This window comes from Chenopodium quinoa, unplaced genomic scaffold (genome assembly GCF_001683475.1).
Source record: "Chenopodium quinoa cultivar QQ74 unplaced genomic scaffold, ASM168347v1, whole genome shotgun sequence".
Taxonomy (NCBI): Eukaryota; Viridiplantae; Streptophyta; class Magnoliopsida; order Caryophyllales; family Amaranthaceae; genus Chenopodium; species Chenopodium quinoa.
This window is the reverse complement of record NW_018743252.1, coordinates 583,567-655,655: the sequence shown is the minus strand read 5'-3', so window position 1 is coordinate 655,655 and position 72,089 is coordinate 583,567. Positions and strand designations below refer to the sequence as shown.

Genomic DNA, 72,089 nt, shown 5'->3' with positions numbered 1-72,089 from the left:
TCTTAGTTGCGATAATTAGGTGAGAAATCCCCAATTATTTATGCCTTAATGCTTTCTCAAAACGATCAAAAGACAAACCCAAGTTAGTAGTCTAATTTCCATCGTTGGGACTTGGTTGGCCTATCTTGTTAGTTGAGTTTGGCTTAGGAATGCTAGGTGTTGTGGTTTCAAAAGAAGGCAATGTTGAGTGCTTTTTCTATCACCGAATTTGTGTTCATGTTTACCTATTGTATTGATCTATTGGTTCGGTTGGTGTCGATTCCCATTTCCCCTTAGTGATTGTCTCCGTAGTAGTTAATTAATTAACACACCAATCTTGTGACCGAACTAGCTTACAACCGTTTCATATTCTTGGTGTATTCATACCCATTTTTTTGGGAAACGATCTTTACTTAACCTAGCTCGTCTTAGGTTAGTTTAGGTAGAAATATTGGTTGGCTTTAGGGTATTCAACCAACAACCGATTTATCCTCTACCAAAATGGCATGTAATTTTGTATGCTTTTAGAGCGGTTTTGAGCCTTATAATTGTGAGAAATCAATGTCTTAATTTACTAATTACTTTATTTTTATGCATTTCTTGTGTATCCTATGCTTCATGGGGTTGCTAGTGTTTTGGTGCATATTTAGGTATAAAGTTGGCACTTTGAAGCTTTTGGATAAAGAAGCAAAGAAGTCGAAGGCAAGAAGAGGAAAGAAGGGAGCTATGGAAGAATGAATCAGTGAAGGAAGAATGAAAGAATCAAGGAAAAGTGTCTAAGAGATAAATAAGAGCATTTTAAAAGGTTTTAGTAGGATTTTTGCACTAAGGTCAACTTCAAATGATCATAACTTATTTTCCACTCAACATTTTGAAGTCATTCAAATTGGAGATTAAAGCTCATCTAAGAGCTTTCAAGCGACTAGTCACATGCCTTTTTTCGATAAGAAATGAAGAAGTTATGGCCTTCAGAGACAAAGTTATTTTCGTTAGAAAATGTTGCACGCCCTTGCCAAAAAGTGGCACGTCCGCGCACATCCTTGCACATCCGCGCCAAATTCTACACGTTTGTGCAAGGGCAGCCAGTAGCTACTACACTCATTTTATAAGTCAGCACGTCCATGCAACCTTTGGCACGTCTGTGCCAACCTGTAGACAAGCACTTTCCTCGTTTTCTCCGTCCTTCTACTTGGGGGTAATCTAATACCCCTTCAGCTTCATTTGGAGGGAGGATCTTCTTCTCTTTTAGACTTTTTAGGTCCTTAGTTTCTTATAACTCTCTTAATTTAGCTTAGATTACCTCAAAACTCAATCATTGTAATAGTTTTATTGAAGTTTGTTCTCCCAATTTCAACAATTCCTCAACTTTGAAGCTTCATTAGTAATCTTTTTCCTCTATCTCTTACTCTTTGTTTTCTGTTTTTAATTGCTTTCCACTGTTAATTTCTTCTCTAATCTTGATTATTTGTTGTTGCATGTTCAATCTAATTTGTTCTTACTATTTCTCTCGACTTGTTTGTTTAATGTTGAATTTAGATATTGTTGTTAGGATGTTGAACACCATGATTAGTGAGTAGTTTCTTAGCTAGGGGTTGGGTGTAAACCCAACCAAGCCATTGGTTAATTAATATTTGTGCTTGCATGTGCATTTTGGGTTGATGATTGATTGTTAAATGATTTGTTAATTGTATGTGTAATTGGATGGCCACTTATTGCTCATGTATTCACTTCTATGCTTGCATTGAAAGATTAGTTTTAATTGTGAGCCTTTTCTTATATTATTATGCTAAATTCCTCTTGATCACGGTTTCTTGTTTGGATGATGTAGTAGTCTTAGTTGCGATAATTAGGTGGAAATCCCCAATTATTTGTTCCTTAATAGTTTCTCGAAATGATCGAAAGACAAACCCGAGTTACTAGTATACTTTTTATCATTGAGACTTGGTTGGCCTATCTTGTTAGTTGAGTTTGGCTTAGGAATGCTTAGTGTTGTGGCTTCGAAAGAAGGCAATGTTGAGTACCCTTTCTATCACCCAATTTGTGTTCATGTTTACCTATTGTATTGATCTATTAGTTTGGTTAGTGTTGATTCTCATTTCCCCCTAGTGTTTGTCTCCATAGTAGTTAATTAATAAAAACCTCAATATTGTGATCGAACTAGCTTACAACCGTTTCATGTTCTTGGTGTACCCATACTCATTCCCAGTGGATACGATCCTTTACTTACCCTAGAATTGTCTTAGGTTGGTTTAGATAGAAATATTTTTTGGCTTTAGGGTATTCGACCAACGACCGATTTATCCTCTACCAAAATGGCGCCTTTGCTGGGGAATGTCGTTGAGCATTGAGTTACTTTTGAAATATGTGAGACTAGTTCATTTTTATTGCTTTATTTTTCTTTGTTTTCTTTGACTAACCTATTAATCTCCCATCTAGTTCACTTTGTTTTATGCCCAAACGCAACAATAGAGCACTACCTGTTGTGCCGTTGAATCTTGAGCTTGAAAAGGTTATAAGGGCGAAACGAAGAGAGAAAAGGGAAAGAGCAAGTAGTGCTACTTCAAGTGAACTGCAAGTATCCATTGAATCCAAGCATTTTAGTTCTAGTGACTTTAATGGAGACTCCACTTCACTAGAATCACCAAGGGCTGATTCTGCAACTTCTTCACCTCTCCATCAATTTCAAATGGCTCTTCCAAATAAAACCTTGAGAGAGTTTGGTGTTCCTCCACCTTATCAAGAAGCAAGTGGGATTGTTACTCCCACTACTGAAGCAAATAATTTTGAGATAAGGCCCACCCTTATTACCTTGATACAGGGTCACCAATTATCCGGGGAAAAACACGAGGATCCTATTGCGCATCTCAAGCAATTCACACGGTACTGTAGCACCGTGAAGGCAAATGGGGTGACTCCGGAGTACATTTTGTTGAGCATGTTCAATTTTTCTCTCATGGGCTAGGCAAGCTATTGGCTAGATAGGTTGCCTCCAAACTCATTAAACACATGGAATGAGGTAACTTCGGTGTTCCTTGGGAGGTTCATCCCTCTTAGGAAAACAATGAAGTTGAGGTCCAAAATATCAAACTTCCAATAAGATCCCGATGAGTCACTCTATGATGCTTGGGAGAGATTTAAGAGCTACCAACAACAATGCCCACACTAGGGGTGTAAAAAAAAAAATCCGACCCGATTACCCAATGGGTAATTGGCCAATTTTTAGCATTTTTCCGGGTCGGTTACCCAACCCACCAAAATAGCCTGATCGTGGGACAAGTCATGGGCCACACTTTGGTTAACTCGGGTACCCGACTACCCGTATATATTAACAGCAAGTTAAAAAAAAAAGCCTCAGATCCTTAGTCCCTCAACCACCTAGGGTTTTAATTTTCACAAAGAAAATCACAGCTAGCCGCCTAGCCCCTCCTCCCTCTCTCTCCTCTCTCTCTCTCTCTCTCTCCTACTCATTCTCAGTTTCTCACTCTCAAAAACTTATCCATATTTTATTCTCCAATGTCTTTCTCCAACCTTGCTTATAAAGTTATAATACAATATTTATTCCTCTTATTCTTCAGTAGATTTTGTGATTGATTATTCATTTGCATCTTGGGTCTAATTTTGTTTGAATTATGGGGGAGGTGGGTGGTTCAATTTTGAGAGGGGATCTTCATTTTCTAGGCTATAATCGAGGAAAGGTGGTGGTTGATTGTGGGTCTTCAATTTCTGGGTGAGAATCGAGTGGTGTCTTTGATGGTGGATAATGATTTTGATGATGGTTGGTGTTAATGATGATGTAAATGACGGTGGGAGGAAGACTAGCTACTGATGAAACTGAGTTTTATTTTTTTTATTTTTGATTAAATCTTTAATAAAGATCTATTTTTAGTAGTTTACTTATACTTCACTTCTTCTAATTGTGTGTATTTTTTATTGTACTTCTTCTAATTTGGTGAAGGTTGGGTAGTAGATTCTAGATTGTTTCTCATTTTTCATATTTTGGGCAAATTATTATCATATTGAATCCGGGTACCCAATGACCTGACCCAAGAAAATCGGGTACCCGAATCCGGATACCCGGTTTTCTTGGGTCGGGTAATGGGCCGAGTTTTAAACTACCCGAAGATCCGAGTACCCGCTGTTTCGGGTATCCGAAAACCCGGGTACCCGGATCTGAACACCCCTAGCCAACACCATGGCATGGAGGATTGGCTTTTGCTCCTTGGGTTTTATAGGGGTCTTTTAAGAGTGGATCGTATATTGTTGGATGGAGCATCGGGTGGACCAATCATGAATAATCCACCAACGGAAGCACTCAAGATCATAGAGGATGTAGTTCAAAACTACACCGATTGGAGTCCCGATGAAAGGAGCATCTCCAAGAAGGGTGGAAGGTATGAGGTTAATGCTATTAATATAATTAATTCAAAATTAGATGCTTTGTCTTCTAAGTTTGATTAATTGCAATCCTCTTCCCTTTCCATTTCCCCATGTCAAAATTCACATGCATCTAGTTCATCTAATGAAAATATGTCAATACAAATGATGTCTTGTGATACATGTGGAGGCGATGATCATGTGACTTCCGAGTGCTATTTGCTAAATGATTCATGCTCCCCCTCTCCTCCTATGGATCAAGTTAATGCAATCAATAATGGTCAAACCATTCCTAGGTATGACCCTTATTCCAAAACTTATAATGAGGGATGGAAACACTAACACCCAAACTTTGGTTGAAAAGGGGGCCAAACCCAAGGAAATGGTCAAGGTCAATATAGTGGCTAATGGAATGTCCAAAATGATAACCAAGGAAATTATAGGAACCAAAGTAATGGTAACTATGTGTCAAATAGCCAAGAAAACCATCAAATTGATAATAGGTACCATCAAAGAGGTCAATATTCTTCTATCAATAAGTCACCTGGTTTTAATGGAGGAAATAGACCAACCCTTGCTCCTATCCCTCAAACACCTTTCCAAATTCAAGCCCCCCCTCTTAAGTGGAGTCTAGAAACAACCATGGAAACATTTGTTAATATGCAAACAAAGAAAACTAATGAATTAGAGGAGAGTATTAAGCAAATGCAAACCCATAACAAGATGCTAGAAACCTAATTAACTCAATTAGTTAGTACGCTTAAGAGTAACATTTCTAGCCCTTCTTAGCCTAGTCAAGCTATTGATCCTAGAGAACATTTTAATGCAATTATGACTAGATGAAGGACTACCATGGAAGAGATTCCACCCATGAGTTGCAATTAGAGAGTGAGAGATAGAAGGTTAAGGAAGAGAAACAATGTAAGGTGTCTAAGTCAAGTGAGTCCACCAAGGTGAGCTTAACTTAAAAATTGTAGTGCAATTATCAAGAACCACTCACCCACTAAACTAAAAGATCTCGAAAGTTTCTCTATTCCTTTCTCTATTAAGAACATTTCCTTTGAAAATGTCCTTTGTGATCTAGGAGCTAGTGTGAGTTTGATGCCTCTTTCAGTTTATGAGAAGGTTGACATAGGTGGTTTGGTACCCACCAATAACTTGCCAATTGATCCACCAAATTCCCTAAGGATAAGGTTGAGGATATCCCACTTAAGGTAGACAATTTCACTATTCCCGTTGATTTTGTTGTGCTAGAAATGACATAAGATGCCCTCACCCCTATCATACTAGGTCGACCTTTCTTAGCAACAGGTGGTGCAGTTATAGATGTAACGGAAGGAAAGCTCACATTGGATGTGAGTGATGATGAATTTTGTCTTACTATTGATCCCAAGAACGGATGTCCTCCCCCCATGAAAGATTGCATGACCTTAGATACTCTTAGTGATAATGATTTGCATGACTTGAGAATGCTTTGTGCCACTAACCTTTTTTTTTTATGTTCATGAGTCAAAGCAAGGAATGGATAAGTTTGATGAGGTGATCGACATGCTTGCTTGCCTCAAGACGATGCTTGAAGAAGGTGAGCCCGACGCTCATAAAGATGAGGGGGTGGACACCAAAGCTCCTAAGAAGAAGAGGAAGGGGAAGGCAAAGAGAAAAAGGAAGAAGAATAAGGATTCAAAGGAAGTTATGAATAAAGGTGATCTTAGTGCTAGTCAAGAAAACGATTTGGTTTTGCTCATGAAGGCAATTTGTAATGATGAAAACAATGGTAACAAAATGGTTTCGACCTTTATCCCACCTTAAGGATATTTTTTGAATTTACATCAAGCTAGTGACGTTAAAGAGGCGCTCCTGGGAGGCAACCCGGGTATTTTTGTAGTATTTTCTCACTTTTATTTCCTTTTTAGTGTTGCTCTTTTGTAGGTTGGTGCTTAGGTTTGGATCTTGGTTTGTGGTGGGATTATCTTCCCTTTACAACCTTTTAGAGATGAAAAAAGATTTGGGGATTATGGATCAAAGTGTTTGTAATATATTGAATCGTTTATGGAGTTTGTGCTTTCTCCTATGAGGTAAATCTTTCATCTCTTTTTATTTCTTGTCTTACCAATTATAGATCATGTGAATACTAGTTCTCTCTCTCTCTCTCTCTCTCTCTCTCTCTCTCTCTCTCTCCCTCTCTCTCTCTCTCTCTCTTTCTCTCTCTCTCTGTCTCTCACACACACACACTCTCTCTCTCTCTAATCAGTTGTGTGAATATTTTTTTTATGCTTAACAAAGATTTGTAAATATTCTTGCTTGGATTTTTTTTCTAAGAAAAAAAAATGAAAAAAATTGTACAAGGATGAGACTCAAATGACAATGCTTATATGTTTTCCTTGCTTGACTCTTGAGCGATGAGTACTAGTTCTTTTAGAAGGGTGTATGCAAGAGTTGGGGTATTTAGAGGCTTATTAATCTTGATTGCATTAGTCTATATGAAATGAAAGCCAATGAATGCTCAATTACACATCTAGTATAGGACATTGTCGAATTCACCTCAAGTAAGATATGTTTGAGTCAAGTTACTGTCCCGTGTACCCTTGATGTGCCTCCTTTCCTCCTCGAAATGAAACTATAATAGGGAATTGGTTCTATTTGTGTTATGTGTAATAAGTGGCATAATAAGTCACATGTTCTTAATAAAAGAAAGAGCCACAAATAGTTAAAAGAGGCGAGAGCATTGAAAATTAAAAAAAAAAAAAAAAAAAAAAAAAAGAGAAGAAAAGAAGAGCATAGAAAAAAGGGAGAATAAAAACTCCCCCGAAATTTTTTAACAAAAAAAAAAATTCTCTTCTTTAGAGGTCAACTCGTGGATGCCTCCCACACCTTGTTTACATCGTTGTTTCTTGTGAAAATCCCGAGTTAGAGTGTAGTTAAGGGGCCTTGGTGTGCATTTTGGGAGGTGGACTAGCATTTTGAGATTTTATAACTGAAAGAGGGCTTGTTACAACTTTGGAATATCTAGATGTGCTCTAATGAACTAGTAAAAGGTCTAAGAAAGTATCCTAGTGCAACCTTTCTTAGTTCTCCTCTTTACCCCCAACTCATGTGTACATTTGTATGATTGGTAATTCTTGAAAGTTGCTCACTTGTCTTGCTTGTGTCTCATATTCCGACAAGTTGACTTTGGTGATTAAAACATTGGAACTTGTGTAACCCTTGATGGTTTGTTGTAGTTTTTGCGTGAGTTGTGGATTAAGCTCAAGGGAAACCCTAACGAGATCAAAACTCATCCCGTAAGGCGACTTATGGGTTTAAATGGCTTCTCACTTGTGCTAAAAGTGATTCGTGTTTGCCATAAGTGCGGTTTTGTTTGCATTCTCTTGCCTTTCTTTGCTTTGATCCTAGCGGGTTCATTCCTTTCCTAATTTGATTGTTATGATTATATTGCTCAGGACGAGCAAAAGCCTAGCTTGGGGGGATTTGATAGCTTGTAATTCTGTATAATTTTAGAGTGGTTTTGAGCCTTATAATTGTGAGAAATTAATGTCTTAGCTCACTAATTACTCTATTTTTATGCATTTCTTGTGTATCCTATGCTTCACGGGGTTGCTAGTGTTTTGGTGCATATTTAAGTATAAAGATGGCACTTTGAAGCGTTTAGATAAAGAAGCAAAGAAGTTGGAGGCAAGAAAAAGAAATTAAAGAAGGGAGCTATGGAAGAATGAATCAATGAAGGAAGAATAAAAGAAGCAAGGAAAAGTGTCTAAGAGTTAAATAAGAACATTTGGAAGGGTTTTGAAGGGTTTTTAAACTAAGGTCAACTTCAAATGACCATAACTTTTTCTAATCAACATTTTTGAAGGGATTCAAAGTTAAGATTAAAGCTCATCTCAAGAGCTTTCCAACGACTAGTCACATGCCTTTTTTCGATAATAAATGTAGAAGTTATGGCCTTCCGATGCGTAGCTATTTTCGTTAGAAAATGCTGCATGCTCGTGCCAAAAAGTGGCACATCCGTGCACATCCTTGCACGTCCATGCCAAATTCTGCACGTCTGTACAAGGGCAGGCAGTAGCTACTACGCTTATTTTAACAGGCCTGCACGTTCTTGCAACCTTTGGCACATCTGTGTCGACCTGTAGACAAGCCGTTTCCTCGTTTTCTCCGTCCTTCTACTTTGGGGGGTTATATAATATCCCTTTGGCTTCATTTGGAGAGAGGATCTTCTTCCCTTTTTGACCTATTAGGCCCTTAGTTTCTTTGAACTCTCTTAATTTAGCTTAGATTCTCTCAAAACTCAATAATTATAATAGTTTAATTGAAGTTTGTTCTCTTAATTTTAACAATTCCTCAACTTTGAAGCTTCATTAGTAATCTCTTTCCTCTATCTCTTACTCTTTATTTTCTATTTTTAATTGTTTTCCATTGTTAATTTCTTATCTAATCTTGATTATTGTTGTTGCATGTTCAATCTACTTTTTGTTCTTACTACTTCTCTCAACTTGTTAGATTAATGTTGCATTTATATATTGTTGTTAGGATGTTGAACACCATGATTAGTGAGTAGTATCTTAGCTAGAGGTTGGGTGTAAACCCAACCAAGCCATGGGTTATTTAATATTTGTGCATGCATGTTCATTTTTGGTTAATGATTGATTGTTAAAGGATTGTTTAATTGCATGTGTAATTGGATGGCCACTTATTGCTCATGTATTTACTTCTAAGATGAGTTCTAGTTGTGATCCTTTTCTTGTATGATCATGCTAAATTCCTCTTGGTTACGGTTCCTTTTTTAGATGATCTAGTAGTCTTAGTTACGATAATTAGGTGAGAAATCCCCAATTATTTGTGCCTTAATGCTTTCTTGAAACGATCGAAAGACAAACCTGAGTTAGTAGTCTACATTCTATCATTGAGACTTGGTTGACCTATCTTGTTAGTTGAGTTTAGCTTAGGAATTCTTAGTGTTGTGGTTTCGATAGAAGGCAATGTTGAGTGCCCTTTCTATCACCCAATTTGTGTTCATGTTTACCTATTGTATTGATCTATTAGTTTGGTTAGTGTTGATTCCAATTTTCCCCTAGGGTTTGTCTCCATAGTAGTTAATTAATCAAAACCCCAATCTTATGACCGAACTAGCTTACAATTGTTTCATATTCTTAGTGTACTCGTACCTATTCCCTGTGGTAACGATCCTTTTCCTTCCCTAGACTTGTCTTAGGTTGGTTTAGGTAGAAATATTGTTTGGGTTTAGGGTATTCGACCAACGACTGATTTATCCTCTACCAAGCGTATTACTAAAGAACCAACTCATAGAGCAGGTATTGTAGATGAGCTTATGCAGATTGATGTACCGGTTAAAAAAGGAGCCTGAATAAGTTAGTTTGTCAACCAGAAGGTGCAAAGGCAGAAAAACATGCAAAAAGCCATGAGTACTATAGGCTGGAATGTCGAGGGTTTGGTAACCCTTGCATGGTTAAAGCACTTCGGAGGAGGTGTTTGTTTTATGCCCCAGACATTGTTTTTCTTTCAGAAACAAAAATTAGTAAAATAGCAGTTAAAAATAAAAATAGCCTAGGTTTCGATTGGGCTTTTGGAGTCAGTAGTCAAGGTTTTTCAGGAGGCTTGTATTTGTACTGGAATAGTAATAATGTTTCTTTATCCTTGGTTTCTTTCGCGAATAACCACATTTGTGGGATGTAGTTTCTGATGGTAATAAAAGTTGGCGTTCTATTGGTTTGAATGGATGGTCTGAAACCTCTAATAAGTATAAATCTTGGGAGCTTTTTTTAATCTTTGTGTTCGTCCTTTAATGGTCCTTTACTGGTAGGTGGTGATTTTAACGAAAGTTTGTCTTATGATGAGAAGGAAGGTGGTGTCGACAATGAACGAAGAGCCATTCTTGACTTTAGGGAAGCTTTGGAATTTTGTCATCTGAGAGATTTGGGTTATGAGGGACTGTGGTTCACTTGGGAAAGGGGAAATTCTGCTAATTCTGTTGTTAGAGAAAGACTTGACAGATTTTGTAGAAATGATGAGTGGTTTTCCTTGTTCCTGGATGGATATGTCGAACATTTAGTGAGAGAAAATTCTGATCATGCTCCAATTTTGGCTAGGCAAAGGAGAGTGAGAAGGAAGAGGAAAAGGAAAAGGGGGGAAAATCCTTTAAATTAGAAACAAGCTGGCTTCTTGACGGTTTGTGTGAAAAGTGATGAAGGAAGAGTGGGCTGCTACAAAAGGGCTCTTGATGTTGGAGAGATTAGGGTCGATGGTAAGTGCTCTTAAAGGCTGGAGTGGTAGGAAATTTGAGAACTTCGGAAAGAAAATCGAAGATGTGGCAAAACGTCTTAAGGAAGCCCAAGGTGGGAGGGTGTCCGACGAGAATTTAAAGACTGGTGCAGTATTAGAAAAAGAGTTGAATGATTTGTTCGATAAACAAGAGGCGTATTGGTTCCTAAGGTCTCGAGTTTCAAAGATAAGGGATGAGGACCGCATGATAACATATTTCCATCACAAGGCTACTCAAAGGCGAAACAAGAACGAGATTAGGGGTTTACACGATAAGAATGGTGAATGGTATGTAGATGACATGGATTTTGAGAGGATAGTTCAAGACTTTTATACATATCTCTTTACCTCCAAAAGTCCTTCCCATGATGACTTCTAGCAGGTTCTTAAGGCTACAAGCACTGTTGTTTCCCCGGAGGATAATGCGTGGCTGACTCAACCTTACACTTAGGCCGAAATATTTGCTGATATTACTGTTGTGCACCCTTGTAAAGTGCTAGGCCCCGACGGTGTTCATGCCATTTTTTACCAAAAAGTTTGGCATATCGTTGGAGAAGATATAGCAGTCCATGTTTATATCATTTTGAATGGTATTAGCTCTCCGGCAGCAATTAACAACACAAACACTGCTCTCATTCCCAAGGTAAAATCCCCATCTTCTATGACAGAATTCCGACCTATTGCGTTGTGTAATGTAATATATATAATTGTGTCAAAATCTATGGTCGTGAGACTTAAATCAATTCTTCCTGGTATTATTTCAGAAAACCAAAGTGCTTTTATTCCGGATAGATTGATTACTGATAATGCTCTTTTTGCTCTTGAATTATTCCATACAATGAGAAGCGTAGTACGAGTCGAAAAGGCTCGATTGCGCTTAAATTAGATATGAGCAAGGCATATTACAGAGTCGAATGGTCTTTTTTTGGAGAAATTGCTTCTAAAAATGGGTTTTGAGCCATCTTGGGTGAATGTGGTTATGAAATGTGTTTCGTCGGTGTCGTACTCTTTCGTTGTAAATGGGGATGTGTGTGGTAATGTGTCCCCCACACGGGGGCTCCGGGTTTAATTAAAAACAGAGTAGGAGATCGACAACTTCATGGGGTGAAGGCGAGTCGTCAAGAGTCGAAAATTTCTCATTTATTTTTTGCAGATGACAACTTATTGTTTGCTAGAGCAAACCGAGAAGAGTGTGCGAAGATAGTTGATATTCTTAACACGTATGAAGCCGCTTCGGGTCAAGAAGTTAATTATGAAAAATCGGAAGTCACTTTTAGCAAAGGAGTAAGTATGTCAAAGCAAAACGAGCTCATTGATTTGTTGAAAAGAGGAAAGTTGAAGAGCATGGCAAGTACCTTGGTAACCTAACTATAATTGGGAGGTCAAAGAAACATGTTTTTGTCGCGTTGAAAGATCATATCTGGAAAAAGGTAAATGGTTGGAAGGAGAGATTATTATCTAGAGCAGAGAAAGAGGTGTTGATAAAATCAGCGATACAAGCCATTCCCACATACTTAATGGGAGTCTACAAAATTCCTAATGGAATCCTTGATAACATCCCATCTCTAGTTCCAAAATTCACGTGGGGTAGTTCTTCATCTCACAACAAGGTTCATTGGCGTAGTTGGGAGTCTATGTGTGCTCCGAAGTGCCTAGGGGGGCTCGGGTTTAGAGATTTGGAGGTTTTTAACATTGATTTGTTGGGCAAACAAACTTTGGAGATTAATCTAATCCCCTAATTCTCTTCTTGCTCGTGATCCCAATTCTTCCTTCCTTGACACTTCTCTGGGATTAAACAAAAGTTTTTCTTGGAGGAGTATATGGAGTGCAAAGGCGTTAGTGAAGGAGGGCTTGATTTCGAGGGTTTGGAATGGGTCTCAAATTTTCATTTGGGATGAACCTTGGGTGGCAAATTACAAAGGGAGATTCATTATTACCCCAAGATCTGAAGAGGTGAGTATGGTCAGTGACTTGATAAAACCGGGCTGTTATGAGTGGAATGGTGAATTAGTGTCGAGGATTTTTACTGAGTGAGACTACAAGTGCATCCTTGCTATTCCCATCAGCTCTCGAGCTCCGGATGGCACTCTTACTTGGGCATTCACGAATGATGGATCGTATTATGTCAAATCTGCTTATCTCCTTGGTAAACCTTATGATTTCTGTGCAGTGCGCAGTGCGCAACTCGTGGATGGAAAGCAATTTCAATGCTTTACTTGTAGAGTACAAGGCTGATCAGTTTCTGGATTGGATAGTTTCTTGGAGAAAATTTGATATGAAGAAGCGAAAGATTTGTGCAGCACTATTATGGAATATATGGCACCATAGGAATGAAAAAGTTTTCAACAATAATGAAATACCACATCTGCTAGTGCTAGAGAGAGTCAACAGGATAGTGCATGACTATGACAAGTATACTACAAGAATCTATGGTGGAGGAGGTGTATAACAAAGTAAAAGCTCTAATTCTTAGAAGGCCCTAGGCCACATGGTGAATTAATTAAGATTACTTGTGATGCTACCATTGTTTAGGGTAAAAATTACTCTAGACACGTGGCCCAATGAGAGCCTGACACGTGTCACCTCCCTATAGCACCATGGGCATCCAATCAATGGATGCCACGTGGCATTGTACCCCCAATGGGGGAGCAGATCTTCATCTGCTATAAATAGAGGAATCATCTTCATTTATTGGCATTTAGAAATATGGACACCAAACCTGAGCAATATTAATTGCGGAATCTCTCGGAATCCGAGAGAAATACCCGTTTACTTTCCGCGTGTAATCTAATCCGGAATCATACTAACTTGATCTTTGGAGGCGGAACTCCACCTAACCGGAGTTTCATGGTTTTGCAGGAACAGAAGTCAGGCATGCATTCTCGGTCCTGTAACTCTCCCGCAGGACACCTCAGAAATCCCTGAAACATTTGGCGCCGTCTGTGGGGAGATTACCACGGAGATGACATCTGACAATGTACCAACTGCAGAGGGCAGCGGGACCACGGCTGACCCTGAGGTCCATACGGACCACGAAAGTGGAAGCGGTGACGACTACAATGTCGAAACCTATATGGCCCCAAACGGATCATTCCGTTCTAGGCGCACCCGTTCCAAAGAAAGGAAGGAACGGGGCCAAGACAAAGCTTGCCCCAACAACCCAGACGACAAGCACCCTGGACAAACCCAGGCGACGGAGGGGGCTGCCCCCGTCACCAGAGACAAACTCATGAATCTCATGACTAGTTTCAAAGGGGAAATTAAAGACATAATCAAGAAGTCAGCTGACTCCAACAAGGGCCAGTCGGCCAAGAAGGCTTCCGCGAAGAAGCTAATTGAAGACCGGGTGCCTACTCCTCACCCGAAGCCCAAGGGGGCGGATGGGCCCCTGATCAATCTTTCAAAAATTCGTTTCCCTGAATCAGAGCAGCGAAAGGCCATCCGGCATATACAGCCGGATAGGTCAAAAAAGACCTTCTTTAACGCCCGGTTGTTAATCAAGGAGAAGAGAAGTCACAGCATGTCTCAGTCGGCTTCTACGTCGATCTACCCAGACAGTTTCCGCAATACTTCAATGAAGCATTCGGAAACCAACCCAGGGAGCCAGTCACATGGAACGTCCGTACGTATTGCTCCTCATGTGATCCATCAGGATCCATATGTGCCCCAACAACCATATGGACCCGGATTGCCCAATATGCAGTTGTCCCCCTTTGGAGGACTAGCGGTAAATATAGTCCAGCCCATGGACTGGCAGGTCCGACTACTAAACCTAAGGGAACAGCCTTCGGCTTTATCCTGGGAAATAACCGAGGCGGCGCAGCCGGCCAAGGTTAAGAACGTGTTGGTAGGTACCTACGACGGTACCACAAACCTGGAAGATCACCTGATGGAACCTACAAGGGTTGGATGATGCCGCTTGGTGTCGATGCTTCCCAGAAACACTGAAGGGCATAGCCCAACGGTGGTTTGGCAACCTGCCGGCTGGGTGCATCAATAATTTCAAGACGCTTGCATATCTGTTCGCGTCCAACTTCTCCATGAATATCCCTACCAAGAAGACTAGCCACGACCTAGGGGCTATCTAACAGGGAGACAAGGAGGGACTTCGGTTCTATGTCAGGCGGTTCAATCTGATGAGAATTCAGATACAGGGACTGTCTGACGAAGTTGGGTACACAGACTTCTTCAAGGGTTTGAAGGATGGGTCAACATTCAAGTTTGATCTGGTCCGCAAGAGGGTTGCTACCCTCCAAGAGGCACTAATGTAGGCCGAAGTTTACATATAGGCGACGGAACTCTGTGCCATCAAGCACTCGTCAGAACCCAGGCGGTCTGACAAAAAAGAGAGCCGGTTCCAACAGCCGGCCAAAAATGAAGAAAAGAAAAGAAAAGAAGTCTGGGCAGCTGACCGCCCAGGTCAGTCGTCCCAGAAGAAGCAAAAGAAATTGGAACCGTACGTCCCTAAGTACGAGTTCAACAAGGACTGCTCCTCCATCCTCATGGAGATAAAAAAACCGGTTGAATATTGAGAAGCCGGCTCCTTTGAAGAGCGCTGTAAAAAATCGGGACAAGAGCAAGTATTGTCAATTCCATGAGGAAATTGGCCATGACACCAATGGTTGCTACAGCCTCAGGCGGCTATTGGACCGTTCGGCTGATGAGGGGGCTTTGAAGTCCTATCTGACGAAGTCCAAGGGTAACCCCAAAAACGATGGACACTGATGAGACACTGATGAGAACAAATCTACACCATTGCAGGCGGCTTCGCTAGCGGTGGTCCCACCATCCGGGGTGCCAAGGACAACATCAGAAAGTTGTCCACCTCAGAGGACGAGGACCAGGTGTCGAAAGACACCTTCCTTGAGGTCTTCATCTCTGAGAAGGACAAGGGTATGATCAGGCGGCCCCACGATGATCCTATTGTCATCGAATGTAAAGTCGCCAATCAACGAGTTGGCCGGATTCTAATTGATACTGGGAGCTCGTCTGACCTGATAAGCTATCGCTGCTTGACGAAGCTCAAGTACAAGTCCAGAAGTATGCACAAGGCTCCCTACCCCTTAGTCAGCTTTGGAGGTGGGGTAGTGCATCCGGTGGGTAGGATTTACCTACCCATCCGGCTGGGAGGCAAAGGGGAAGGACGGCACATTGTCGTCAAGTTTTTGGTGGTCGAGGAATTGACTGCCTACAACCTATTATTGGGTCGTCCGACCCTCAATGAGTCCAAAGCTGTAATCATCCCTTCTCTCATGCTGATAAAATTCGAGAGGGATGATGGGTCGGTAGGCTCCCTAAACGAGGACCAAAAGGCGGAAAGAGAGTGTTATCTCTCAGACGTCAAGCCGACTTCCCATGCGCCGGCCCCAGCGAGGAACCTACTGACCTCGTTGACAAAGAAGCCGGGCCTGCCCCCAAGGCAGGCGGTACAAAGAGAAAGGCGGACCAACTGACCCCCACCAGAAAAATGAAATAGCAATCACTAGCCGGGGAGAGGCCGGATCATTCCCGACCCCAGCCGGCTGGTGAGAGCCTTGATGTCGTCCTGGACGACAACCGTCCTGAAAGAATAGTCAAGGTTGGGACGGTTGCTTTTGAAAAGTTGGGGGCAGACTTGCTCCAACTTCTAAGAGAGTTCAAAGGCCTCTTTGCCTTTAAAGTGGAGAAGATGCCAGGCGTCAGCCCGGATCTGGCCGTCCACAAGCTAGCCGTTGATCCCAAAATAAGGCTAGTTAGGCAAAATAAGAGGGAACATGGCGAGGATAGGTCTCAGGCGGCAGCTGCCGAGGTCAAAAAACTTCTGGACGTTGGGTTCATTCGGCGGTGTTATTGCCCGGATTAGGTAGAAAATGTTGTTCTCGTCAAAAAACTGAATGGTACTTGGCGGATGTGTGTATATTACACAGATCTGAATAGGGCATGTCCGAAGGACAGCTACCCGCTTCCTAAGATTGACAGTCTGGTTGACTCTACAGCCGGCCATGCCTTGATGAGCTTCATGGACGCCTACTCAGGCTTCCATCAAATTCCCCTATGGAAGAAGGATCAAGAGAAGACGACCTTCGTCACTGATCAGAGGCTGTACTGCTACATGGTGATGCCGTTTGGGTTGAAGAATGCGCCTGCTACCTTCCAACGAATGATCAACACGGTTTTCACTAATCAAATCGGAAGGAATGTAGAGGCCTATATAGATGACATGATAGTCAATCCAAGCTCCAGGCGGATCACCTACCCGACCTCCAAGAAACCTTCACCACACTCAGGCGACACAAGGCCATGCTTAACCCCAAGAAGTGTGTTTTTGGTGTTGAGTCTGGGAAGTTTCTTAGATTTCTGATTGATCAAAGAGGCATAGAGGTCAAAACAGAAAAAGTACAGGCGGTGATTAACATGCAATCACCCCGAACCGTCAAGGAGGCCCAGAAATTAACCGGTTGCCTGGCGGCTTTAGGAAGATTCCTCAGCCGGTCAGGTGATAAGTGCCTTTACTTCTTCCAAGCAATCAGGAAGAGGTCTAGATTTGAATGGGGAGAAGAGGCCGAGGCGGCATTCCAGAGGTTAAAGCAACACTTGCACTCTTTGCTAAGGCTAGTGAGCCCCATGCCCAAGGAGGTTCTCTACATGTACCTAGCCGTCTCAGATCACTCCCTTAGTACCGTTCTCCTTGCTGAGAGAGACGGCAGGCAGCTCCCGGTGTACTTCATCAGCCACATTCTCAAAAATGCTGAGCTTCGGTACCCAATGATTGAAAAATTTGGGCTGGCTCTCTACAAGACAGTCAAGCGGCTGAAGCAATACTTCCTAGCCCATCCGGTGACTGTCTACACTGATCAGCCACTCAAACGTCCAATGACTACCATAGAGTCATCCGGCAGAATGATTAAGTGGGCTGTTGAAATCCGAAGCCTGGAGATAACTTTTGAACCTAGGCGGGCAGTGAAAGGTCAGGCGTTTGCCGACTTCATTGTCGAAATGACTAGGCCGGCTAAGCTTAAAAATACCGATTAGGTTTGGAATTTATTTGTAGACGAAAGCTCTACGGTAAACGGCAGTGGTGCAGGCGTAATTTGCAAATCTCCGGAAGGGGATACATATGAATATGCACTACGGTTCAAATTTCAAGCTTCAAAAAATGAAGCTGAGTATGAGGCCCTGCTAGCCGGTATGCGCATGTGTAAGGTGGCAGGGGTAAGGAAAGTTGACGCCTGCTCGGACTCTCAATTGATTGTTAGCCAATTCAGTGGTGACTATGAAGCCACCCATCCGGCAATGATCAAATACCTGCAGGCGGTCAAAGATGAGGCAGGGACGTTTGACGAATTCCATCTGAGTCAAGTGCCCCGATCAGAGAACAATCAGGCGGATGCTTTGTCCAAACAGGCCTCATCCGCCACTTGTGATACGCTTAGGTCAGTCTTCTGGGAAGTCATGGAAAAAAGAAGCATTGAACATGATCCCATTGGAATCCTTGACCAAAGCTCCACCTGGATGGACCCCATCCGGGATTATTTGGTAGACGGCACCCTGCCGGATGCCTCATCAGAAGCGGCAGCACTTAAAAAGCGAGCTCTAAGCTTTGAAATGTTCAAGGGGGAACTTTTCAGAAAGGGTTACCTCCAGCCGTTACTGAAGTGCGTTACCCCAGAGAGGGGAAAAGAGGTGCTAGAGGATCTGCATGCGGGCTTTTGTGCTTCATATATAGGCGGCAGGACTCTAGCAAAGAGAGCCAGGCGGCAAGGCTATTTTTAGCCTACTCTTGAGGCAGATGCCATGGAAATAGAGAAGAAGTGTGACAAGTGTCAGAAGTTTGGCCGGCTCATACACCGTCTGGCAATAGATCTGACTGCTATCTACAGCCCGGTTCCATTTGCAAAATGGGGCATGGACATCTTAGGTCCTTATACGCCTGCCACAGGCGGCAGGAGATACATTCTGGTGGCTGTAGACTACTTCACTAAGTGGGTTGAGGCCGAGGCGGTCAAAGGCATCAAGACAAAGGATGTCATCTCTTTCATTTGGAGGAACATCGTCACCCGGTTTGGGGTGCCTATGTCTATGGTTTTTGACAACGGTCCTCAGTTTGAAACGTCTGCCCTCAAGGATTGGTTAGGAGATCAGGGGATCTCACATTGTTTTGCATCGTCAAGTTGAAGTGTAATCCCCCATATTTCCAAATAAATAATAATTATATATTTTTTTATGTATACGATTATTTTTAATAATTTTTTTTATATAAAAATATTTTGAAAAGAATTCACAAAATAAAAACGATAACTTATATCTCAATAGCATTTTACTCACTATTGGGCTAAGATTACCATTCTAATTCTACAAAAATAAAAGAGCCCAAACCCTCATTTTTCTAATTAAGTAAACTTCTCCTAAAACCCTCCTACTACCCTCTCCTTATTACTCCTCTACTGCTTCCTCCTTTCCCCATCCACAATTCACGACACTCACAAAAAAAAAAAAAAATTTCGCTGCTGCCCCTTCGTTGCTGGTGTCGCCGCCGCACTGCTGCCCGAACCACCAGCCGGTTTCCTTTCATTTCCCTTTTCTTCTATCTTCCTCTTTTCTTGTTTAATTTCTTAAAAGATTTAACCTTCATATGAATTATTGATTTGATTATGCATATACATGATGAATATAGAAAATTTATTGAGTTATGTTGCGAATTTGTTGAGTTTATGATATACTAAGTATATGATTAATTTCAGATTTTATTAGCTACGAAATTAGGGTTCAAAAATCGTGATTTTCGCAATGTTTTGGGCTTAAACCATGAATAATTGATTTAACTAATTACTTTGTATTTAAATATGGTTCTACCTTTAATTTTCGATGATCATATGTAATTTTCAGATTTTCAGAAAAGCTGATTTTGGGTTTTAAATGTTGATTTTTCATGATTTGCGGGTTTAGAACGTGAAGATTGAATTATCTAATTATAATATGTGCAAATCATGTTTAAATTCGAATATTTAGATTTAAAATTGGAATTTCAGATTTGAATTATGTATGTTTCAGGGTTTGAAAGCATAATTGTTCGTATTTTGGGCATAAGACGTGAATGATTGATTTAATTAACTACTTTGTGTTTAAATATGATCTTATCTTTAATTTTGATGGGTATAAATAATTTTCAGATTTGCTAGAAAGCTAATTTTTGGGTTTAAAGTGGGAAGATTAAATCATCTAATTGTAGTATGTGTAAAATGATGTTTATATTCAATTATCTTGATTATAAACTAAATTTCAGATTTTAACCTTAACTTTAAATAGCTTTAAATCATGGTTTTATGATGGATTTTCAAGTTCTAAACATACTAACGTGCTATATAACGATTATTTCAAATAAAAACGTTTATGCGGTTGTTTTATAATTTTAAACTAAATTTTCAAATTTATAATTTTACTTTAAAGTGTTGAAATTTTATGCTATAAACTATACTTTTATGATTTTTAGCATATAAACTCATAGTTCAAGTACTAATTTATTAACTTTGGCTATTGGGAATAACTTAAGGGCATTATTTCAATGATTTAAAGGATTTTAAAGTAGTTTGGTATTGCTGTAAAATATATTGCTTGAGTGTTGATTGAACTACTGTTATTTTTTTAGGAGAGGACTTCGTAGAAGGTGACTTCTAGCCTTAAAGTGGCCAACCAATTCGTGTACTTAAGGTACGTATAAGAATACGAGAAACCTTGATTTAGGAGCATGCTTAGGGACTTGGAAAAACCTAGAATCATGCTAGGGAACTTGTGGATTGGTTGACATTGTTTGGTAATGAGTTGATTGATGATAAATGTGATGATTGCTTTAACTCATGTATGAGAAATTTGCATTGATTTTTCCTTATGAGCATTATTTATGCAATACTTTGCAAGGAGAGTTTAGAAGTAAAGCTACAAGTATACATATGGAATGAATCATTTTAATTACTTATTTATCTGTATTGAAATGGAATGAGTAAAGGAAGAGTTAAAGTCTTATAAGACAAGAGTGTGGATATGAGGTGCCTTATGCACTTAAGGTGTTTATACACCGAGGTAGTTAAAGGATTCAATAATAAATGTTTTTTGTCACTAATAAATTAAGAGTTGAATTGGAAACTTGAATGATTTGAATGATTGATGTATGATTGGTTGTGTTGTTTGCATATGAGTCATCAGCAAATTTAAACTGGTAAATCACGTAAAGTGCAAGAAGGATGAGAAATAAAACTCTGGATTTGTGCACATCTAGAGTAATGACAAACAGGGGTTGGGGTTCACGGGGTATTAGCCGTGCACTTTTCAGAGGCCGTCTGATCTACGAGTCTCTTGTTTTAAATTATTTTAAAATTATAATGAGTTCGATGAGATCTCATACTAGCTGTGGCCACGGAGTCGCGCCCGTCTGCCATTGGATGTTTATTAATGTCTTCCGAAAGGAGCCATAGGGTTTTCTTATTTAATGTTTCGGAATGGAGCACAGGGGGACAACCCGGTCTATTGCTTAATCCAATCAATTAATGAATTGATCAATGCTACTTAAATAAAAACTTACTTCTTATTTTATATGGATTTTGAATAAGGGCCTTTATGGTTCCAACTTGTAAGTCTAAAGCCTGATTTTGGTTTTTAGTTTCAAAACTTATATCCTTTTCTTTAAAAAAAAAAAAAAAAAAAAAAAAAAAAAAAAAAAAAAAAAAAAAAAAAACTAAGTTAGTTTTCCGCTGCTGATTTCTGAAACTAGCCTTAACGTTTGAACACGTGGCGGTAGCACTCCAATAATTCTCTTACAGGTTTTACAGGTAATTACAGGTTATAAAGGTTTTACAGGTTATACAGGTTATTACAGGTTTTTGCAGGTTTTCTTTTAAAGATAATTATTGGGGTGTTACATGAAGCCTTCAACAAACTCATCTCAGATGGCATAAAAAAGAAGATTGAAAGAGCCGGTGGTCTTTGGGCGGATGAGTTACCTCACGTTCTTTAGGCCATCAGAACAACTGAAAAGGGGGCAACCGGTGAAACCCCGTTTCTCATGACATACGGCACTGAAGCTGTCTTGCCAATTGAACTTTATGAGCCAACACTCCGAGTCATGCTCTATGATGAAGAGGCTAGCTGGGAGGCCATGCGCCTAGCATTGGATTCACTCTAAGAACGCAGGGGAAACACCGCCTTGCGTCATGAGATATACCATCTAAGAATGACGAGGGCTTACAACAAGAGAGTACACAAGCGGCCCCTCAAAGTTGGGGACTTCGTGCTACGAAAAATGGAAGCTTCCGGTAGGGCAAATGAGCAGAGAAAGTTAACCCCCAATTGGGAAGGCCCCTACCGGATTTTTGACGAAGTCAGAGGCGGCACCTACCGCCTGGAAACCCCAGACGGTAGAAAGCTACCCAGAACCTGGAACGTAGATAACTTGAAAAAGTTCTACTTCTAGGAAGATGTAATCATTTTTTGTAAATGGAGTAAATGAATGAGAAATACCTTGTTTCAAATTCTTTTTGTCTACCTAAGTCCCAATGTGAACAACACATCAGGGCATTTTCTAAAAATGGGCATCCGTTTGTCCAAACATTAACCAAAAAATGCTAAGTACCTAACTTAGCCGTTTAAAGGCATAGAGTCAACATATTTAAACTGCCTGCTCTTCCCATGAACAAGCATCCGGCAACGCCCTTCCGGGTGAATTTGTCGAAGAGGACATCTCCCTTCCGGGTGGTATATTGTTCTAAGCGTTAAAACTCGGACGGTCTTAGCCGGCTAGGTTAAGATTATGGCCGTTCGATTGACCTATTGCAAACAAGATGGAACTGGTTATTACCCCAAGGCAATACAGGCGGTAAAATTAAATCTTGTTAGACAGCCGGTTGTTGCCAAAAAGCATTCCAGCCGGCTGCCGCGCCCATTAGTCGACTTTCAAAACTAATCAAATCCCAACAAATCTTCATTGGCTGTTACCCCAAGGTACCCTAGCCGGGGAGATTACATTTCAAGTCGCAACCACTCATTGCCCCAAGGCAATACAGGCGGTAAGGCAGACTTCCGCCGTCTGATCCTAATCCGCCTGACGGTCACTAGACCAGTTCAGGCGGCAATTGGTGTCCTAGCATGAACTCAGCCGAGCAAACCTAATCCGCCTGAACTCAGCCGGGTAAACCGGTTATATACTGCTCCGGATAATTATGGACGGCTACTCGCTTAGTGCTGACACTAAACAACCACCCGTCCAGGGGCAGACATACCCAACACATCCGGCAATATTAACAACATGCAAAATAGCAGAAATTTAATAAGTTGCAAAATGGAGAAAAAAGAACCAAGTATTGCAAAGAAAACCGACTTAGTCGGCATATATATATGTGAGTAACATCAAATTTGTCCAATTGTTAGCCGGACCCCTGTCCGGTAAAAGATACAAGAAATACACGGCACGCAAGCTGGAAAAATTAGAAGACAAAAGCTTAAGGTTGAGGCGGAGGTTGAGCCGGGTCCTGCGAGGCGGCTCCTAAAGCATGAGGGACAATCTCTTCTTGATTCTCCCCCCGTCTGAGTCGATCTCCGCCTGCATGGCCTCGATCTGCTTCTGCACCCGCTCTTCGTAAGGCTCTGGAGCCGGCTGGTTCGACTCCTGGGCCTCAATGGTAAGATCAGCGTATTTATAGGCAAGCTCCCAAACGGTATACTCCGTCTCCGAATGCACCAGGGACCAGGTCTTTTGCATTTCGGTTAGCACAGTCTTGCTCATTCTCTTCAATGAGTCGGCTTTGTTTAGCCTCCAGCGTAGACTTGAAGTTCTCACTGGCCTTAGCCGCCTCCTTCTTCAAACGGACGTTGTCAGCCAGGAGAGTTGTATTCTCCTTCTTGGCCAGATCCAGAAGTTTAGAAGAGTCGGTCACCTTCTTCAACTCTGCCTCAGCATTCTCTTTTGACGCCTAGATGTTGAAAATCTTGGTGTGGGCTTCATTGAGAGATTTTTGAAGGGTTTTGATGGAGTCCGCCTGTTGCATGATTATTCCTTTAGTTTTTAATTCATGCATAATCATGGAACATTAGGCAACGTTATGTGCCTCAGACGCATCCCGTTTAGCCCATTTTACCTCCTCGCATTTGCGGGTGTAGGCCTTCTTGAGCCCCTCCACGCGCAGCATTGACTGTAAAGGCCCAAGCGGTATTAGAAGGGGTCAGGCGGCACAGTAACTTAAACAAATTGAAAGAGCATATACCTCAGCCAGTCCGGCCATAACCTAGTCGGCGTTGAAGGTGTGGATCCCTGGGATCGCCTCCTTCTCTTCTTTGGGTACGACCTTCAGCATGCCCCGGGCGTACTGCTTTACATCCGGCCAGCGAGGGGAGTGATCTGCACCAGATAAAGATGGTGAGAAGGCAACATACTTCCCTCCTATCGACTGCCGGCTGCCAGAAGAGTCTTCTGGTTGAAGTTGGGAGTGCGACTTGACCCGCATAGGCTTGCCAAGCAAAGAAGGGTTGAAGGGGTCAATAGTACCTTGGGATGTAGGCAGAGGGTCGCGATTGCCCTCAGCCGTACAGAGGCGCCAGATGCCCTAGGCGGCGCAGTCTCCTTCTCGGGGACATCCGGCTGCCTGGCTGTTAGATCAAACCCCAGGCCGAGGTTTTTGACAGACTTACCCCCAACCGTCAAACGGCTGGGTACTGTCAAGGAGGAAGTTTTCCTTGCCTTGTTGTGGGTTTGCGGCTCCTCTCCAGGCCGAGGCCTTATTAATTTTGTAACGGAGCTGGGCACCTTGCTCCCATCCTGAAACAACGAACAAAAAGGTCAGGCGGCAAAGAAGTCAAACGAAAATCGAAGCAAAAAGAAAAGGAAAAGCAAGATACCTTATTTTTAGCCGCCTGGGCAGCAAGCTTTTCTCCGCATTAGCCTTGCGGATTTCAGCTGCTGACTTAGCAGGCGTCTTTTCGGTAGACAACATAGCTAGGCCACGCACTGCGCAAAAGAACCCATCCGGTTAAAAGAATGGTAAAGAATGAATCATTACAAACAAAATAGGGGCTATCTCTAATGTGACCTACGTTTATCAAACTGAGTGCTAAGCTTACAGACGGAAAAAAACGCCTCGTCATGAAGAAATTCGTGCTTTGGCACCCAATTTCTGGGTACACTTATTATCTCCCCATTGGAGAGAGTTGTTGTAGTCTGTTCAAAAACCTTGGACCCAATTATTCGCTCGTAATCCTCATCTGGGATACGAGGCTTTTTGCATTTATGGCCCAGAAGGTCTGGCTTCCGGTTGTATGTCCTATACTCCCGGTTTTCCTCCTGGGTGGGAGCAAAGACCAAGTAGAACCTGTTCTTCCAGTCCGACCACTTAGACGGTTTGTCTAGGGTCATCAGGTACTGGGGATAAGTAGTCAATATGTACCAGGCTCTCCAACCGCCTGGGCTTCTGCTCAAATAATGCATGTGAGCAAAAGCCTCCCAGCCGGGGTTGATTTCCTACATCTCGCAAGCGGCTATGTACCCCAGGATGTAAAACCCAAGAATTAGGGGTTAACTTCCAGACGCCCAGGCCATACGATAGTGCCCATCTAAGGCGGCACAATTATTCTCCAATCCTCTCCAAGAGGACGGATCTTTACAAAGTCTGCTAAATTACTAGCCATGCTGGCCCTATCCTTAGCTGAGACGGCAATGAGGAAGGGGTTGCCTTTATTGTTCCAAGTAGGCCTTTCCTCAGCCTCACTGTCAGCATCCGGTGTCAAGAGGCTGCTACTACTGCTGCTTTGCTCTGAGCCATACAAGGAGGCGGTTTCGCCATCGCTTGCATTCTTTGCTGGGTTTTCCACCTCGACCCTAGAGGGAGAGGCGGTATCTTCACCGCCTCCCTGATCCATACCCAAAATCCCATCACTGGGAGTACTGGGGGTGCCATGCGGTGACCCCCTTGTCATCACTGCCTGATTAGGCTCAGGCGGCAACTCGCCAGAGTCTTCTTCTCTGTACTCTAGATCAAAGGCAGTCTTTTTAGTTTGAGCCATTGCGTCCTGCACAGAGACAAAGACAGTCGATTTCGGAGATGAACAAGGAGACTCCTAGTCCTAGACTCACCCGTACCAGGAGACCGGCTGGCCTCTAAATTGTGGTATGTCGTGTGTGTGATGGGTGAGGTCATTATTCTAAGATATATACAGCCAGAAGATTTAAAAATAAAGAAACTCCAAAAGGCAAGGAACCGAGACGTTACCTTGAAATTGAAGAAAAGTTTAGAGAAAGGAGACGAAAGTTTGTTGACCAACGATACCCCAGACGGTATCACTTTGAGCAGACTGCAAATTGGCAAAAGAAAGAAAAATTAATCAATAATGTTGCCCAAAGATACCACAGGCGGGAAAAGCCGGTTGTGGTAGATATAAAGAACAAGTAGTCTAGAGATTTTGTTAGAGGTTGTCCAAAGACCCCTTAGACGGTATATACCGGCTGAGGTTCATCAACAGACAGCTTGCAAAAAGAATTGAACGAAACTACAACAGGCGGCAGATGGCCGGTTGTGTATCCGTTAAAACAATAAATCCAGAGGCTGTTCGCAAATACCCCAGACGACGTGAGGCCGGTTCGGGTGCCAGAAATGTAGCTCAGAAAGGGACTGCTTGCTCATACCCCAGACGGTATGATACCGGCTAAGGGAACAGCAAAGCAGTTCAAAAGAAAGTTATTAAAGATACCCCAGACGGTGTAAACCGGCTGAGGGTCTTTTAAATGCAACTCACCAATAAGATTGCTTGAAGATACCCCAGACGGTGTAAACCGGCTGAGGGTCTTTTGAATGCAACTCACCAATGAGATTGCTTGAAGATACACCAGACGGTGTAAACCGGCTGAGGGTCTTTTGAATGCAACTCACCAATGAGATTGCTTGAAAATACCCCAGACGGTTTAAACCGACTGAGGATCTATTGAATGCAACTCACAAATGAGATTGCTTGAAGATACCTCAGACGGTTTAAACCGGATGAGATTCTAAATAGATGCAATTCATCAGAAAAATTGCCTAAAGAAGCGCCAGACGGCATAGGCCGGCTGCAGCATAATCGAACATCCAAATAAACTGACTAAGTCAGAAGGATACCTTAGTGAGACAGGCTACGAAACACAAATGGTATCCGGATGTATCGATGTTGAAGGTTGTTTGCACGAGCAACCAGGCGGGGTCAGGAGCTCTCTCTTTTTCTCTCAAGAAATTTCTCTCAAAAATGGCAAAGTGAGGAATGAAAGGAGGGAGATCCCTATTTATAGAAAATCTCCGAAGGTGAACCGTCGCCTTCTCTTCCCCCTTAGTGTGAAATTTGAAAAAATAGAGGGAAGGAGGCGAACCGTCGCCCTCCTACCTGTTGACACGTGTCATAGGCGCCGCGTGGCATAGCCACGTCAGCACCTGTGAGGGGCAAATGTTTAGGGTAAAAATTACTCTAGACACGTGGCCCAATGAGAGCCTGACACGTGTCACCTCCTTATAGCACCATTGGCATCCAATCAATGGATGCCACGTGGAATTGTACCCCCAATGGGGGAGCAGATCTTCATCTGCTATAAATAGAGGAATCATCTTCATTTATTGGCATTCAGAAATACGGACACCAAACCCGAGCAATATTAATTGCGGAATCTCCCGGAATCCGAGAGTAATACCCGTTTACTTTCCGCGCATAATCTAATCCGTAATCATACTAACTTGATCTTCGGAGGAAGAACTCCACCCAACCGGAGTTTCGTGTTTTTGCAGGAACAGAAGTCAAGCGTGCATTCTCGGTGTTGTAACTCTCCCGCAGGACACCTCAGAAAACCCCGAAACAACCATAATTGATGGAGGTTGGGTGGGACTTGGTTCAGTAGCTAGAAATGCTAGTGGGAATGTTATCTTTGTTGGAACAAGACGTGTGGGAGGCTTCTGGATGCCTGCAATTGCTGAATGTATGGCTATTCAGTTTGGAATTAAGCTTGGGAAACGTTTTAGGCTAAAAGAGGTGATGATTGAATCGAACACTAAAGTGGTGATCAACCTTCTTGACAAAGCATCAACGTTTTTAACGGACCTAGATAATATTTTAGATGATGTTTTAGACTTAGTTTCTCACTTTGAGTTTGTTTCTTGGTCTCATGTAAGAAGGGAAGGAACTTTATAGCGCACCACTTAGCTAGATTAGTGCTCTTTGGTGTAGAGCAAGTTTGGGCAAATCACGTCCCATGTGAGATTTCTCCTTATGTACTCTCGGATACTTTGTCCTTAAATTAATAAAGCACTATTATTTCTTACAAAAAACAAAAAACAAAAATCTTATTATTTCCTATACAATTCATATTTCTAATAATAAACAGATTATCCATGTAAACAAAAAAACTATTAGACTAAAATCAATTTTATTAAAACTCATGAATATCATCATCTATGAATCTATAATCAATAAATTTGTTACCAATGTTTAAATATATTATACAATTTATATTTAAAACTAACTGTAGACACCTGGAAATGTCTCCCCAAAACCAAACCCAATGATGAACAACCTTTCACTGCCATTATTGGTCGGGTCAAATATTTAATCTCGGGAGTGCTTAAAACCCATGTTCAGTCAAACTTATTCAGTTAACAAATTAGTCAAACCATTTATTCAAACTCATTCCAACTCATATCCTAGCCCAAACCCTTTTAATTCATTTCGTGATATTTATTAATTAAGCCCGATTAATAAATAATAAATACCTTAGGCCTGAAATTAATCTTGAATAGCTGAAACGGCGCATAAAATATCACGTTCTTAGTCATTAAGCAATGAATAAAATGAATCTGGACTGTTTTCAGGAAAATATGTGCACCGTGTCACGGCAGACACACCGCGTCACGGTATTCCGCGCCGTGTCGCGGTATTTTGCACCGTGTCACGGTATCTTGCGCCGTGTTGCGGCACACATGCCGTGACGCGACATTTTTCTAGGGTTTCTTCGCGGCGCCTTTTAATTTCTAGGGTTTCGTGCTTCACCCCTCACGTTTTCTCTATAAATACGAACCTGATTTTTCCAATTTCGAGGGACCAAAAAATCATTATCTTTCTCTCTTATGCTCTAGCCTAAACACTAGCCACCCTATTCTCTCATAATACTTTTCCTAAGCACTCCAAGGAGTCTATACTTGACCCGAAGTTTTATACTTAAACCAAGGTTTGAAAGGTAGAATTAACTGAGGGTTTGGACCAAATCAACTCTACTTTTTATTTAATTTAATTGATTTATATTTTTATAAGTTACTAACAATTTATTCATAATATAGCAATTCAAGGAAACTCAAAAAGTGAGTAATTAATCACTTAATTACTCTTATTTTTATTCTTTATTACTAGTATCATGATTAGGGTTATTATTATAATTTGATTTGACTAACAATGTTATGGTTAAACTGCTTCCAATGTTGATGTTTATTCTATTGTTTATTGTTGATCACTATATTGCATATTGGAATATGTAATTGAAGATAACTCCTAATAAGATAATTTGGACGGCCGGTTTAAGTTCCTTTTTAATCTTGTTGTTTAATCGAAGTGATCACTAATAATTGGAATTATGTGTTGCATTAATATTCAACCAATTCAGCGTAATATTAGTTTTGAGCAAATTAGATCTTTGTTTGCATGCCTTTGAGATCACTGGAAATACTTTTCGCAATAAGAATCGAGTAGAGGCCAATACAGGCAAATGTGACTCCATGACTCACTTCGTACCATCATCCCCGATCCTCCTTTCGTGGTTCCCAACCACATGGAGTTAGTAATCTCTTGGATTATGAATGGGGTGTAACCTTCACGGGTCAATCGTTGTTGCCTTTCGTTGTCCCTTAACCGTGGTTGCCTTTTATGATCCGTGAACAGTTTACAAGTTCCTTAAAAACTTGTTGGCGGCTTCCTACTTTCCTTGTCCCTAATCGTTGTCTCTAATCGTATATGTCAATTCCCACTTCCTATGAGTGTCAAGCATATTCACAATATGCTTTTATGTAGGCGCGCTTCGAATGATGCCTACACTAACTGACTATTATTTATTTTTAAATAAAACTACTCATGAACTACTGGAAAAAAAGAGAAGATTAATATGAAAATAAAATCTAAAAACAATTCATCAATTTAAATAATTAAGACTATCTTCATTTAACAATAGAATAACTCAAACGAAAATTTATATTAAAATATAAAACCTACATCTAACCACAAAATAATTTATATAATCTTCATGAAAAATTGATTCGTATAAAATTGTAATTTCGAAAATCATCATAACACCGAATTAATACAAAAATATAAATAAAAAAATAAAAAATAAAAAATAAAAAACTGAAAGAACTGAAGAACACAAATTAGGAACAACTTAAGAACTATATAGAAATTTTACCGGAATTAGATATCAAATCAGGATAGAGTAGAAGAATTGATATTAAATTGAAAAAATTAAAACAATAATGGAAAGGATTGATATTGAATGAAGATTTTAGCCTTTTAAAGTAGTAGTTAATCTAATGTTTTTGGAATATTCAACCTCCCAAGATTAAAGGAGTTGATTTCCAACTTCTCAAGATTAAAGGAGTTAATTCCTAACTTCCCAAAGTTAACAAATCAAGCATATTAACGCATTCATAGTTCATACGGTTGTACATAATTTTCTTTTCTTTTTCTTTTTTAAAGTAATGTTGTATAAAATTGGGGCCTTGAGAAGCCGCCCTACCTGCCCTGGTTCAAATACGGGCCTGGTTACTTGGTCAGGGGTTACTAGGCTGGTCAAGGGTTACAAGGTTAGTCTATGGTTACTTGGTCATAGGTTACTTGTGTGTTAGCTGGCCACACCACACACAAAACCGCTGTAGGCTATTAAGTTCCTTTTATAAAAACTTAACAATAAAGCTTGTATAAAAATTCCAGCAATATAATTAAATTTTGAACTCATGTTTTCATACTCTAACATCAATTAAAATAATAGATTAGCATAATATAAATCCTTAGGCAAAAAACAACAAATTGAACACCTAGGGTTTTAATTAGTTGGCAAGATTTTAATCATAATAAAATCTAAAAAGTAATACTACTTATATATAATTAAAATATGCATCAAACATCTAAAAATCATGATATTAATCATAATTTAAAAGATAAATTAAATTTTAAAAAGGAGAACTTTTTTTTTTATGAACAAAACAACAAAAACCAAAAAGAGGGGAAAGAGTCACCAGCTCGACGGGGATGTTGTTGCTGGTTTTGGCTAGTGACAGTTTGTTAATCGATCTTGTGCCAGCCGATGTGCGTAATGAGAAAGATGGAATTAAGGGTTTAGAGTTTTGATTTTTTTTAATGAACACCTTCAATTGATTTGGGGAGGAAAAATAATGGTTCCTTTTTTATGAATTTAGGATATATATAGGATTCTTAAAAATCATATTTCGGGCAATTACAAAAACGCCATTAATAATGGAAATTCCACTTTTACCCTTGTTTTAAAACTCTTTTAGAAACTATAGGTTTTACTAATTAAATTCCTTTTTTCAAACTAATATTTATATAATTAGAAACTATTTAATAAGTATTTATCCTTTTTGATTAAAATTAATATTATAAATTCTAGAAATATATTTTATAAATACATAATTTTTTATAATACATATAAAATTACGATATTACAATTTCAATAGAGTTGAGATCTTTGAAATAACATTTCTTCAAACACTATCCTTTATCATTCTTCTTTCTACTATCTATATACACAATATTTTAGCTTCCTTAATTACAAACAACCCCAATTCGCTGGAGAATTTGGAGTAGGAAGAGCTAAATAGGAATGCAAGCGACACTTTAGCAAGTAGAAGTGATAAGTTTCCTAAACACTAATTAGTTTCTTTTATTATTTGTGTTCATATGATCTTTGTTGAATTAATTTTTTTTTTTTATAAAAAGTTGTTGTTTGATCACACGAAAGGTTCAAAAGAACCAATTCATTATAAACTCAAATCAATCAATAATGATATGATGTTGTTATGACAATGTGATCTTTTGAGAATAAAATAGTTCTCTTGTGAGTAAAACAAACTAAGTATTTCGTACTAATTAGGTTTCACATTGCACATTTTGCTTAGTAGTGAAATAAAATTGAGAAGAATTAGTAAAGGTGTATTAGTACTTGAAGGATTTTCGTCTTTGAACAATTTTTCAATACCCTGTCTCCGGAATCTATCTCTTGTTCAAATAGAGCTAAAGTGGACGATCATTCCAAAAGGGTTAAAAGGAAAACTCACGCCTTTTACCATGCATATTCCTCTTGCACATTTTGATTTATTTGAACAAGTTGAGGCCAATGTAATTAGGGATTATGTGTTTTTCCAAACCTTGCCTAAAATTGGATTCATTTTATCTTTAGTACATGTCTCCCAAACAATTGAGGATTTCAATATCAACAAAACCTGCCCCTTTAAAGGAGATTGGATTGAAGGAGGAGACCTTATAGGGCACCCCAACCCCTTACATGAAGTAAAAACTGTTCTTAGTTTTAAGAGGACATGTCTCCTTCGAATTCTAGAAACATCATTAGATCATTTTCCAAAACAACTAGATTTAATAAAGGATTAAAACTACTTAGGTCATCATCAGTTTTTATATTAAGCGTCAATTTTGTTTGCATGAGTGATTTTGATTAAACTTTGAAAGAGAGACTAAATAATGATTAATTATCCAAACTTTTTTTTATTATTAAATTAATATATGAAGAGTTTTAAATTTATTCCAGAGTTTAGGGTTCATATAAAATGTTCTTCCTTTCTTTCCATTTGTGAAATAAGATGTATTTTTATAAGCAGGTAGAGATTGATTGCCTAGAATTTGCGCTAGTTACCAACATTATTATTGCACATGCTCAACACAAGGTGTTGTGTTGGGCATAGGAATCTACATTTAGCATACTAACTGTTTAATTTGCTAGGCATGCATGCTCTATCATAGTCGTCCAAAGCTTAGTGCATGTTGCAATTTGCATTGAGGGTTTCGAATCAAAATTTTGTGGTTTTGAGTCATTTTGGTTTGTGTTTTGGGGTCGGTTTTGACAACTTAGAAATTGTGTTGTGCTATGAATGGTGTATTTGGGTTTAGAGGGGTCAAAATGAAGGCTAATATTATCAATATATCCACTCATACTAAAATTTGGACCAATTAAAATAATTGGTGCAATTATTAAGTGTTAGTTAGGGAGACATGATTTTGGTGTCTACAAATTAAGAAAAATTATTTCCATTTAATTACAAGAATGATTAATTATTTTGTATTGTAGATTAGAAGATAATATATAGGGAAGTATGCTCTTTCAAAATTACTAAAATTTGAACTTCTATTCCACCATCCTGAACAATAAGATCAGGTAATTGAATAACAAAAATACGTAAAAATATAATTAATTAAACTTAGCACTTCAAAGTTGGTACTTGTAGTCCAAAGAAGTTTATCTTGGCATTAATGCATGAAGCAGATAATGGTCCTTTTAAACCAATCAAATTGATGTTGTGGAGATGAACATTTTGACATGGTACCGCAGAGCTACACTTGATGTTAATAGCTTGAGATGAAGTTGTCGATCCTCCTATGTTGTGGAAGAAGATATCACTAAGCCTGATTTTGGATGGTTGTACAACATAATTAAGACGGTCAACATGTACATTTTAACTGTTTATTAAAGATCATAATGAAGGTTGATTTTTTATATTTATTCTTTTAATAATTTTATTATCGTATTAAATACCTATTGACTACTGTACTAGTTTTTCCAAACTTAATTTTAGAAGATTATTATAGACCTAAGGGTAATAGTCATATTTATAATATAGGACTACATTAGTTATATACTTATATTTTTTTTCGATTTTTAATATTAAAGGATATATATTAATAACTGATAAAGTAGTGATGCTTACCCCGTTCACACAAGAATGGCCTCCTCCGCAATACTCTTGATCTATAATAATAGGATTTTGAACACTTTTCATAACAATATCCTTGAAAAGAAATCCAAAAGCTTTGATTGGAATGACATTAGGCTTGAAAGGAAAAGTTTTGATCCTGATACCGTTGGTTGTACCACGAAGCGTGCAATTTTTTACTTGGACACCTTTGGCATCCTCTTCATCCTCATTCTTGCCAAGACTACCAACACTATTATTTAAGAAAAATATGTTAAACGTTTCCATCAAAGAATGTTTCTCATAATAACATGTAAATTTTTTTTCGATGTATGATTGATCTAAAAGTTAAGGGATGAAATCGAATGTATTGGGATTTCAGAAGGATTTATAGTTTTCAAAGTTTTTTCAAATAACCTATTTAATAAATATTGAAGAAATGATATGATTTACCGATCTTATAAACATGGATAAAAATATAAAACAAAAATAAAAAGGCCTAAAAAAAACTTTGGACTTAAGATTTATTACTCATTAAATTGCTAATTTTAGTCGTTTTCAAAATAGAAATTACTAAAAAGCGATTTAATATTTTGTACAATATTCAGATGATGTGTTATGTTTTTTACTAAACTAACTGTATACTAACTTACATACTTCCTCCATTTTTCTTTTATTGCACCATAAGGACTTTACACTGCTCACATAATCTTCTTTGACCATCTTTTGTGATTTATCCGTAAGGAAAAACATAATCTTGTAGCATCTAGTTAGATTTGTCTCGAAATCTACTTTTCAAATATCAAATTTTTATAATTTTGTACAAAAGTATAATTAAAGATATTGATAGCTGAAGTAATGCATTGGCAAGCGTGAATCACTCATGGTGCAATAAAAAAAATAGAGGAAGTATATATTTCTGTTGTTCCAAACTAGTTGATATGTTATTTTTTTTATATTATTTAAGTGTGTCGATGAAAAAAAATTAAACCATAAATATCTTTAATTATCAATAAGTAAAATTTACAAAAATTTGATATTTTTAGGGAAATTGTACCATATTTAACCTTTTTTTTTTCTCCATTGTCAAAAAAAAAAAAAAAAAAAAATTACTTGTGTTTTATGTGATTTTCTTATCCCTAGCTTTTGCAATACTTCTTAAGGTAACATAAAACTTGTAAAACATCATTAAATTGGATGAAAAAGCTAACCCTTAAACCCTTCCCATGAATCACCATACCCCAGCTCGAATTTCTCGCCTTTAACTCTTAAAAAACTCCTCCCTTAGCCCTTCCACCATAGCCGAAAACCACCACCCCAAAATCCTATCGCCGGCGGCCCAAACTACCCTCCCCTTCTTCGCCACCGCCCATATTACCCGAAAACCACCACCTTGAAACCCTAAAACCTCAAAGTCAAAACCCTAGATTTTGGTTTTAGGGTTTTGGTGTGTTGTTTCCAAGGGAAGGGGGGAGGGGGGGAGTGGTGTAGATGGTAAGGGGAGGGGCGATTGAGTTTGGCCAGTGCACAGGAGAGGGTTTGGGCGAGGGTGGGGGGAGGGGCGATTTGGAGGTTTTAGGGGTTTGGGTCAAGTTTTTCTAGGGGGTTTCGTAGGAGGTCAGGGTGGGGGTATGGTGGTTTAAGGGGAAGGGGGAGGGGCTCCGTCGCGACATTGAAAGAGGGAGGGGTCCACCCGACACTAGGGGAGGGGGCTGGGCGGGGGTGGTGGTGGTGGAGTGGGGAGGGTGGCAAGGGTTTAGGTTGGTTTTTATAATTTTTAACTTTTACTTTTTTTAGTAATTAAATAAATAGACTTTAAAAAACAACCAATCAGAAGATGTCACATGGCATACTTAATCTTAATGACTAATGGAGGTTAACACCATTAGTCATTAAGGGCAATTGGTGACATATTTGTTAAACTTAGAAGTATATGGTGAATTTGAAAAGTTTCATGAGTATATAGTAAATTAATGAATTACTCAAGGGTATATGGTGAAAAAACCATAGATGATCTGATATCACAAGAGGTATTCTAAATTTTTTAATTTGGTTAGCATTAATCTACACACACACACACACACACACACACATATATATATATATATATATATATATATATATATATTTTTAAAAACGTGTGATGTTTTATCGTATCTTTAAAGTTGAAAATTATTTAGTTTTAGATTAACTTATTTAAATTCAGAAATCTAAAATGAACTTACATGGAATTTTTTTACTATCAAATTTAAAAATTGAAATAAATATGACTATATTGTTTTTGAGAAAATATATATGATCATGTTATTAGTGGTGGAACAAGGGGGTTGAGGCGGGCCTTAGACTCTCCTTGATTATGATGTTAGTTGCATGTAGCTTAGTTGGTTTTGGTTAAAAATTGAGTACATTTTACTACTTATCTTCTAAATTTAAAGTGCCCACTAACACTTATTCTTGTCATTTCAATATACCACATATTATTTTGTGCACAAAATATTAATTAACATATATTATGTTTGGCTCTCCTATTAAAAAAAAAATTCTTGCTCCGCCACTGTATGTTATTTTGTGATTCAAATTATTCTTTATTTTAGCTTCATAAACAATGATGACCAAGTATATATCTTACAACATAAGAAATTGTTTAGGCCTTTAAAGTTATAAAATTAAAAATTTACTGTATAAAGATTTATCTTGGAAATTATTAATTTACATATATGAAATTCGTAGTTGTTTGGTTTCACCAACCTTATCTACATATTATTGACTTCCCAATTACGTTCCTTGTCCCGAAATTGCTTTCTTCATTTATATGTTCCCTTACTCACATATCTTTTTAATATTATTTTATCACACTTTTCCTCTAAGTGAATGAAACTAATATCTTACGTTACACCTTTAATCCACACACTTTTCCATACACTACTCTTTCTAGAAAGTACATATGTTATTCATTTCTCTTCCTAACCCTATAATGTTTCCTTATATTTTACCAATTTCTAATAAAGTGAACCTCCATCTATTGTTTAATAGATCTGGTAGTTCTTTATCCTTGAATTTCAATTATGTTCTATATTACACCCGATATATAGATACTATTGTGTAAAAATCTATTTTGAATTGTAAATCTATAGTTTCTCTATCCATGAATTGTGGAATAAAAAATGATTGTTAATTAAATTGCCAGAAAAATCTAAATATTGGTTTTGATTGGCATTTATTTTGTAATGAGAGTTTACTTGGCCTATGTGACTAGAGTTAGATCCAATTTTTTTTCATTATGTTAGTGGCCAAAGTTTGGTTGTTAATTACGCTTATCATTATGGAAACATTTGTTAATTTAGTTGCATGCCAATGTAATGTGTTCACACATATAATTATTTGTTGCTTGTTACTTTTTAAATTGCTCATATGCATGTCAATCATAATATGTTTATGGTAAAACTATCTAAATGTTGATTTATGCTCTAGAAGGTAATAGTTTGTGGGTACTAACATATGAACTGTTACTGGATTGTTACCATTGGTTGTAATGATCATTAGGTTGGGGTGACTTAACAATAATAAGGAACCTAGTGATCTTTGCAATTTTTAAAATTATAAATCTTGTGATTCTAATGTTAGTTTGATTGAAACTAAACTCTCTAACTTGTCTTTATTTGAAACAATAAAAACTAAGGTGACCTAGGATCTTATGAAAATTTGACAAAGTAATTGTGAATTCATTTGTTAATGATTTTCCCTATTCAATGATGGAATATTATTTATCAAAGGGTTTGTGTGATGAAGTTTCTTATATTATTTACTTATACGACGATATCAAAATTAGATAACACATTTTTTCTATTCAATATGTTGTGTAATATGAAAGGTTAGACGACTACGTGAAGAGGTAATGAAATGTATATATCAAGATTTAACAAATATGATGTGTGTCAAATGATTGAATCTTTGAAGCATTTGGATGAAAAATTATTTAGTGAGATTAAAAGGAAGGCTGAAATTACATTTTATTAGAAGTTATCATTTTGTTAAGGATAACTTTATGCATATCCTTATCACACTGAAATGAAAGAGTGGTTGAAATTAACTATCAGTACTTGAAAACATTTAGTTATATTAAGTATCTTGACAAAAATTACAAATATCCACAAAAAAATCTTTAATGCTTTATTACTTCTATTAAGTTAAAAAAGCTAAGAATTAAGTCTATTTAATAATGCCTAATATAAGGTTCAATAAATTATTTATTTGGATGCATTAGTGATAAATGTTTTTATATATTAAGTATCACAAAAATTAACAAGATTTTCACATCATATAAGAAAAGAGAATGTGAACATGCAAATTTTTCAAGGAGTTTGTTATTTTTCATTGTCAAAATCCATAGTTACAGGGTTTATTCTTTCTTATTGCATTGGTAAAAATTTAAAGGCTTATTAAAATGTGATCGAGGAACATTATTTTTTAACTTGGGTAACATACATAATGTATTAGATTAATTTAGAAGAAATTCATGCCACATGAATGCGTGTTTATCTTCCAATCCTAAATGAACCCCTTAATAATATCTCTTATTTAAGATTAATTATTAGTTGCAATATGATCTACAAATGCACGTCCTTTGTGGCATATGCTTAGATAAGTCATCTTGAGTTTTATTGTTATGAGTCAATGTGTCTTTATTGCTTATACCCAATGATAATGGATGCCATGTTTTTCAAGACATCATCATCAATGATTACAAGATATAAAAAATTTATGATAGGGTTTTGATGAAGATATATTTGATAAAATTTAATGATATTGTCAATTTGGTGTTTTTGAACTAATGATAATCTTAAATCTATTTTTAAAAATGTTAGATAAGTCACTTCTTATATCACAACTATGTTACTTTCTATATTTCTTTGAATAGAAATTTGCATGAGGTTTAGAGTAAAAGGCTTGAAAATTAAGGACACCCCTTTTTTTTTCCTCTATTATTTGTGATTTTCAGAAAGTTTTTAGCAAAATTTTAATTAAAATTAGTAAATAACTAGCCATGATAACTAAATATCAGTGTGTTTATCTCAAACTTAATTAATCATTAAACATTTATTGGTGACCTAATGATGTTTTGCAAAGGAGATTATTTTAATCAAAATTTTACTACTTTTCTAAACTTCTAGGTTGGAGGTAAACAAGATTATCCCTTAAAAAAATTTTGACATATGTATTCTAGTTTATACTAGAAAGTGATTTTGAAATAGTAAGGAAGTGACTATTTCTTATTGATTTTATAGGGTAAATCAAGTTTAAATAGTAAGAAACTCCACACTTTTTAAACACTGTTGTGCCTACTTTGTAGACTATTGTAAAATCATGAAGAAGTTTATGTTAAGTAGAAATGAATTAAGTGTAAGCTTGTAAAAGATTTTGTTTGTAAAATCTTTCAATCGGTACATATTAAGAGAATCTTTTTTGATTGAATAATCACCAATAAGAATATTGAAGGGTGTGCATTCTCAAGTTTATATTATTAATTATATAGTAATCCCTCTATTCCTTATTTATCTTCATATTTGGAATCTTTTATGTACTCTTCTTAAGCATTAAATGAAGTACATACTCTTTTAAGCTGGTTCTTTGTAATATGTTCACTTTTGTTTTTTTTATTTTTTTCAAACTCACACAGTTTTGCCAGATTTTATAGAGAGACTTTATAGTTTCAAACTCAATCCTTGTAAATGTAATTAGCTAATCATATAAAAGAATTCACTTATCCAACCAATGGATTAGATCGAATAGATTACTCTAATATATACAAAAAATCTAAATACCAAAATTTCTTAAAATCATAATGGTTGGAGGAGAGAGAAAACGTGTTTAAAGATCTTCGAAAATTTAAACTCCAAAATATATTGTTTATGAAGATTGGAGGAGAGAGACAATTGTCACTTATATTCATACAAAAGAATTTAATTTGAAGATCTTTGAAAATTAGGGAGATAAAATGTGTTCAAGGGAAATACACCCAAACCAAGTTTTTTGTATGCCAAATTCAACATAATCTCTATGTTTAATCCTTTGACTAGATCTGCCAAAACAAGAAGAGAAGGGAAATGGACAACAGAAGAAATTCATATTTTTTAAAAATTGATAAGGGGCTTTTGGTCTTATGGTGTTTGTAATGCAAAAAACGAAAATTTCACAAAAACAGTTCCATGATAAACCCTAGATTTGAGGAGAAAGAGACAATTTTTAGGGTTCTTTGCTCGTCGGAAGAAGGAAGAAAATGAAGAAATTCAGAGGAAATGTAGAGATATAGTTAGTTATGGACAAAAGAGATGTGGACGAAATATATGACAAGCATAAATGAAGTGGAATGTGTAATGTGAAATTATTAATAGAAAAATCAATGGAAAAAAATACAATTAGATGGATGCACATGAAATTTATTGGGGTACAATGAGAAATTTTATTGTAGTAAAACTTTGAAGTTGAAGGAAAAAAATTCTAGAAGGAAAGAAAAACTAAAAAGTTGTTGAAAAGCCCACAATGGAATATAAGAACATCAACAAGGAATGGAAGGAGTACTTAAATCTTTCATATTACCTAAATTATTAAACTTTTTCTAATATAATTTAGCATTAAAAACTAAAGAAGAAGGGATGATAAAATGTATATCTTTGTTATTTTGAATGGGAGTATAAATGTGTTTGTAAGTGCGATCAACGAGTGAGGTGTTGGGAAATTTTTAGATGAAAAAAAAAAATCTTTTTACTTTCTATTTGAAACAGAAATCCCATAAAATTATAAAGAAGAAAATTGATTAACTAATTAAATTCTTGTGCATTACTTGGTAGCATGTGTTAGGAGAACTTAAATTAGTTTTTTTTAATAGTAAAAACGTAAAATGTTTTATAACGAATGTTATACCTTATGCCATGGCCAGGACCACATGTTACTTTGTTGATGGAAAGTCGAGTTGATCCTTGTAGGATACCTATGCAATCATCACCCGTCTCAATACGTGATCGTGAGACCCTCACTTGGTCTGAAGAGCTGATCTGGATACCATCAGTATTAGGACTATCTTTTGGAGTTGTTATATGAAGCCTTTGTAATCTAATAAACTTGCTTGTGGTGATGAAGAAGTGGAATCCCATAGGGTTTAAGCTTGTAATCCTTCTAATGGATGCATTTGTAACGCCTTTAAGAACAATTGACTACAAAACCAAAAGTGAAGAAAAATTTTGCTACAAATTATAAAATGTTTATTATATAACTTCAATATCATGAAAGATAAAATAAGAAGAAAGTAAATATAATAAAGGGGGTAATGAAGTAGATAAAATAGTAGGATTTTTCTAAAAATGGTATTCCTTCCATTTTATAATATAAGGAATAAATCAATTAATATTAATGTTACACTTTAACTACTCACATTAAAATTTGATATTTGAAAACTAGGTTAAGTCCTGTTCCATGCACGGTCATAATTAAATTAAACAACAAATAAATTATAAATAATGGTGTTAATTCAACAATAATTAATCTAAAATAATTATTTGTAACAAATAACTTCAATTTTAGTTTATACCAATACCAAATACATAAAGATTAGTACCCATATATGAACTCATATACATCTATCCTTAAATTATTGACACACTTTGACCAGCATAATATGAAAATTTGGTTGATTTTATTTTACTTTAGAATAATTAGTATTCCGTAATCAATTTTTTAAATATGTTTTTAGAGTGAGTAGTAAGGGTTATTATTTTTTAAATAATCACATAAATATTTCGAGTCATTAGATTAAATATTCCAATATATGTTATGTATACTATAACAAAATGATTTTGTTCTTATAAACGTTATGTAATTTTATGATTTATAGAAAGTATGCTACCAAAATGATATTTTTTTTAATTAAAATAAATTTTATTATCGAATGATAAAAGTTGGAGAAATAAATTGATATTGATAATATTATAATAACCTTGGAAAATAATATATTACAATACCTTATATTTAATCTATGTTACTATTTTTGTAACTAAAAGTTTCATAGTATATAAAATATACGTAAAAAATGAGTATAATTGGATTAAAGATATTGTCAAAATGGAAACAACTATTATTGTAGGTTATAAAATAAATGTCATTAAAATATGGCAAAAAAAATAAAAAAAGGGCGGGAAAATTATTAACCAGGAAATGACAAGTATCATTCCAGGTTTCGCCTTTAGTATATAGCTAGGTTAAAATCACGTGCAATGCACGGTTGTTTAATATTTTTGACAATAATATTACAAAATACAAGTATAAAGTAAAAGATATTCATAAATATTTCATTTGGGTATATATGGAATATGATTGTTAAACGGGAAAGAAAAAATCATACGGTATAAATAGTTTACTAAAAGATTTTGCAAAAAAAAAAAAAAAAAAAAAAAAAAAAATAATAATTGAAGAAAAGTTTAGAGAAAGGAGACGAAAGTTTGTTGACCAACGATACCCCAGACGGTATCACTTTGAGCAGACTGCAAATTGGCAAAAGAAAGAAAAATTAATCACTAATGTTGCCCAAAGATACCACAGGCGGGAAAAGCCGGTTGTGGTAGATATAAAGAACAAGTAGTCTAGAGATTTTGTTAGAGGTTGTCCAAAGACCCCTTAGACGGTATATACCGGCTGAGGTTCATCAACAGACAGCTTGCAAAAAGAATTGAACGAAACTACAACAGGCGGCAGATGGCCGGTTGTGTATCCGTTAAAACAATAAATCCAGAGGCTGTTCGCAAATACCCCAGACGACGTGAGGCCGGTTCGGGTGCCAGAAATGTAGCTCAGAAAGGGACTGCTTGCTCATACCCCAGACGGTATGATACCGGCTAAGGGAACAGCAAAGCAGTTCAAAAGAAAGTTATTAAAGATACCCCAGACGGTGTAAACCGGCTGAGGGTCTTTTAAATGCAACTCACCAATAAGATTGCTTGAAGATACCCCAGACGGTGTAAACCGGCTGAGGGTCTTTTGAATGCAACTCACCAATGAGATTGCTTGAAGATACACCAGACGGTGTAAACCGGCTGAGGGTCTTTTGAATGCAACTCACCAATGAGATTGCTTGAAAATACCCCAGACGGTTTAAACCGACTGAGGATCTATTGAATGCAACTCACAAATGAGATTGCTTGAAGATACCTCAGACGGTTTAAACCGGATGAGATTCTAAATAGATGCAATTCATCAGAAAAATTGCCTAAAGAAGCGCCAGACGGCATAGGCCGGCTGCAGCATAATCGAACATCCAAATAAACTGACTAAGTCAGAAGGATACCTTAGTGAGACAGGCTACGAAACACAAACGGTATCCGGATGTATCGATGTTAAAGGTTGTTTGCACGAGCAACCAGGCGGGGTCAGGAGCTCTCTCTTTTTCTCTCAAGAAATTTCTCTCAAAAATGGCAAAGTGAGGAATGAAAGGAGGGAGATCCCTATTTATAGAAAATCTCAGAAGGTGAACCGTCACCTTCTCTTCCCCCTTAGTGTGAAATTTGAAAAAATAGAGGGAAGGAGGCGAACCGTCGCCCTCCTACCTGTTGACACGTGTCACAAGCGCCGCGTGGCATAGCCACGTCAGCACCTGTGAGGGGCAAATGTTTAGGGTAAAAATTACTCTAGACACGTGGCCCAATGAGAGTCTGACACGTGTCACCTCCTTATAGCACCATTGGCATCCAATCAATGGATGCCACGTGGAATTTTACCCCCAATGGGGGAGCAGATCTTCATCTGCTATAAATAGAGGAATCATCTTCATTTATTGGCATTCAGAAATACGGACACCAAACCCGAGCAATATTAATTGCGGAATCTCCCGGAATCCGAGAGTAATACCCGTTTACTTTCCGCGCATAATCTAATCCGTAATCATACTAACTTGATCTTCGGAGGAAGAACTCCACCCAACCGGAGTTTCGTGGTTTTGAAGGAACAAAAGTCAAGCGTGCATTCTCGCTGTTGTAACTCTCCCGCAGGACACCTCAGAAAACCCCGAAACAACCATAATTGATGGAGGTTGGGTGGGACTTGGTTCAGTAGCTAGAAATGCTAGTGGGAATGTTATCTTTGTTGGAACAAGACGTGTGGGAGGCTTCTGGATGCCTGCAATTGCTGAATGTATGGCTATTCAGTTTGGAATTAAGCTTGGGAAACGTTTTAGGCTAAAAGAGGTGATGATTGAATCGAACACTAAAGTGGTGATCAACCTTCTTGACAAAGCATCAACGTTTTTAGCGGACCTAGATAATATTTTAGATGATGTTTTAGACTTAGTTTCTCACTTTGAGTTTGTTTCTTGGTCTCATGTAAGAAGGGAAGGAACTTTATAGCGCACCACTTAGCTAGATTAGTGCTCTTTGGTGTAGAGCAAGTTTGGGCAAATCACGTCCCATGTGAGATTTCTCCTTATGTACTCTCGGATACTTTATCCTTAAATTAATAAAGCACTATTATTTCTTACAAAAAACAAAAAACAAAAATCTTATTATTTCCTATACAATTCATATTTCTAATAATAAACAGATTATCCATGTAAACAAAAAAACTATTAGACTAAAATCAATTTTATTAAAACTCATGAATATCATCATCTATGAATCTATAATCAATAAATTTGTTACCAATGTTTAAATATATTATACAATTTATATTTAAAACTAACTGTAGACACCTGGAAATGTCTCCCCAAAACCAAACCCAATGATGAACAACCTTTCACTGCCATTATTGGTCGGGTCAAATATTTAATCTCGGGAGTGCTTAAAACCCATGTTCAGTCAAACTTATCCAGTTAACAAATTAGTCAAACCATTTATTCAAACTCATTCCAACTCATATCCTAGCCCAAACCCTTTTAATTCATTTCGTGATATTTATTAATTAAGCCCGATTAATAAATAATAAATACCTTAGGCCTGAAATTAATCTTGAATAGCTGAAACGACGCATAAAATATCACGTTCTTTGTCATTAAGCAATGAATAAAATGAATCTGGACTGTTTTCAGGAAAATATGTGCACCGTGTCACGGCAGACACACCGCGTCACGGTATTCCGCGCCGTGTCGCGGTATTTTGCACCGTGTCACGGTATCTTGCGCCGTGTTGCGGCACACATGCCGTGACGCGACATTTTTCTAGGGTTTCTTCGCGGCGCCTTTTAATTTCTAGGGTTTCGTGCTTCACCCCTCACGTTTTCTCTATAAATACAAACCTGATTTTTCCAATTTCGAGGGACCAAAAAATCATTATCTTTCTCTCTTATGCTCTAGCCTAAACACTAGCCACCCTATTCTCTCATAATACTTTTCCTAAGCACTCCAAGGAGTCTATACTTGACCCGAAGTTTTATACTTAAACCAAGGTTTGAAAGGTAGAATTAACTGAGGGTTTGGACCAAATCAACTCTACTTTTTATTTAATTTAATTGATTTATATTTTTATAAGTTACTAACAATTTATTCATAATATAGCAATTCAAGGAAACTCAAAAAGTGAGTAATTAATCACTTAATTACTCTTATTTTTATTCTTTATTGCTAGTATCATGATTAGGGTTATTATTATAATTTGATTTGACTAACAATGTTATGGTTAAACTGCTTCCAATGTCGATGTTTATTCTATTGTTTATTGTTGATCACTATATTGCATATTTTAAGGGAATATGTAATTGAAGATAACGCCTAATAAGATAATTTGGACGGCCGGTTTAAGTTCCTTTTTAATCTTGTTGTTTAATCGAAGTGATCACTAATAATTGGAATTATGTGTTGCATTAATATTCAACCAATTCAGCGTAATATTAGTTTTGAGCAAATTAGATCTTTGTTTGCATGCCTTTGAGATCATTGGAAATACTTTTCGCAATAAGAATTGAGTAGAGGCCAATACAGGCAAATGTGACTCCATGACTCACTTCGTACCATCATCCCCGATCCTCCTTTCGTGGTTCCCAACCACATGGAGTTAGTAATCTCTTGGATTATGAATGGGGTGTAACCTTCACGGGTCAATCGTTGTTGCCTTTCGTTGTCCCTTAACCGTGGTTGCCTTTTATGATCCGTGAACAGTTTACAAGTTCCTTAAAAACTTGTTGGCGGCTTCCTACTTTCCTTGTCCCTAATCGTTGTCTCTAATCGTATATGTCAATTCCCACTTCCTATGAGTGTCAAGCATATTCACAATATGCTTTTATGTAGGCGCGCTTCGAATGATGCCTACACTAACTGACTATTATTTATTTTTAAATAAAACTACTCATGAACTACTGGAAAAAAAGAGAAGATTAATATGAAAATAAAATCTAAAAACAATTCATCAATTTAAATAATTAAGACTATCTTCATTTAACAATAGAATAACTCAAACGAAAATTTATATTAAAATAGAAAACCTACATCTAACCACAAAATAATTTATATAATCTTCATGAAAAATTGATTCGTATAAAATTGTAATTTCGAAAATCATTGTAACACCGAATTAATACAAAAATATAAATAAAAAAATAAAAAATAAAAAATAAAAAACTGAAAGAACTGAAGAACACAAATTAGGAACAACTTAAGAACTATATAGAAATTTTACCGGAATTAGATATCAAATCAGGATAGAGTAGAAGAATTGATATTAAATTGAAAAAATTAAAACAATAATGGAAAGGATTGATATTGAATGAAGATTTTAGCCTTTTAAAGTAGTAGTTAATCTAATGTTTTTGGAATATTCAACCTCCCAAGATTAAAGGAGTTGATTTCCAACTTCTCAAGATTAAAGGAGTTAATTCCTAACTTCCCAAAGTTAACAAATCAAGCATATTAACGCATTCATAGTTCATACGGTTGTACATAATTTTCTTTTCTTTTTCTTTTTTAAAGTAATGTTGTATAAAATTGGGGCCTTGAGAAGCCGCCCTACCTGCCCTGGTTCAAATACGGGCCTGGTTACTTGGTCAGGGGTTACTAGGCTGGTCAAGGGTTACAAGGTTAGTCTATGGTTACTTGGTCATAGGTTACTTGTGTGTTAGCTGGCCACACCACACACAAAACCGCTGTAGGCTATTAAGTTCCTTTTATAAAAACTTAACAATAAAGCTTGTATAAAAATTCCAGCAATATAATTAAATTTTGAACTCATGTTTTCATACTCTAACATCAATTAAAATAATAGATTAGCATAATATAAATCCTTAGGCAAAAAACAACAAATTGAACACCTAGGGTTTTAATTAGTTGGCAAGATTTTAATCATAATAAAATCTAAAAAGTAATACTACTTATATATAATTAAAATATGCATCAAACATCTAAAAATCATGATATTAATCATAATTTAAAAGATAAATTAAATTTTAAAAAGGAGAACTTTTTTTTTTATGAACAAAACAACAAAAACCAAAAAGAGGGGAAAGAGTCACCAGCTCGACGGGGATGTTGTTGCTGGTTTTGGCTAGTGACAGTTTGTTAATCGATCTTGTGCCAGCCGATGTGCGTAATGAGAAAGATGGAATTAAGGGTTTAGAGTTTTGATTTTTTTTAATGAACACCTTCAATTGATTTGGGGAGGAAAAATAATGGTTCCTTTTTTATGAATTTAGGATATATATAGGATTCTTAAAAATCATATTTCGGGCAATTACAAAAACGCCATTAATAATGGAAATTCCACTTTTACCCTTGTTTTAAAACTCTTTTAGAAACTATAGGTTTTACTAATTAAATTCCTTTTTTCAAACTAATATTTATATAATTAGAAACTATTTAATAAGTATTTATCCTTTTTGATTAAAATTAATATTATAAATTCTAGAAATATATTTTATAAATACATAATTTTTTATAATACATATAAAATTACGATATTACAATTTCAATAGAGTTGAGATCTTTGAAATAACATTTCTTCAAACACTATCCTTTATCATTCTTCTTTCTACTATCTATATACACAATATTTTAGCTTCCTTAATTACAAACAACCCCAATTCGCTGGAGAATTTGGAGTAGGAAGAGCTAAATAGGAATGCAAGCGACACTTTAGCAAGTAGAAGTGATAAGTTTCCTAAACACTAATCAGTTTCTTTTATTATTTGTGTTCATATGATCTTTGTTGAATTAATTTTTTTTTTTTATAAAAAGTTGTTGTTTGATCACACGAAAGGTTCAAAAGAACCAATTCATTATAAACTCAAATCAATCAATAATGATATGATGTTGTTATGACAATGTGATCTTTTGAGAATAAAATAGTTCTCTTGTGAGTAAAACAAACTAAGTATTTCGTACTAATTAGGTTTCACATTGCACATTTTGCTTAGTAGTGAAATAAAATTGAGAAGAATTAGTAAAGGTGTATTAGTACTTGAAGGATTTTCGTCTTTGAACAATTTTTCAATACCCTGTCTCCGGAATCTATCTCTTGTTCAAATAGAGCTAAAGTGGACGATCATTCCAAAAGGGTTAAAAGGAAAACTCACGCCTTTTACCATGCATATTCCTCTTGCACATTTTGATTTATTTGAACAAGTTGAGGCCAATGTAATTAGGGATTATGTGTTTTTCCAAACCTTGCCTAAAATTGGATTCATTTTATCTTTAGTACATGTCTCCCAAACAATTGAGGATTTCAATATCAACAAAACCTGCCCCTTTAAAGGAGATTGGATTGAAGGAGGAGACCTTATAGGGCACCCCAACCCCTTACATGAAGTAAAAACTGTTCTTAGTTTTAAGAGGACATGTCTCCTTCGAATTCTAGAAACATCATTAGATCATTTTCCAAAACAACTAGATTTAATAAAGGATTAAAACTACTTAGGTCATCATCAGTTTTTATATTAAGCGTCAATTTTGTTTGCATGAGTGATTTTGATTAAACTTTGAAAGAGAGACTAAATAATGATTAATTATCCAAACTTTTTTTTATTATTAAATTAATATATGAAGAGTTTTAAATTTATTCCAGAGTTTAGGGTTCATATAAAATGTTCTTCCTTTCTTTCCATTTGTGAAATAAGATGTATTTTTATAAGCAGGTAGAGATTGATTGCCTAGAATTTGCGCTAGTTACCAACATTATTATTGCACATGCTCAACACAAGGTGTTGTGTTGGGCATAGGAATCTACATTTAGCATACTAACTGTTTAATTTGCTAGGCATGCATGCTCTATCATAGTCGTCCAAAGCTTAGTGCATGTTGCAATTTGCATTGAGGGTTTCGAATCAAAATTTTGTGGTTTTGAGTCATTTTGGTTTGTGTTTTGGGGTCGGTTTTGACAACTTAGAAATTGTGTTGTGCTATGAATGGTGTATTTGGGTTTAGAGGGGTCAAAATGAAGGCTAATATTATCAATATATCCACTCATACTAAAATTTGGACCAATTAAAATAATTGGTGCAATTATTAAGTGTTAGTTAGGGAGACATGATTTTGGTGTCTACAAATTAAGAAAAATTATTTCCATTTAATTACAAGAATGATTAATTATTTTGTATTGTAGATTAGAAGATAATATATAGGGAAGTATGCTCTTTCAAAATTACTAAAATTTGAACTTCTATTCCACCATCCTGAACAATAAGATCAGGTAATTGAATAACAAAAATACGTAAAAATATAATTAATTAAACTTAGCACTTCAAAGTTGGTACTTGTAGTCCAAAGAAGTTTATCTTGGCATTAATGCATGAAGCAGATAATGGTCCTTTTAAACCAATCAAATTGATGTTGTGGAGATGAACATTTTGACATGGTACCGCAGAGCTACACTTGATGTTAATAGCTTGAGATGAAGTTGTCGATCCTCCTATGTTGTGGAAGAAGATATCACTAAGCCTGATTTTGGATGGTTGTACAACATAATTAAGACGGTCAACATGTACATTTTAACTGTTTATTAAAGATCATAATGAAGGTTGATTTTTTATATTTATTCTTTTAATAATTTTATTATCGTATTAAATACCTATTGACTACTGTACTAGTTTTTCCAAACTTAATTTTAGAAGATTATTATAGACCTAAGGGTAATAGTCATATTTATAATATAGGACTACATTAGTTATATACTTATATTTTTTTTCGATTTTTAATATTAAAGGATATATATTAATAACTGATAAAGTAGTGATGCTTACCCCGTTCACACAAGAATGGCCTCCTCCGCAATACTCTTGATCTATAATAATAGGATTTTGAACACTTTTCATAACAATATCCTTGAAAAGAAATCCAAAAGCTTTGATTGGAATGACATTAGGCTTGAAAGGAAAAGTTTTGATCCTGATACCGTTGGTTGTACCACGAAGCGTGCAATTTTTTACTTGGACACCTTTGGCATCCTCTTCATCCTCATTCTTGCCAAGACTACCAACACTATTATTTAAGAAAAATATGTTAAACGTTTCCATCAAAGAATGTTTCTCATAATAACATGTAAATTTTTTTTCGATGTATGATTGATCTAAAAGTTAAGGGATGAAATCGAATGTATTGGGATTTCAGAAGGATTTATAGTTTTCAAAGTTTTTTCAAATAACCTATTTAATAAATATTGAAGAAATGATATGATTTACCGATCTTATAAACATGGATAAAAATATAAAACAAAAATAAAAAGGCCTAAAAAAAACTTTGGACTTAAGATTTATTACTCATTAAATTGCTAATTTTAGTCGTTTTCAAAATAGAAATTACTAAAAAGCGATTTAATATTTTGTACAATATTCAGATGATGTGTTATGTTTTTTACTAAACTAACTGTATACTAACTTACATACTTCCTCCATTTTTCTTTTATTGCACCATAAGGACTTTACACTGCTCACATAATCTTCTTTGACCATCTTTTGTGATTTATCCGTAAGGAAAAACATAATCTTGTAGCATCTAGTTAGATTTGTCTCGAAATCTACTTTTCAAATATCAAATTTTTATAATTTTGTACAAAAGTATAATTAAAGATATTGATAGCTGAAGTAATGCATTGGCAAGCGTGAATCACTCATGGTGCAATAAAAAAAATAGAGGAAGTATATATTTCTGTTGTTCCAAACTAGTTGATATGTTATTTTTTTTATATTATTTAAGTGTGTCGATGAAAAAAAATTAAACCATAAATATCTTTAATTATCAATAAGTAAAATTTACAAAAATTTGATATTTTTAGGGAAATTGTACCATATTTAACCTTTTTTTTTTCTCCATTGTCAAAAAAAAAAAAAAAAAAAAATTACTTGTGTTTTATGTGATTTTCTTATCCCTAGCTTTTGCAATACTTCTTAAGGTAACATAAAACTTGTAAAACATCATTAAATTGGATGAAAAAGCTAACCCTTAAACCCTTCCCATGAATCACCATACCCCAGCTCGAATTTCTCGCCTTTAACTCTTAAAAAACTCCTCCCTTAGCCCTTCCACCATAGCCGAAAACCACCACCCCAAAATCCTATCGCCGGCGGCCCAAACTACCCTCCCCTTCTTCGCCACCGCCCATATTACCCGAAAACCACCACCTTGAAACCCTAAAACCTCAAAGTCAAAACCCTAGATTTTGGTTTTAGGGTTTTGGTGTGTTGTTTCCAAGGGGAAGGGGGGGAGGGGGGGAGTGGTGTAGATGGTAAGGGGAGGGGCGATTGAGTTTGGCCAGTGCACAGGAGAGGGTTTGGGCGAGGGTGGGGGGAGGGGCGATTTGGAGGTTTTAGGGGTTTGGGTCAAGTTTTTCTAGGGGGTTTCGTAGGAGGTCAGGGTGGGGGTATGGTGGTTTAAGGGGAAGGGGGAGGGGCTCCGTCGCGACATTGAAAGAGGGAGGGGTCCACCCGGCACTAGGGGAGGGGGCTGGGCGGGGGTGGTGGTGGTGGAGTGAGGAGGGTGGCAAGGGTTTAGGTTGGTTTTTATAATTTTTAACTTTTACTTTTTTTAGTAATTAAATAAATAGACTTTAAAAAACAACCAATCAGAAGATGTCACATGGCATACTTAATCTTAATGACTAATGGAGGTTAACACCATTAGTCATTAAGGGCAATTGGTGACATATTTGTTAAACTTAGAAGTATATGGTGAATTTGAAAAGTTTCATGAGTATATAGTAAATTAATGAATTACTCAAGGGTATATGGTGAAAAAACCATAGATGATCTGATATCACAAGAGGTATTCTAAAATTTTTAATTTGGTTAGCATTAATCTACACACACACACACACACACACACATATATATATATATATATATATATATATATATATATATATATATATATATATATATATATATTTAAAAACATGTGATGTTTTATCGTATCTTTAAAGTTGAAAATTATTTAGTTTTAGATTAACTTATTTAAATTCAGAAATCTAAAATGAACTTACATGGAATTTTTTTACTATCAAATTTAAAAATTGAAATAAATATGACTATATTGTTTTTGAGAAAATATATATGATCATGTTATTAGTGGTGGAACAAGGGGGTTGAGGCGGGCCTTAGACTCTCCTTGATTATGATGTTAGTTGCATGTAGCTTAGTTGGTTTTGGTTAAAAATTGAGTACATTTTACTACTTATCTTCTAAATTTAAAGTGCCCACTAACACTTATTCTTGTCATTTCAATATACCACATATTATTTTGTGCACAAAATATTAATTAACATATATTATGTTTGGCTCTCCTATTAAAAAAAAAATTCTTGCTTCGCCACTGTATGTTATTTTGTGATTCAAATTATTCTTTATTTTAGCTTCATAAACAATGATGACCAAGTATATATCTTACAACATAAGAAATTGTTTAGGCCTTTAAAGTTATAAAATTAAAAATTTACTGTATAAAGATTTATCTTGGAAATTATTAATTTACATATATGAAATTCGTAGTTGTTTGGTTTCACCAACCTTATCTACATATTATTGACTTCCCAATTACGTTCCTTGTCCCGAAATTGCTTTCTTCATTTATATGTTCCCTTACTCACATATCTTTTTAATATTATTTTATCACATTTTTCCTCTAAGTGAATGAAACTAATATCTTACGTTACACCTTTAATCCACACACTTTTCCATACACTACTCTTTCTAGAAAGTACATATGTTATTCATTTCTCTTCCTAACCCTATAATGTTTCCTTATATTTTACCAATTTCTAATAAAGTGAACCTCCATCTATTGTTTAATAGATCTGGTAGTTCTTTATCCTTGAATTTCAATTATGTTCTATATTACACCCGATATATAGATACTATTGTGTAAAAATCTATTTTGAATTGTAAATCTATAGTTTCTCTATCCATGAATTGTGGAATAAAAAATGATTGTTAATTAAATTGCCAGAAAAATCTAAATATTGGTTTTGATTGGCATTTATTTTGTAATGAGAGTTTACTTGGCCTATGTGACTAGAGTTAGATCCAATTTTTTTTCATTATGTTAGTGGCCAAAGTTTGGTTGTTAATTACGCTTATCATTATGGAAACATTTGTTAATTTAGTTGCATGCCAATGTAATGTGTTCACACATATAATTATTTGTTGCTTGTTACTTTTTAAATTGCTCATATGCATGTCAATCATAATATGTTTATGGTAAAACTATCTAAATGTTGATTTATGCTCTAGAAGGTAATAGTTTGTGGGTACTAACATATGAACTGTTACTGGATTGTTACCATTGGTTGTAATGATCATTAGGTTGGGGTGACTTAACAATAATAAGGAACCTAGTGATCTTTGCAATTTTTAAAATTATAAATCTTGTGATTCTAATGTTAGTTTGATTGAAACTAAACTCTCTAACTTGTCTTTATTTGAAACAATAAAAACTAAGGTGACCTAGGATCTTATGAAAATTTGACAAAGTAATTGTGAATTCATTTGTTAATGATTTTCCCTATTCAATGATGGAATATTATTTATCAAAGGGTTTGTGTGATGAAGTTTCTTATATTATTTACTTATACGACGATATCAAAATTAGATAACACATTTTTTCTATTCAATATGTTGTGTAATATGAAAGGTTAGACGACTACGTGAAGAGGTAATGAAATGTATATATCAAGATTTAACAAATATGATGTGTGTCAAATGATTGAATCTTTGAAGCATTTGGATGAAAAATTATTTAGTGAGATTAAAAGGAAGGCTGAAATTACATTTTATTAGAAGTTATCATTTTGTTAAGGATAACTTTATGCATATCCTTATCACACTGAAATGAAAGAGTGGTTGAAATTAACTATCAGTACTTGAAAACATTTAGTTATATTAAGTATCTTGACAAAAATTACAAATATCCACAAAAAAATCTTTAATGCTTTATTACTTCTATTAAGTTAAAAAAGCTAAGAATTAAGTCTATTTAATAATGCCTAATATAAGGTTCAATAAATTATTTATTTGGATGCATTAGTGATAAATGTTTTTATATATTAAGTATCACAAAAATTAACAAGATTTTCACATCATATAAGAAAAGAGAATGTGAACATGCAAATTTTTCAAGGAGTTTGTTATTTTTCATTGTCAAAATCCATAGTTACAGGGTTTATTCTTTCTTATTGCATTGGTAAAAATTTAAAGGCTTATTAAAATGTGATCGAGGAACATTATTTTTTAACTTGGGTTACATACATAATGTATTAGATTAATTTAGAAGAAATTCATGCCACATGAATGCGTGTTTATCTTCCAATCCTAAATGAACCCCTTAATAATATCTCTTATTTAAGATTAATTATTAGTTGCAATATGATCTACAAATGCACGTCCTTTGTGGCATATGCTTAGATAAGTCATCTTGAGTTTTATTGTTATGAGTCAATGTGTCTTTATTGCTTATACCCAATGATAATGGATGCCATGTTTTTCAAGACATCATCATCAATGATTACAAGATATAAAAAATTTATGATAGGGTTTTGATGAAGATATATTTGATAAAATTTAATGATATTGTCAATTTGGTGTTTTTGAACTAATGATAATCTTAAATCTATTTTTAAAAATGTTAGATAAGTCACTTCTTATATCACAACTATGTTACTTTCTATATTTCTTTGAATAGAAATTTGCATGAGGTTTAGAGTAAAAGGCTTGAAAATTAAGGACACCCCTTTTTTTTTCCTCTATTATTTGTGATTTTCAGAAAGTTTTTAGCAAAATTTTAATTAAAATTAGTAAATAACTAGCCATGATAACTAAATATCAGTGTGTTTATCTCAAACTTAATTAATCATTAAACATTTATTGGTGACCTAATAATGTTTTGCAAAGGAGATTATTTTAATCAAAATTTTACTACTTTTCTAAACTTCTAGGTTGGAGGTAAACAAGATTATCCCTTAAAAAAATTTTGACATATGTATTCTAGTTTATACTAGAAAGTGATTTTGAAATAGTAAGGAAGTGACTATTTCTTATTGATTTTATAGGGTAAATCAAGTTTAAATAGTAAGAAACTCCACACTTTTTAAACACTGTTGTGCCTACTTTGTAGACTATTGTAAAATCATGAAGAAGTTTATGTTAAGTAGAAATGAATTAAGTGTAAGCTTGTAAAAGATTTTGTTTGTAAAATCTTTCAATCGGTACATATTAAGCGAGTCTTTTTTGATTGAATAATCACCAATAAGAATATTGAAGGGTGTGCATTCTCAAGTTTATATTATTAATTATATAGTAATCCCTCTATTCCTTATTTATCTTCATATTTGGAATCTTTTATGTACTCTTCTTAAGCATTAAATGAAGTACATACTCTTTTGAGCTGGTTCTTTGTAATATGTTCACTTTTGTTTTTTTTATTTTTTTCAAACTCACACAGTTTTGCCAGATTTTATAAAGAGACTTTATAGTTTCAAACTCAATCCTTGTAAATGTAATTAGCTAATCATATAAAAGAATTCACTTATCCAACCAATGGATTAGATCGAATAGATTACTCTAATATATACAAAAAATCTAAATACCAAAATTTCTTAAAATCATAATGGTTGGAGGAGAGAGAAAACGTGTTTAAAGATCTTCGAAAATTTAAACTCCAAAATATATTGTTTATGAAGATTGGAGGAGAGAGACAATTGTCACTTATATTCATACAAAAGAATTTAATTTGAAGATCTTTGAAAATTAGGGAGATAAAATGTGTTCAAGGGAAATACACCCAAACCAAGTTTTTTGTATGCCAAATTCAACATAATCTCTATGTTTAATCCTTTGACTAGATCTGCCAAAATCAGAAGAGAAGGGAAATGGACAACAGAAGAAATTCATATTTTTTTAAAATTGATAAGGGGCTTTTGGTCTTATGGTGTTTGTAATGCAAAAAACGAAAATTTCACAAAAACAGTTCCATGATAAACCCTAGATTTGAGGAGAAAGAGACAATTTTTAGGGTTCTTTGCTCGTCTGAAGAAGGAAGAAAATGAAGAAATTCAGAGGAAATGTAGAGATATAGTTAGTTATGGACAAAAGAGATGTGGACGAAATATATGACAAGCATAAATGAAGTGGAATGTGTAATGTGAAATTATTAATAGAAAAATCAATGGAAAAAAATACAATTAGATGGATGCACATGAAATTTATTGGGGTACAATGAGAAATTTTATTGTAGTAAAACTTTGAAGTTGAAGGAAAAAAATGCTAGAAGGAAAGAAAAACTAAAAAGTTGTTGAAAAGCCCACAATGGAATATAAGAACATCAACAAGGAATGGAAGGAGTACTTAAATCTTTCATATTACCTAAATTATTAAACTTTTTCTAATATAATTTAGCATTAAAAACTAAAGAAGAAGGGATGATAAAATATATATCTTTGTTATTTTGAATGGGAGTATAAATGTGTTTGTAAGTGCGATCAACGAGTGAGGTGTTGGGAAATTTTTAGATGAAAAAAAAAATCTTTTTACTTTTTATTTGAAACAGAAATCCCATAAAATTATAAAGAAGAAAATTGATTAACTAATTAAATTCTTGTGCATTACTTGGTAGCATGTGTTAGGAGAACTTAAATTAGTTTTTTTTAATAGTAAAAACGTAAAATGTTTTATAACGAATGTTATACCTTATGCCATGGCCAGGACCACATGTTACTTTGTTGATGGAAAGTAGAGTTGATCCTTGTAGGATACCTATGCAATCATCACCCGTCTCAATACGTGATCGTGAGACCCTCACTTGGTCTGAAGAGCTGATGTGGATACCATCAGTATTAGGACTATCTTTTGGAGCTGTTATATGAAGCCTTTGTAATCTATAAACTTGCTTGTGGTGATGAAGAAGTGGAATCCCATAGGGTTTAAGCTTGTAATCCTTCTAATGGATGCATTTGTAACGCCTTTAAGAACAATTGACTACAAAACCAAAAGTGAAGAAAAATTTTGCTACAAATTATAAAATGTTTATTATATAACTTCAATATCATGAAAGATAAAATAATAAGAAAGTAAATATAATAAAGGGGGTAATGAAGTAGATAAAATAGTAGGATTTTTCTAAAAATGGTATTCCTTCCATTTCATAATATAAGGAATAAATCAATTAATATTAATGTTACACTTTAACTACTCACATTAAAATTTGATATTTGAAAACTAGGTTAAGTCCTGTGCCATGCACGGTCATAATTAAATTAAACAACAAATAAATTATAAATAATGGTGTTAATTCAACAATAATTAATCTAAAATAATTATTTGTAACAAATAACTTCCATTTTAGTTTATACCAATACCAAATACGTAAAGGTTATTGAATTGGATTGTATAAAAAAAAATCTAATAATAGAAATTTAGAAGCTATAAAGTTTTATATAAGAAAATTAAAATATTAGCTTAGATTAGTACCCATATATGAACTCATATACATCTATCCTTAAATTATTGACACACTTTGACCAGCATAATATGAAAATTTGGTTGATTTTATTTTACTTTAGAATAATTAGTATTCCGTAATCAATTTTTTAAATATGTTTTTAGAGTGAGTAGTAGGGGTTATTATTTTTTAAATAATCACATAAATATTTCGAGTCATTAGATTAAATATTCCAATATATGTTATGTATACTATAACAAAATGATTTTGTTCTTATAAACGTTATGTAATTTTATGATTTATAGAAAGTATGCTACCAAAATGATATTTTTTTTAATTAAAATAAATTTTATTATCGAATGATAAAAGTTGGAGAAATAAATTGATATTGATAATATTATAATAACCTTGGAAAATAATATATTACAATACCTTACATTTAATCTATGTTACTATTTTTGTAACTAAAAGTTTCATAGTATATAAAATATACGTAAAAAATGAGTATAATTGGATTAAAGATATTGTCAAAATGGAAACAACTATTATTGTAGGTTATAAAATAAATGTCATTAAAATATGGCAAAAAAAATAAAAAAAGGGCGGGAAAATATTTAACCAGGAAATGACAAGTATCATTCCAGGTTTCGCCTTTAGTATATAGCTAGGTTAAAAACACGTGCAATGCACGGTTGTTTAATATTTTTGACAAAAATATTACAAAATACAAGTATAAAGTAAAAGATATTCAGAAATATTTCATTTGGGTATATATGGAATATGATTGTTAAACGGGAAAGAAAAAATCATACGGTATAAATAGTTTACTAAAAGATTTTGCAAAAAAAAAAAAAAAGGTGGAAAAGGCGGGAAAATTTTTACAAGGTAATGACAAGTGTCATGGAAGGATTTGCTTTTTGTATAGGTTAATAGATTAGAAGTTGAGACGAACCACAACTCAACTATTTTTTTCATTAAAAATTGATCACAAAATAAAGTCAATGTAACTTATGTGAATAGTGGTGAAAGTCGAAATACGTCAACTAAAATGAAACAGAGAAAGTATGCTAGATAAAGCATATGCTCAAAGGTAGTGTATAAATTATGCAAAATTCATAATATCACAAATGTTTTGTAATAGAGGAAGTAATTTTTGTTTTTTTTTTTAATTTTTAATTTATAGTATGTGTGGATCTATGCATTTACTTTTTAGAAAAAGATGTAGGGTAAGATAAGATGATTAAATCCACATAATGAGCAAATTGGCTAACATAATATGAAGTATTATCCTTTGACCAAAATAGAATAAAATAAGTAGAATGGAATTTATATATGAAGGGATGCAAAATTGAGTATATGTTGATAACAATGGTAAAAGCAAGGCCTCAAAACTGTATAGGCCTTGTATATAAAGGAAGTATATAGTTTCTTAAACATAAGAAAAAAAAAAGCTTCTCTTTGAAAAATTACTTTAAACCAACCAATTTTTTTAATTTACTTTAAAAGCCATTTAATTATGATATTATAAAATCTATCCTTAAAATATCCAAACAAAAATAAATTTATCCTTTCTCTAATCGTAAAAAAACTTTATAACTTTTTTTTATTTAATAAGCTTCTAATTGCTTAAGAGTACATATACTTGCATTACTTTGAAAAGATATATTCTACTCTACCTCGATCTCATTTATTTTTAATTAGACAATATATTATCATAAATAATAATGTATGAAAAGAAAAATTACCTTTATATTTATCTTCAACCACATAATTCAATTCACATTATCGCCTGGATATTTTCAAGAGCGATTTCCCTCAATATTGTTGAAACAAAAATAAATTCTCATTATGCACCAATTTAAAAACGAATTCCCAAAGTACTGTCCATGTAGGATTGATGTTTGATTTGGCTTAAAAGCGCTAGTGTTTTCAAAGTTTTATGTTAAAACCGCTAACAATATTAGCTGTTTGTATTTTTTAAAAAAGAGGCAAAGAGACTTGTTATTACTTAAAGCTTTTCTCTTTGAACTTAACAATATTAATGTTGGCGGCTTGGCGCTCCCTTAGGTGTTTTTGGCCAGGAAGTCTGTGAATTAAGTAAGGAGGAAAAGAGAACTCCTTTTATTATTAACAACTTTCTTTTCCTCCGTACTGACCTTACACAAATTAAAGTGAGGAGGAAAAGTGATGTTGATAATAAAAGGGGGTCTCTTTTCTGAAATCGCTAATACTATTAGCGGTTTTAAGTTGAAACAATTGACGCCCAACAACGATCCTACGTGGATGATATTTGGGAAATTTATTTTTACACCGATGCACAAAGGGAATTTATTTTTGTTTCAACAATATTAAGGAAAATCGCTCTATTTTTAATATATAAATTGAATGTATGATTTCCAGATTAATAAGATTAGTAATCCATAATTGGTTATATATTGCACAAAAAATTATGGGATGAAAATAGAAGAGCATATTTTCTTACAAAAGGAAGGCGTGCACAGTTAGAATTTTGATTACAGTCAGCATATTTCCACATGTGTGGACCTTGGCCGTCAATCGTACCCCCACAAAAAATCACTAAACCATTGATGCGTTCAAAGGTCAGCCATTCAGGTTCTGGGTACATTGAAATATCAGGTACTGCCTTCACATTCCCTGTAATTTGCACCACTATAGGCCCAGGACCTTTACATGGTCCTGCAAATACTGCTTGAGAAACGAAAAATTGTCCTCGAGGAATTAAGAATCTTGCCTTACCAGGATGATCACATGCTGCCCTAAATGCTCCCATAAAAGCCTGTAATAACATCATTAGATATAAAAGAACTATTGATTCCATTTTTTTTCGAGATGAAGGTCCATATGATATAAATATTATATTATACCGAGACAACTTTGAAAGAAGTCTTAATTTTTACTATAAATATTGTAAGATGTCAAGAAGGCATTTTGAAACAAGAGAGTGAATTGTGTTCCTAATAAACTCATTTATGGGAATAAATAAAAGTCTTAGAAGTATGTATGTTTAAGGCTAATTGTGTTTGAAAAAAATTTATAAGTACTTGCATTTTATACATCTTAAAAGTAAAACTATGCAATATATTTTCTTTGTCATTATCGGTACAAGTTAATTTTAGAAAATATTGTTATATATTTATATAATTATTTTCACATAAGTTAAAAGATAATATAGTACATATTGCTCTATGTTTTAATTATTTTCTAGATATATTGTAAGTGAATTAGAAATCATATATACATTCTAGGGATATAAATTATTAATTTAATATAGATGATGGGTAATGTCATTAGCAGAAGTTCATATCAAATTGACATCGTGAAATAATATGCCTTTTTGTTTCTACTTCTAATTGTAAGCAATAGTGATTATTATATCTCTTAAGTAGATAAGATAATTGATTTAATGAGATTTTAATACATGGAATAAAATCAATATTACACAATCATTAGCCCATACAATAAGAGATTCAATTACATATGATTATCTCAACTATATAATTTTAAATATTTTTAATCTCAATATATAAATTTTCATAGTTTCATATTTAAAAAATATTAAAATTTTATAGTCAATTTTCTTCGTTTTCTAATTTTTCTTCAATCCGTGTATACTTAATCCACACTAAAATTTTAAACTTACCTCTACATCATCTGTTTCTCCGTCACCTGTGGCATCATAATCTACTAAATTAAAAGTCTTCTCATCAGGCGCTGGAACAACGCTTATACCATCCCCATCCTTCACACCACCTCCTCCCTTGGCCTCCGCTATGACAATGAACACACCTAAAAGAGCCACAAAGAAAACTATCTTCGTGTAACAACCATCTTTTTCCATGAAGGTACAATCTTTACAATGTCAATAATATTATTACTAATGCGAACAGCCTTGGTTAGAGGGGTTTTGATTTAAATAAAATTTTATAAAATTGTTGTATTTATATTTTCTTAATTTTTTTATTCAAGATGGAGGTACTGCCTCCTTGTAGAGGCTAGTATTAATTTGACAGGATTGAAAGATATTTTCCTTACACTCCTTCCTTTCTATAAACTATTGTCCTAGATACCAAAATCCATAATTTATTTCCATTAATTTCTTTTGTGGAAGCTTTCCCCTAAGTGCACGCACACCAAAAATTTGGTTGATGGGTAGGTATAAGGCTATATTTAGTGAGCATTTATTTCAATGTTCATCTTTTTTGTGTACTGTAATTCCCTAATATTTCGAAGCTTCAACTTATAGCTACAATATAGGGGTGCACCGTTGGCTATTTTATTGCCTTTAGATTTTTTTTGGCATGTATTAATTAAATTTGCAACATTTCCATGTTGATGGAAGCCATTCATTGTGTATTTGTTTCCGACTATTTATTCTAACTTACGACCTTAGGTTTATGTTTTCCCTAAATCGATAATGCTTAGTAAAGTAGAATTTTTACTTTAAATATATTTTAGCATATATATAAACATTAAAAGAAATTTATTCTTTAAAATACATATCAAGACAGTTACATAAAACAATTTGATCTTACATGATGTACTATATTTTTTTTTCTCATGTTAAATCACTACAAATGGTTAAAAAAAGTGAATGAATAGTAATTTTAAATTTTTTCTAAAATTAATTAGTACTTATTTAGTTATATATTTTATATTCTTAATCATCTATTTTTGGTCAATGATAAATAAGATTTACAATTCATTTTTCAACTATATAATTCAAATGCTCCATATGTAAAAATCACAAATAGGGATGCATTTTTTTTTTAATATCTAATAGTTCAATTTTTTACAAAAGTTAAATTTTAATCTCTTAGTTTAGGCCTTAGGGTTTCAACTAGGGCTTGCTTGTAGAGTTCATCCTTCTTCTTCTCTAACTTTGAGAAGTGAGACTGTGATTTCCATTTTTTGTGCATTTAATTCCAAATTATTAATCTCAAAGGTAGTCGAATGGTAAGCATCTGATCTGTATAAATGGACAATGATTTGAGAAAAAGACTCAATGGACTAGACAAAAGCAGATAAGGAAATCATTGATTGTGTTGATGAGGAAGACAAAATAATTAAATAACAATCATTGCTCTACTTGGTTAAGGAACCGTGAACCCCTTTTAGCATGGAGGTGATGAAAAATACTCAGAAAATATAGTGGGATTAGGGAATATGATGGTGGTTTGCGAGATTGACAATAAGTTCATTTTTCATTGTCAGATATAAGAAAGATCAAGCTTTTTCAATGGGGAGCCATTACTACTAAAGAAAATAGAGGATGGAATTCAACCCTATGATATCATCCTTAATGGATGTAATTCAAATATGGATAAACGCCAAAAAAAGTCTCTATGAATAAGAGAACATACGAAGGCGATAACCACTGCAAAGGCGTTAAAATTATTAGGCAAATTCATTTAACTTGATGAGACTGGTCCTATAAGCTGAGGCAAGTATATGAGATTCATACATGATATGAAAGTAGATAATACATCATTATTTAGAGGGACGCGAGTTGCAACATTGAATACAAGGAGTAAGTGGATCAAATTTACATATAAGAGACTAATGGATATACGTAATGTGTAGTGTTGTAGGGCATAACTATTAACAATATGAGAAGTAGGATGAAATTACTATGGAAATTAAACTCCCTTATGGAGGTTTTAGGGGCTTAACAAGACACGATTGAGTGGATTGAAATTTTCCCGAATGTTGGTGTTCATCATTTGCTTGGTGACAAATTAGTTCATGTTCTAACAAAAATTGCACAATTTTTAAAGTGTGTCAGGGCGAGAAAATGTATAAAGAAATTCATATTTGAAGATATGTGGTCGTCATCTCCAAACTATGAAAGCATAGTTATTAAAGAGGCATAAGAGAAGAAAAAGTGTGGGGACTCGTATGGTGTTCTCCAAAAATTTAGATCATCCAGGTAGTATCAGATTCAGGATTTTATGGCTGGTGGGTTACCATTATCCACCGATAACATAACAATTATTAATAATGCATTATTACCCAAAAAAAAAATCATTATTTTAGTTATAATTAATACTCTCTTAATTCCTTTTAATTTATTTTAACACTATGTGTGAGGATATAACTTTTTTTATAATAACACAAAAATTTATGGTCAGCCACATGTTGTGGCCAGTTTACATACAATTAACGTAAGACAGTTAATTCTATAATAGGAATTACAACTATGAACAAATTTGGTTACCTAGATAGATGGGGCTACTTCAATGGATAAATAAGCTTACTTTTATAAACAAGCTAAGTGCACTTAGTTTTTTTTAATATTTAAAACATAAAAAATAATAGTTACTCAAATGAACAAATAGGGTTATTTTATTTGTAATTAATAACTAAAGTTACTTGTATAGTGAATTGGGGTAGCTTACTTGTAAATTGGGGTAGCTTACTCGTATAGATAATAATAAAATGTAGTCACCCTCATGAATGAATGGCATTACTCATATAAACAAATGTGGTCACACCATATGGCTAGCCACACACAAGACTTGCTAATAAATGGGAGTCCTATACCAAAAAAAAAAAAAATTTGATTAAAATGGAAGCCTAGGTAAATAGGAAAAAAATTAAAAGATGGATGTTAAATTAATTATAGGACACATGTTTTCATGAAAACGTAGAGATAAAGTTGGAAATATAAAGTATGGCTTTTGATTAAAAAAAAGGAGAGTAGGGAGAAAATATCACATTCAACAATAGATTTATTAATCAAATTTTAATTCAATTCGTCAAATCAATAAATAACTGTAATTTGAACAACCAATCCAATATATAGTTAAACATTGTTTATTGAAAATCATCTGTAATGACATTGTCTATTGTAGACACCTAATTCTATTGAAAATCTAGAAATTATTTTGACCTTATTTAAACTGTGTTGGAAATTAGACTTCTAGAGCTTTCTATTGCTATATTATTTGTCTTATTTCAAGTTCGGTATCAAAAGTAAGGCCAAAATAAAAACTACCTAAAATCTAGCTTTTGCCGCGATGCAGCAAATTATGCCATGGCACTGCAAGGCTAGCGTAACACGGCATTTCTAGCGTGTCGCGCCAGAATTTATTTACCTGCGCCAGCATTATATCTTCTACACCATTGTTTTCTACACCCTAACTTATAAATACGGACTTGAATTTAGGGTTCCGAAGACGACAATGAATATAAATAGATTATTTTCTATCCTCATACAAGCCTTTGATCATCATAATACCTAATTCAATAATCGTTTTCAAGCAATTTGGTGTCTCTTTACAATACTTGGAGTTCTACTCTTAAACCTAGACGTTAAAGGTTGAATGTTTTAGAGTATGGACAAATCTCAACTTTATTTTAATTTAATTCTTCTCTTTTGATTTATAATATCTTAAAGTTACTAACAATTTATTCATGATGTAGCAATTTAAAGGATTGCGCACAATGTGAGTAATTAATTAATTTTATTTTTATTTTATTTTATTTATTTTGCTACTATCATGATTAGGTTTATTATTAGGATTTGGATGCTCTGATTACTAACTTATTTATTATGTTTTTTCCAATATTTTAGGTCATATAATTTTTTAATCTTGATCACCCTTTCGCATGTTTAAACAAGAATATGTAATTGAAAATCACGCCAATAGGTTTAGGTTCCCTTTTAGTCTCGTGGACTTATTTGATAAGTGATAACAATATTTAGAATTATATGTGCATTAATAATTAACCAACTTATTAATATTAGTTTTGAGCAAATTGAACTTTGATGTCTTCTGGATCACAAACAATACTTTTTCGCAATAAGAATCAAGTAGAGGCTAATATGGGCGAAATTTTCTTCTTGACTTAATTTTGTAGCTTCATCCCCGATCTTCCAGCCATGGTTCGATGACCATATGTAGTTATCAATATCATGGATTGTGAATGGGGAGTAATAACTTTCATAGACTATTAATATTCATGGTTGCCTTTGTTCCTTTCGTAGAATCCATGAACGGTTTACAAGTCCTTAAAAACATGTTGACAGTTCCCTACTTTATCCCTTATCCCTAATCGTTATATGGTCAGTTCACCAAATGCTAACGTAGGCGCACTTCGCATGACGCCTACAGCTATTAACTTCAAATTTTTTTTAATAAAACATTACCTTTGTTCTTAGCAAAAACTATGACTTTTCCCTATAAAAGTTCTGATAGTGAATGTAGGCTTGCATTGTAACATTGTGACTAGGAGGAGTTTGGTATTATTACAAAAATTTATTCTGTAAAGAAAAATTACAAAAATTATTAAAATACTTGTCATAGAGTAGGAACTTTAGATGAGATGTACCCGTGCATGTATAGAGTTAGTGCAAAAACGAAAGAAAAATATGAGATAAATGTACATTTGGCTCCGTCAATGAGGAAACACATTTAATATGGCTCAAGATGGTCGTAAGACACCCGGTTTAAACCACGACGAACACATATAAGATTTGGAAGATTTAGAGGTAGCAATCAATGGGGCAATCCCTTGACCGCGACCTTTCACACCACTGCAGGAAATGATCAGGCTACTAAAACGACATCGCTTACGATTGGCATGCTAAATGCAACCTTGTACAAGTCCGGAAAGGAGCTTGAAGGTAAGCTCGCCTCCTCCTCTAGGCCACCGCCCAAAAGAGAGGGAACGGTAGGCAAAAAGAAACCATATCATGATAAGGCAGCAGCAAATGAAGATGCTGGAGCTACTCCTTTTCGAAGGAAGCCGATCTTTGAGGGTCCTTAAGACAAACTGGTCCAAGGTATTCGAGAAGTCCAAGTCGGTGGGAGCAGCAACTAGGAACCCTACACGGCAAGGGACTGAGCCTTCTCAAGGCTTTAAGGATGCTCGAGACTAACTAAAGAAGAAGCGCCAAGACCGGGTAGCTCGGTCCAACTACTTGGACACATCATCCACACCTACAATGCCGGGTAAATTTACTCACCATACCTCTTTGCAACATAGGAGCTCGACCCGAACGAGCTGAGTCCTTCATACTCAAACTCAAGTTCCTCGTTCCTGGGCGGCACAACAACATCTGGTGTCGCTCAACTATGCTACTATACCCGCTATATGCACCTCTGAATATGTTAGGTCTATACGGCCAGATGTACAAACATGTCGCCTTACTTGAGGGGCATGCAACATAACCTCAACCTGTTAATTGAAAAATGCGCTTGTTGACCTTAGGTGACAAGCATCCTCCTTTCTTTCAAGAAATCTTGAATTCGTCCTACCTAGAAATAGTAAAACGTATGTGAAGGTTTTATGTCTTAGTCAAGTGCAATTACTGAATATATTATGGAGATAATTAAGTTCATTCTTTTGGGTCATTGTTTTATCATAGCTACTTACGATCTTTGGACTAGTAAAATAGCCCAAAGCCCAATTGAACGGATCCTATAAAGTCACACAAAGGGCCTAGATTGAGCATAAGAGGAAGAGGCTCATGTTGGGCCTCATCTCTCTGGGTGGCCGGCCATGTGGGTTGGTTTGGAGGGTTTCGTGCTTTCTAACCTAGTCTAATTATAAAATGATTATAAATAGACTAGGTGCCTAAGGTTTTTAATATAAAGTTTTACTATTAATCAAACCCGAGTTCGCAAAAACGAAACCTAGCCCTCTCAAACACCCTATCTCTCACAGCACTTTCTCTCCTCCTTGCATCGATGTGTGTTCGGTGTTGATGGTGGTTTATGGTGGCCGGTTGTCCAAAAAGGTGGTGATCGTGGTGTTTCCCCTTCATCCGACAAATATAGCATTGGTGGACGGCTCATTCGAATCCTGTAGACTAAGTAGAGGAGCAACTCTTGGGGCTATACTATATTCTCTCCGTAATTGTCAATCAATCGCAACGTGAAAATCACGCTTCAAAGGTATGATTATGTGATTCTTATTGGTTATGCATGCGATCTTGTTTTAGATGTGTATGAATGTGATTCATGAAATTCCACTTAGAGTACCTTAATCCCTATAGTGGTATCAGTTAGCCTCTTCCATGAACCACCAGCCACCATCGTTGGCCAGTCGAAGCTAGCCACGGTTTTCGAAAAAAATTATTTTAATTATTTTCAAAATAAAATCAAATTTAAATTTTGGGATAAAATAAAATTTCAAAAGTTGTTACTTGGTAAATATCCATTATTTAAGTTGTTAATTTTGGATAGGATTAGTTAGGATATTTTGACCAATATTCCTAAAGGATAATAATTGATTTAAATAATGTGATTATCCCATAATTTGATTAGCTAGTAATTAGGATAGGATCTCTTAAATTAGTTAGGATAATTATGGAAAATAAATATGATTTATCTTTTCACATTAAAATAAGATACGAGTCTATCTCATACCAATTTTGAAATATATGATATTTTATAGATGGTAATGAATAACATATGATATTATCTAATTATGATTAAAAATATGAGATATATTAAGAATTGCATTGCCTTAATTAAGAATATTTGATATTTTAGTTTAGGAAAGCATGTTGAGTGATTTTATTATGTGGAATTTTTATAATATATGATATTATTATGCTATATATAGACTAGTATGGCTCATAGATTCTAAATATGATCTGCGCATCGTGATGTATTTTTGTATTCTAAATACGGTCAGCGTACCGTTAAGTATTTTTGTAACCTTTTATTTAAAGTAAATAGATTTAAATAGTTTAGTCCAAAGAAGTCCATGAAGTGAAGACCCAAAGGAGCAAGGTGGATGAAGATCCATGAAGATTCAAGTGGGAGAATTTCAAGTCTAGTTTCTCAAGACTAAGGCGCCATACTATGTCATGCTTTATTTTATGCATTAGTAGATTATGCATGCTAGGTTTTATTTATGTTGTTGATGATGCTCTAGAGTTCACTAAATTAATCAGAACATAATAAATCTAGGTCCCAATAATATTGAGATTGCTTTTCCAATTAAAAACCCAACAACCCTTTGATAATTATTGATGGGTCATGCCAAAGCTGGGTGTCAATTTTATATCTAAGGTAACTTGGGGTAAATCAAATTTTACAATTTTAATTGGTTATGCTCAACAAGATTACCTAAAGAGTTTAGAATCTTGAAGCAAAGGGTAATATTTAAACATGAGATGGGGTTGCTGGAGTTGCAATTAGTAAAGAGTTTACTTACCTTGAAAATGTAAAGGTTGATGTTAGGGCCAAAGTCCAGTCAATTATTAGACAAATAAAGGATCTTGGAATCACTTAATTCAATTGGGACCATTTAATATTGAATAAATTACTTTAAAGTAACCTATTTAATTTAGGAATAATTAACAACAATAAGTCGAACATTGGATGGTCTTCTAATATTAAGTTCAACTTTGATTAATTAAAGAATAAATTTAACTTTGATGTATGTATATCATAAATGAGTAATTTTACCTATGACCAGTCAAACAAGTCACCAATTGACTAATACCATAATTGATTATCCTTTTTTTTTGAAATAATTCATTAACTCTAATTTAATAAATAAACAAAATTAACTTTAAATACTAATTTTTCCTAAATAACACTATAGTTGAAAAAATTTAGGTTGTCCTTTAGGTGTGGAAGGGGGGAGGCTTTGTGGTTTTTGGTTCGCATTGGATAGGGTAGAGGAAGTTTGGGTTCCATTGGCCGCTAAGTGGGGCTGGCTAGTTCAGGGTTTGCGCCGGCTATGGTAGAGGGTGGGTTTAATCGGCCACTAGATGGGGGTTTCGCCAAACAAGGCTAGGGGTTGGGGGCTCGTGGGCAGGGGGTTGGGTGGGGGTTTGCGATCGGGGGATATGATGGGTGGGGGTCGCAGACTGGGATGGGGTTTCGTGGGAAGGGGTGGGGGCGGTTCGCCGGTAAGGATGGAGGGTGGTCTGGCAGTTGGGCTAATGTGATGAGGGTATAGCCCGTCAATGGGGACCCCATTTCCAATAGAGAGTCGCCAATGAGTTTTAGGAAAACTCATAAACCTCGTTCACACCTTTCTCCCAAGTAGCGTTCAAGGGATAATTAGCAAGAATCATAAGTTTACCCATACACAAATTGGTCTACTAATACCATAAATGAGTTTGGGAGCGAGGGTACTACGATAATGTTCCTTTTAAAGGGAATCACCATCATAGCCCTAGTACGGCCTCTACTAGCTCTTCCTTTTTCACAATTTCATCACCAAATAATATATGCAACGCAATTCCTAAAACTAAGTTAGTTGATTTTAATTACAAACATTAATCACAAAAAGTCAACATTGCAACGAATGTCGTTATTCTTTTTTAATTAAATTTGTTAAAGGAACAAGATACAAACAATATTTGCCTTGACTTAGGTGATATAACAACAACTAATCATTCCAATTCTAGTCTTTAATTAACAAAAGAGTACTACATGAATTAAGTAGTTAGATTTTATTTAAAGTGATCAAACAACACTAATTAATTTATTAAAGTTATTTAAAATAAGAAGAAAAAGGTGATTGATCTAAGTGCTCATGAAACTAATTACTCTCCTTTGTTTGCTAGATCTTGGTTTTAAATGTTTATGGACCTTCCTTCTTCTTCGTACCTTCAAGGTTTCAATGGAATAAATTAGGGTAGGAGAGTATTTGGGAAGAAACGAGAAAATTAGTATGATAGTAATAGAGAACTTGAGAGATTAAGGATTTTAGAATTCTAGGGTTTTTAATTCTGTTTTTCTGTTCCTTAGGGCTAAACGAAGACCCCTATTTATAGGCGTAGGAATCTAGGTTTAGGGTTTTAGAGCTGCGGCATCAAGGGGCGCGCGCAACTCTCAAAGTCTCACTAGAGTGTCAAGCGCAACTCTGAGACTTGCGCGCGGCAGGCGCGCGCAACTTGATTGAGAGCTGCCGCGTGGTGTGGTTTACCTTATACAAAAACGCGTTTTTTAAACTTCCATTACTTTTGATTAAAAGTTGGATTAAGAAAAATAAGATATTATTGGAAATCTCTGAATGACTACTTTCTAATGCCATTAGAATTAGGTTAAAATTTGTTATGGATCAAAAGATATGGTAGTTTGAGTGCAAGGGTGTCGGTTTTAGGGCCCGGTTTAGTATTTTGATGATAACTTCTTTGTTTAAATCGCAATTGGTCTTATAATATACCATTGGAAAGCTCTTTGAAAGGGCTATCCACCTGTATAGGCCTTGAACAGATATTATGTGATAATTAATTTAATTGGCTCGATTTTCAACAATGTAAGATCCATTTGATCCAATCACTGCATTTGATGCATTTTGGTCCGTTATTAATCAAGATTAAAAATGTATGAAAACTTTTTAGGTCTAACTAGTAATCGAACTAGGCTCTAAGATAATTTGGTCTCAAATAAGGGTTCTAACTTACTTCATAATGCATTTCAGAGTCCATGAACACTTCAAATTTGATCTAGCATGAAGAACAAATTTTTTACCATCATCGCACTTCCCGTCGAGACAATATGCCAAAAGTAGGTGTCTACAACCGGTTTTTTTCTTTGTATTTTTAATAATAATAATAAAAAAAACAATAATGATAATATTTTTTTTTTTGAGGAAATAATAACTATTAATATTTCTAATCATAATAATAATAATAATAATAATAATAATAATAATAACTTCTTTCAAAAAAAATTATTAATAATAATAATTGTAATAATAATAATATTTTTTTGATTTATTTATTTATTTTAAAGTAGTTAAATTACTAATTTTTTTTAGGAAAAGTAAGCCAAAAATTATAGTTAAATTATTATTTAGTTATATTATATTAGTTAGGTTTAATTAGGATTTAAATAAAACTTAAAAAAATTATTTAAACTAAATCTCACCAATAACATTTTGACACATGGCACATTAACTTGTTATTAACCTATACAACCGGTCATGACTTAATAGTTGAAGAGTGATCAAAAAGTTTGGCTTATTTTTGAATTAGTTAAAATTGAACTTAATATTGGAAAACCATCCAAAGTTTAACTTATTGCTGTTAATTTTTCCTTTAATTAATTTATTGTGCTTTAATGTTTATTAAACAAAATTATTGAACTTTGCCTTATTATGTCGTAGATGAGTAGTCATAGTTTTATTTACAGTCTTCGACCTTTCCTTAAGAAGGATAGGTTGACAGGAGACAATTTTTCCAACTAGGAAAGAATGCTCAGACTTGTTCTGAAATCTGAAGGTAGGGAGGATGTTATGGACACCCCATTGCTTGCTGCATTGCTAGATAACACTACTGAGTATTACAGGCATAGGTATAAGGGTGCTCTTGATAGAGTTGTACCAATCACTTGCCTAATGCTGCAAATATGAGCTTGGTCTTCAAAAACGTTTTGAAGACAAGGATGCATACTCCATCATGCAAGAACTCAAAGCCGTGTTTAAGAATCAAAAATAAGTTGAGAGGTACGAGCTCCATCGAGAGATTTTGGACTGTACGATGGAGAAAGGTGCAACAGTTCATGATCATGTTTTTAAAATGATCGGCCTTATTCAAAATATAAAAAAATTGGGGCACCCATATAGTCAAGAGATGGCTACTGATGTCATTCTCCACTCACTTACAGAATCCTTTAATCAGTTCATCATGAAAT

At 35.0% G+C, this 72,089-nt stretch overlaps 1 protein-coding gene and 1 pseudogene across 1 annotated transcript; both read right to left on the bottom strand.

Annotated features, from left to right (window-relative positions):
• Window positions 1-33,031: 33,031 nt before the first annotated feature.
• LOC110734817 (exopolygalacturonase-like) lies at window positions 33,032-44,610 on the bottom strand. Its single transcript, XM_021914963.1, has 4 exons — window positions 44,548-44,610; window positions 40,503-40,792; window positions 33,598-33,834; window positions 33,032-33,309 (listed from the first exon to the last, which is right to left on the bottom strand). Exons 1-4 carry the CDS (start codon window positions 44,608-44,610, stop codon window positions 33,090-33,092), a joined length of 810 nt encoding a protein of 269 aa, XP_021770655.1. The 3' UTR covers window positions 33,032-33,089.
• A 4,603-nt stretch (window positions 44,611-49,213) lies between these two features.
• Window positions 49,214-61,318, bottom strand: LOC110734846 (annotated as a pseudogene).
• Window positions 61,319-72,089: the final 10,771 nt, after the last annotated feature.

Coding starts and splice junctions, on each gene's coding strand:
- LOC110734817 (XM_021914963.1), bottom strand. CDS start 44,610: ATGACAAAGAACGTGATATTTTATGCGTCGTTTCAGCTATTCAAGATT. Junction 33,835..40,502: donor GGTCCTGGCCATGGCATAAG/GTATAACATTCG, acceptor CTTAAATAATAG/TGTTGGTAGTCTTGGCAAGA. Junction 33,310..33,597: donor GGCCATTCTTGTGTGAACGG/GGTAAGCATCAC, acceptor TTATGTTGTACA/ACCATCCAAAATCAGGCTTA.